The sequence below is a fragment of the Centroberyx affinis genome, unplaced genomic scaffold (assembly GCF_046629955.1).
Source record: "Centroberyx affinis isolate AG114_WGS23_722 - 3 ecotype Tasmania unplaced genomic scaffold, CSIRO-AGI_Caff_v1 ptg000235l_1, whole genome shotgun sequence".
Taxonomy (NCBI): Eukaryota; Metazoa; Chordata; class Actinopteri; order Beryciformes; family Berycidae; genus Centroberyx; species Centroberyx affinis.
Genome location: NW_027278920.1, coordinates 157,779 through 216,718, shown reverse-complemented (window position 1 = coordinate 216,718; position 58,940 = coordinate 157,779). Strand labels below are relative to the sequence as shown.

The window sequence follows — 58,940 nt, the reverse complement described above, 5'->3', positions numbered from 1 at the left end:
AGTGCATTAGTCTGCCATGGATTATTCTTTTATAGAAGAACGAGTCTTTTGCACACAAGTGTCTGTCCAAGTGGACCGAACTCTCTCACTCTTGCACTCTTGCATGGATTGTGAATTTATTTCTTGTTATTCTGGTGTGACGTATGGTCACAAAATATATTCACAATGCATACAGATTCAGCCTAGTGGACACTCAAGAGAATCATATCAGCAATAGCAACAATAAAATTGGTAGAATACAGATAAAAACAGAATAAATCAAACACACCACAAATTTTATCATATGATCAGTGTGTGTGTGTGTGTGGTTGGAGGGTGGGTCTGAATATTTCCTGTTAAACTATTTCTGGTTGTTTGTTTGCCTGACAACAAGAGAGAGTGCAAACATTAGAAACTCAGATATTGACCAGATGCACACGTTCTAAAAGAAGACCCGACAAATTCATCAAATCATCACATTTAGAAGATTCGGCTCATCATTTAAACCACAAGTTTAATGGCTGGAAAGTCAATTGGTCAATAATATATTAATGACCTGGATGTTTCCCCATATAAGCCCTTCCACAGAGACACTGAATGATAAACTCGATAGGTATTTTTCTGTGTGTGGATAATGGAAGACTTCATTGTTGTTTTTCATTGTTGTTGTAATACATGCAAATAGCATTTTGCAAGGGGAGGAGAAAGAGTTGTGTTTTGAACTCAAAATCAGAATGAACCAATTTGTCTCTCAAATTGGACGACAAATCACCAGTTCTTCTTAATAATTGCAGTCAGCTGGACATCAGAATGACCAGATGGCCCCAGCTTGAGGATTTCATGCTGTGTCCCGGCTCAGAAGGGGTTAAAAATCTGAAATGTAGCTCGGAGGCAGCAGGCCTTTCCAAGCCTTAACTGTACTAGGCAACTTCACTCACTGGCACCCCCAAATGGCAGCAAGAGGTAAGTGTTTGAAAAATCTGAACTTCAGTACCCAGAAATCAAAGGGATAATAAAGGGAAGAGAGAGGAAAAAGATCTAACGTTGGTGAGAAGTGCTGCTCACTGCTGTTTAGGGGACAGGTTGGGATTATGATCTTAACTTTTGATTTGTCACTTCATGTGGGCAGAGAAATGTCCATAGCGACACCCTTTTGCAGCCCCATTTTATCATTTAGGCTGATAAGTCAGGTGTTTTTCCACATAAAAATCACGCCCAGTGCAGCTTTAAAAGTAAAATCTTAAAATCAATTCTATTTCACACCAGCATGATTAAGTATGAAAGTATGAAAGCCTAGGCATTTTGGATGTTCAAATTAAAGGATAACAAATTGACTCCTGTGAAGACATTAAGTCAAAATGTCCCGGTGATATTCTTTTGTAGGATCGTCAGTCTGTCATTAAATAGTGTTAAATATTGAACAGTTGCTTTCAGACAGGGAAGCATTCCATGAAGTCAACTTGCAAACACTGGCACCAAGTGGTTCGAATTAAATTTTTAATTTAAAATTTAATCTGAATGTAATGATTTCATGAGTTTGTTGTTGCTTCTTTTAGAATGTGTGCATCTGATTAATATCTGATTTAAATTTAAATGATGTAAATTTGATCAGTGGTTTGGTGATTTGCTGATTCCCCAACATCATAAGCTGGCCTAAAGGATTTGTGGAAGTGTGTTTATGAATGAGTATATATCATGATTATAATTTTTTTGGGGGGACTGATAATTATTGATAATTATCAGAACAATTTACACTATCATGCAATTCAAAAGTTTGAAATTACATGTTAACTTGATGTGATTCTATTCACTGTTGAGTTGCTTGTGCAGACCTACTATTGTTTGAGAATGTATTCATATTGATAGATGAAGTATTGATCAATACAGCACACCCTACCAGCAGGTCATTGCATGCTTGTTATTTGTCAATAGCAAGCTCCAGAAGGGTGTGTTGTCTGAAATGTTCATATAAAACAGCATGTAAAATATCAGTTGGTGTGCTGTTCTGTGTTCTTTGATTTATTCAACATTTATTGGAGAATCTAGCACACCATTTGGAGTAAAAAGCTGAGTAAAAAGTAAAGTTTCTTACAATGAACTTAAAATTGTACGGCTTCTTCTGCTACAATCTGCTGGTAATCAAAAACAAGGCAAAAGCACAACAGAGGGACAGCATAAGCAGTGTCTAAAGCATATTTGCTATATATATGCACACATTTTTGTATTCCTACTTAGAAAAAGACACTGACTGCCTGTTTACAGGTATAATGTGCCATTTATTTAATAATGAATGATAATGAAAGGGTGAAATAGATGAGAGTGTGCAAATGTGTATATTATAGGCATAAAGAAGAAATGTATACAGTAGGAAATACAAATGTAACATAAATAAATAAACACGTGTTATAACAATAGACATAATACAAATATTGGTGCTCTTTGTTAATTTTGGTAGTTTCGTTTAGTAAAAAACAGTAATACCTAAAAAACATTTTGAAAGCTATTTTGTTTCCGTAACACCATAAAATCCACTTTGGAGGTCCTGGATTTGGAAAAAGTTTGAAATCATTCAAGGGTTTTATCTGTAGGTGTTTAGAACAGTTTAGAAACGCTCTCTATAACATCATGTCATAATCTTGCCAGTTATAATCCATGTTGACTTACATGCTTGCTGTCTCCACTGTCAAAAGACTGTAAAATGAGAGGAATTAATAACTGAAGCGTTTCGTTCCAAAATAAGATGTTTATCATTTAAAACAAATGGCAGCCACTTTCACATAGTGACTGCTGGCATGAAAGTAAAGCACATTATGGGTCACTATTGAAGGTAAAACAACAGTTCACGTTTTGAGGACAGAATCAGTAATGTTTTTCAAATTTTTGCCTGTTGAATTTCAGGTAGTAAACTTTTTCCAAAATGGATATACAGTATAGCATTTTGGAATGAAACCTTTAAATTTTTAATGCATAAGGCATAAAGGTATAAAAAAAGAAAGGTAACAGTGCTGGTCAGCTAGTTGTTCCTTGCAAGTATCTTAGTATCCCATCTGTATTAACAACTCCCAGCTTACAAACGTTTACTTGTTTTCATACCTTATGAATGTTTACCATCACCAGACATTTCTGAAAATTGTTAAAATTAAAAAGCTGCAAAATGAAATTTGAACTAAGCTCCTGAATTAAGTATTGCCTTGATTTACAATAGAATATAATAGATGTGAAATCCCATACAGTAATATTCAGCAAATAATGCCCTTACTAAGTTGAGCTAAGCATTTACATGTTGACAGCCGATGAGTACGAACAGGTCTATTTTCAGCTTTTCACCAAAGTTTCAGTAAGGCTCAAGATTTTCAGCTGCAAGACACTTATTGTGGAAACACTAAAAAATAGTTATGGTGATCACCCAGGCAACTAGTAATCAGACCGCACAGCTGCTCTTGTAATGTCAGTTATATCCTCCAAAATCAATGATGCCATATATTCAGTTAGGCATAAGCTCTCCAGTGAGGTTAAGGTGAGGATTTAGGTCTATAATTTACTAGGTTCAAATTATGATGTGTGCCATGTTTGCAGCTTGGCCAGAACCAAACAACTGATTATCTGATTTATAACCGTTACTTAAAGTAGCCAGATTTAGAAGCTGGAGAAGACAGTAGCACAACAGATGACAGGTTAGTCGCCTAAATATATTCAAGTCTGCTCATATTAGCGTACTTTCTAGACTCCAGCAATTTTAACATGTTTATTGAAAATTCAGACTTCAGACTTAAATCACAAGCAGGGTTGGGAGTTTCTGTGTGTGTGTGTGTGTGTGTGTGTGTGTGTGTGTGTGTGTGTGTGTGAGCTCAAATCTCCAGTTTCTTTTTCATCACAAGCTTGTAGAGGATCTGGTAGCCATCATCCCAGGCGTAGAGCAGCTGCTCCAGTGGGTTGTACTTCAGACTTGAGTGGGCTCCATAGCGCTTTGGAAAGTAAACCAGTGGCGCATCATCACTGGTCACCATATCATTGACATCGAATACACACTGGACACGTGAGCGGCCGGGCTGCTGAGTGTTGTAAACCACATACAGCGTGCCACAGATGACGAAGGCAGCCTCGGCATTCTCCCTCGGACACGTCGTGTCCCACATCTGCTCGATGTCCAGCGTCTTGGCGTCCATCTTGGCCAGAGAGATGTGCCTCTCATGCTGCCGTGTGGCGTAAATGGCCCACAGGCCTTCCTCGTCCACGGCCAGGTCGACCAGCGTCTCGGGGGTCAGACCGTACACGGGGACGTGGTCCTGGACCGGGAACACGGCGCTGTCGATCACAGAGCCCTTTTTTGTGTCATACTTGACCACCATGACCACTCCAGCCTCCTTCACGTAATAGGCGTGGCTGTTGTAGATGACATGGCCCATTCCCTTCCAGGCAGAGGGCAACTTCAGGGTTTTGGCCAGAGACGTGCCCGGGGAGCTGGTGAAGTCATGCACTGAGGCAAACTCGTACACGGTGTCTTCGTCTGTTCCATTGAAAATGTAGACCTTCCCTGAGCCACGGCTCACATCTTTGGTCCACATGCCCTTTGGCCCTCCGACTCTCTTCAGGATTTTCATGGCCTTTATGCTGGAGATCATGTCCCTGCAGTCTAGAATGAGACATATAAGATAAGAGATAAGAGAGATTTGGTTACAGAAAAAACATGAATTTCCCATGTGATGATTCCCACATGCATACACGTTTTATCACATGTAATCGTGTTATCACATGTTATAACATGTGGAGCACATGTTTAATTCTTGACACCATGAAAATGTTCCAAAACCACACATTTCCCATGTGCAAAGCACATGTGTTCCACATGTTGCCCATGCGATGTGTCATCATGTGGAGATGTTCACATGGGATTTTTCTACATGTGGAATTCATGTGTTTTTTCTGTAATTTGGTGACACCACTCTATGATTGTATGATGATTTTTCTATCCTATGCTGCTACTTGATGCTGTTTTCACGCTCTTCGTGTGTTTATGTCCTTGTTTCTGCAGCTTTGATGTCCACGACACATTTCCCTGCAGAGATGATAAAGCTTATCTGATCTTATTTAACTTGTGTTATATGTTCATGTTATAGATCTTATTAAACAATATTCTTAAAACATGTACAGTACTGGCAATGGCAGTTATAAAGATAAGCTACTTTACATGGGTTTCAGTATAAGTGTATCAACAAATCCACATGATTCATCTCTCTAGCAACATGTTTTCAAAGTCTTCAGAAAAAAAAGTGCAGTGAGTGCTGAGGTAAAGGAAGTGGTGCCCCACACAAGCGTCTGTAAACAAAAACTCAACACATATTTATGCCAAACAAGGTCAACAGCCCCCAAACCATGTTATTCTCAGAAACAGCCTACATATAAATGAAAAATCTAACTGAGTCTATCTGAGTGAAACCTAACAATAAAAAGTGAAAAAAAGGTCTTTTGTGGTGTGTTATTGATTCATCACTGGAATGATGCATTGTAAGGATTGCAAATTATTCATTGTAAGACCTATAATACACAATATTATCTTCAGGTACATCCTGATTATACATAATATATTCGATTTTTTTTTCCCAGCAGGTGTTGTGTCTATTGTATTATGTCATTCTGATGAAGTGTTTGCTCAATACTGTGTCATGTCATGATGATGTCCTTTTGGTGTAGTGTTTCTTTTTTGTTTGTTTGATGTTGTTTTTCCAATGTTGTATCATGTACTTTTAATGATTATTGGAGCATGTCAGGCAAGACAAATTTCTGTGAGAACGGACAATAAAGTATTATCTTATCTTATCTTATATAACATAACATAACATAACATAACATATAATATATGATATACAACAACCTATTTATGTAGACAGCTGGTCTTAAAGTGGAGTTTAAGACTGCCACATCTCACCTGAAAGTTTTGCATACTTGGCCTTGTTCATCTCCTTCACCTGTGTCACCTGCTGCTCCATCAGCTTGTCGTCCACATCCACACATGGCTGTGCCCCGTTCTGCGTCTCCAGGTAGTCCATCTCGCGCTCAACGCGGTCCATCCGCGTCCCCACACTGTCCAGATTCATGCGCAATGCCTCTTTCTCTTTGTCCAGGTTCTCCAGCTGCGCGACCATCTGTTGCTTCAACTCCCGCAGCTCTGTGGCGTAGCGGTTGGTCTGCTCATGCCATAGAGAGATGCGATCCTGTTTTCAAAGAAGGTGAAAGTATCCTTTAGTGAGACACTGAACCCCTGCCAACAGCAGGGGTGCTGCTCTGTATCTGAGCCTGACCTCTGACCTCCCTGTGGAAGGGGCAAGCAAAAAGAAAATGTCCCTACGGCTGATGAATAAAGTATCACATTACTTTACAGAGGAATACACAGACTGAGCAATGTGGCAGGAATAATATCTCGAGGGAGAATTTTGTGTAGTGATTTGTATTATAAGGACTCTAAATCTATTCTAGAGAAAGTGAGACAGTAGAAGATACACAGAGGCACAGAGGCAGGAAATTGCTGCCTCTGAAAGATGTTTATTCTGGCATATGTTGTCTCTGAAATGATTTGCTTTCTACTCTATCATCGTAATAAACAGACTTCTATGATGCCAAGACAATACAAGTATTCTGAACAACTAAGCTACGCAGAAGATGTGAGATCCTGATCAGCGCTGCCCCCCAGGGAGAAAGAGTTAGAAGCTTTGAGCTGCATGCTTGGTGTCCGGTCTAGACAGCAGATTGTGAAAGTGCTGTAATGGGTAAAGCAGATGATCAGCTTTTTGCAGAGTTTCATTTATCAATCCCTCTTGAGTTTAGAAGTATTTAATTATGTAACTTTTTACAAACTGCGGCTTTTGTGCATATTGTGTCATCTTTGTCATGCATGCACAGCTCACCAATTAAAGGTTTTAATCTGCATTTTAACTCCATCTCTTAAGCCAGCTAAAGAAGCAGAAAAACACTACTTTTAAGAGAAACTGCATTTCCCTGTATTTTTCCAGCATTTCCCCACATCTGCATTCCATTGATGGTTCCCTGTCCCTGGAAAGTTTCCTTTCAGAGGGACTCTGGAGAGCAGGGCTCGGCAGGGAGGTAAAGAGAGTCTTACCTCAATAGCAAGCAGTCTCCGCTCCAAGTAATCAATCAGCGCTTGGTGTTGAGCGCTGGCGAAGCAGGCCAAAGTCACCAAGACGACAAGTCCTCTCATTTTGTGTTAGGGCAGTCACTCTAGCTCCTGTGGATTTTGACCGGAGTGGAGTGAGAGTGTCTGGAGGAACCAGCAGATTCCCGAAGCTGGACTGGAATGTTTTACTAAGCACACAGGGAGGAGCTGAAAACATCTGGGGCTGATGGAACATATACTCTCCAAGAGAGCACAGCCAATCCTTTCATTTCCACCGGTGACAAACTGAAAAAAACACAACAATGATATGTAGGCTGATGCTTCTATATATTTTAGGGGGGAGTAGGGTCTGATTCTTTTCTTTTAAACAGAGGAAATTAATTTGAAGTAGGATCACCCAAAAGTGACGTAGGAGGAGGAGGCGGAATGTGAGGGGGAGAGCAGGAGTTAGTAAGGTACTGGATCCAGTTAACAAGTCAAATTGCACTTCAGTTACAGTTCAGTATATGCAACTACAAGGACACATATGCAAAAAAAACAAACAAGAAAAATAATCACATCACTGCATACCCCTTTTTACACAGGGTTTGCTACTGTGTCTTTCAGTTAACTCTAAAACACTGATTAAAGTGTGTGCGATGGTTAAAGAAGGGGAGAAATGAGTCACAGAATTACAGCTTTTTAGGTTTGTTTGTTCGAGTTTTACAGGTGTGTTACTGATTTCATTTTGGTTGTTGATTACTACATGACATCATCTCCAAAAGAGCCATAACTATGGAGGACAGTCATGCAAAAGCTGAAAGAGTTTGTGAAATCAAGCCGTTGTTGTTTTCCTGACACAGGTTCTAATCACACATGTGTAATGTTTAACTAGTGAAAGAAGGTGAAGTCACATTCTTTCATTCTCTCTCTCTCATATCTGTAAACTACAAAATCTGTAGAAAATACGACTACTGTGCATTGTGGATTTTGCAAATCAAAACTAAATCAAAATTTCTTTCATCCTGTGCAGACTACAGCAGCACTGCTTTGCATTTTTCTTAATTTCAGTACCACTGCAGTATGTCTGTATATGGTTCGGCTCCATGGGCGCAGTCACCACAGACACCATGGTGGATTTTATCCTGGTCACATCAGTCACTGATGCACTCGTTGTTATGGTGCCAGTGATATCAAATATATATCAAATAAACAATGGTGCAAGGTTCCATAATTGCATGTATAGTGGACAATCAATATATTCAATGATAATATATTCAATGCTCCAAGAGTCTTGTAGAATTTATTATTTTATAATAAATAATTTTAGCTCTTTTTGATTTGCGCATGTTGGAAGAGCTGCAGAGTTGTTGTTTTTTCCTCATTCTACCACCTGCCATCCCCCTTTCTGGGGCTCAGATTTATCTATCTATCTATTCATTCATTTGTCAAATAAGAAGCAGGACAAACTAATAAGGACTAACAGATTCTCAAGATATGTATTTCAACAATCTAGGTCAGAGACTGATTCATTTTTATTATGCATATTATGCTACTTTTGCCTGCTGTTCTGCAGTAAACTGAGCCTTGGATAGATGCATCTGACGCTTCCCTTTTCATTGAACCTCTCCCAGACCCTGTGGGACGTCTTCTGGTCTCAGAGGAGGCTTGAAAAGATGACCTGACCTTGTTGTATGTTTCTTTTTTGCCTGTTCTTAAATGTCATACTCATTACACTGTAGTGCATCCACTAGCAGCTTCTAGAGGGCGCTATTTTGAAACAACTAATAAAAAAAACTATAAGGATTCTTGAGGACTGTCATGCTAGCTCGCCAGAGAATGAGGCAAACATGAATTTAAATCAATGAAATTTAAGATTTTCTAGAAATTGAAGATATCTTCACTACATCACGTTTACATTTTTTTTGCATTAATTTATACATGCTATCCTACTATAAAATGAGGAAAACTCTGTCCATCTGTCTGTCTGTCTGCATCCATTTTGCTCCTCAATGGGTTGGCCAATCAGTCTGAAATTGCACATGGGCATTGAGCATTGGCATAGGCAGGGACTGATGAAGCTGATTTTTCCATTTTCCCAAATTTACGCTGTTTATGCACATTTTTGGCAAGTCTGCGCATAGTTGTGGCGCGTGTGTCCCCAGGGTATGGACTAGTAGCTTGTTATAAAATGCTATCTTCATTGCTGACTGTTAGATGATCAAGCACTGACCTATATTTCACAGTCAAAGTTTTTTTTTTTTTTTTTACCTTTAAATCTTTGAGTGCTCTCAGCAGCTCTTAAATATGACATGAGTCTAAATAACAGCCTGATGGAACTTCACACCCAGAAACTAGAGACCAGGCTGTTCAGAGGATTTAAAAATAAGGATAGGATTAAAAAGGATTTTAAATAGCTAATTTTTGCCAGAACTTCCATATATCACAAGATATTGATACCAGATCAACTCATCAACTTTTTCCTATTTGTCCAGCAGACACACAAAGCCTACACAGATAGCATTATGCATGTGGCTTATAGCTGAGAACACACAAGGGAAAGGGGACACACTGTATTCAAGCTCTGATTAAAGATAAAGTCTCTCTCCAGTGCTACACCCATGTGCATATGATATGGACAGATAAAATATGTTAACGTCCTGCTGATGGATCCATTTTGTTTGTCCTTAAGCTTAGGAGCCACCTTTCTTCCTACTAACAATCAGAGGTGGAAAAACTACTCAAATCCTTTACTTAAGTAAAAGTAACCATACCATGATGGAAAAATACTTCATTAAAAGTATATGTTCTGCATTCAAAAGTTTACATAAGTAAAAGTATTCATTCTGAAGAACAGAGTGTTAAATTATTGATGCATTAAACTGTAAGACGTATTTTTAATGTTGTAGCTCTAACTACTCCATATACTGTTGGGTAGTTTAAACTCTTAAATGCAACATATGTTATGAGCTTATTGTATGTTTTGCATGTAAAACCTTATTCTACAATTCAATACAATTAAAAATCCTTCTGTTGGCTTACACAGCACTTGCTGGGCTGGCTCCACAGTACATCTCAGACATGCTGTCAGTTTATAACCCCAGCAGATCTCTCCGGTCGCAAGATAGAAATCTCTTCCATGTGCCTAGAGCACTTTCAAAGTCTGGTGAGATGGCATTCAATAGTTATGCACCTAAAGAATGGAACAGTTTGCCTACTGATCTTAGACTTGCTCCAACACTGTGCTCTTTCAAAACTAAAGACCTTCCTTTTCACTCAAGCATTTTCTTAAATGAACACACTGTATTTGTACATTATGTTTGTTTGTATGTGTGTATGTATATATGTTTTTATGTGTATGTATGCATGGATGCTTCTGTTTATTTGCACATTTTTGCTGTTTTTATGTAAACCACTTTGAACTGCTTTTGTATGAGATGGTGCTATACAAATACATTTGAATTGAATTGAATTCTGCAAAGTAACTACTAACTGCAGCCATCAGATAAATGTAGTGGAGTAAAAAGTACAATATTTCCCTCTGAAATGTAGTGGAGGAAAAGTTTAAAGTCTCACAATATGGAAATACTCAAGTAATGTGCCAGTACCTCGAAATTCTACTTAAGTTCAGTACTTGAGTAAATGTACTTAGTTACTTTCCACCTCTGCTATCAATGCCCTGTTGTATTGTGTTATGGCTCATTTGTAAATCATTCCCTGGCATTGGGCTGTAGAGCCATCTCATCATCATACACATCAGTTTGATTACAGCATCAGGGCCTCCGTTGCTGTTTAGTACAAGCTGCTGTTTAGGCTCCTTCAACTAAAGGTCTTTTGTTCCATGGCTTTTTACAATACCATCATTCTAATTCCTGGGAGTGGGAGGTATATTTATGACTTTCTTCTCGATCCTACCACCATGACTGGTTCAAGTTTGTTCACATAAAGATTTGAATATGAGCCAATCCTGTTCTCACCACATTTGCCTGTAGGGTTGTGTATCTTTCCCAGTGATTGGGCAGAGAAATAGGAAAGGCACTGGAACATGCAAACACAGGCAAATCTGTTAGGGGTGCTGAAAAAAGAGAGGATTGACAGCCTTTTGTCATCTCCTGGAAAATCAGCTGTTGGAGGATCGTACGAGGTAACAGGTGCTTCTACTAGCAAGAATATCAGGTAAATTCTGTTCCATAACATAAGTTCACAGTATTATGTGATTTAATTGTATTGCCTCTCTGTAGGTTTACACTTTGGTTGATCGCAAGTCTCATACTGTACAGTTTATCAAGAGAAAATAGACTGAGGTTGGAGAAGTCAACATCTTTTTTTAAATCTATATTCTGTAATGTAAACATTCCTGTCGTTGTGCGTCTGACAATAAGGAGATTGTATTTGATGCACTAAAAAATGCATGAAAATGTAGTTTTGCATTACTGTTCTCATAATGATTTCCTCTTCATATGTCCAAAGCAGGAAAAGCAAGCGACACCTGAAATTCAAATTGAGTGCATCTGAGCAACATGGAGTACACATTCAGAGCAGTAACTCACAACCCTGGTATTATAATCTGGAGAGTTGAGGTAATTTGATTTTAGATCATAGGTATTCTAATGCTGACTGTGGACTGAACAACAACACAGAGTTAAGCTCTTCCAACAGAGCCAACAGACTGATTTAATTACAAGAAATTCCACCTGATCGTCCAGTGAGAAATAATTGAAACAGTTATAGAGCAGCAATTATGATAGAAACTGGAGATTGGTTATTAGATGTGAGATTTTTGTAGTTTTCCAATGTGCAGGATGATTTTTTTGCCTCTTTTTTGTGTGGAAATTAAAGTAAAATAGACATCTGTTTCTCTCTGTGCAATAGAAAATGGAGCTGGTACAAGTCCCTGAGAAATTTTATGGAAATTTTTACGAGGGTGACTGCTACATACTTCTCTCTGTAAGTCCTGAATGCTGACTGATGAATCATTGTGGTTTGGATGCCAATGCTATTTTTTTGCTTTTAGTATAGGAACCAGTGACAATACGCTCTTTTTTGTCACCTCTTTGCATTATTGATATATAGGTTTTTATTCTATCGATCACCTCACACTGTTTGTTTCTCCACCCCTGTGTCTCTCCAGACCCAGAAGGTGGGCAGCTCTCTGGGGTATGATATCCACTACTGGATCGGCTCCCAGTCTAGTCAAGATGAACAGGGTGCAGCTGCTGTTTACACCATACAGCTTGATGAGTTTTTGGGCTCCACCCCGGTGCAGCACCGCGAGGTGCAGAACCACGAGTCTGATGCCTTTAGGGGCCACTTCAAACTGGGAATAATGTGAGTTAATCTGAAAATGTTGGTCCGATTATCAATATGTGGCCGTGGAGATGATGTCATTGGATTGGTGCGTGAGGTTTGTGATCACACATCCTGTTTTGTGGATTGACCTTCAATATTTGTAACTTTGATATGCATAGGAAGATGCTATTTAACTCATCGTGTTTGTGAATATATTAACACAAACACACTTCGGGAAAGAAAAAGACAAGTAGAAGAAAATGAACAATGAACAAGTAGAAAAAAATAACCCTGTCTTATTTAGCTATAAGAAAGGTGGAGTTGCATCAGGCATGAGACATACAGAGACCAACTCCTACGACATTGAGAGACTGCTTCACGTGAAAGGGAAGAAAAGGGTCATCGCCATGGAGGTGAGCCATGCTGAGAAGTGATGATTTAACAATATGAGCCACAGAGAGTCAAACAGGAAGAATGCTTGATGTTTTATTTTAATCCAGGTGGAGATGAGCTGGCAGAGCTTTAACCTTGGAGATGTGTTTTTGGTGGACATTGGTAAGACCATTATTCAGTGGAATGGACCGGAGAGTAACAAACAAGAAAGACTTAAGGTAGGATTTGTGTGACTGTCAGTACTGTGTTTGTGTGTAAAATGTTCTCGTTAGTGTGTTTGCAGAATACCTATGGGAAGCAATGCACATGGTTTAGTAGAAAATTTACAAAAACAAAAATGACCACAGAATGAAATCAATACTGTTGTGACACAGTCTCAACAAAAACTATATGTTGATATGAGCTTCACAATGCTGGTATTTATGGCAGGGCTGCCATTTGGAAACTGATTGTATCCAATGCCAAATAGATGCATAACCTCATGTAAGGAGCACAAAACCTGGACCAGTGAGCGAAGGAAAATAGCAATATGGGTGACTGGATGATTCATCTTTCGCCCTTTTTGCTACATCGACAAGTTTACGTTTGGAGAAAGCCAAATGATGCTTTCAACCCACAGTGTGTGTTGCCATCTGTTAAACATGGTAGTGGATCTGTAATAGGCGGCCATCTTGTGGGAGATATTCCGTCTAATGATTGCTCCTCACAGTTGTATAACAGCCAAAGAATATGAGGCCATTTTACAGGACCAGGTGCACCCTACACAGTGTAAAACAAATTCATGAGTGGATTCAGGATGAAGTCAAAACACCTTCCACTGCCTCCCCAATCACCAGATCAGATCAGTAGCGCAGAGTATGAAGTTGATTTCCACTTCCTTCCCCCCTCAAAGAACTGGAGGCTTGGTCCAATATCCCACCGCACACAGCTCAGAACTTAAATAACAGCATTACAAGGAGGACTGAAGCTTTTCGGAGGTCAAAGGGTGGCCCTACTCTTATCAGGTCCTTGATATTCATATACTAGATGTTTCCATTATTTTGTCTGTTTTGTCTGTTGAAGTGCATTTAGTAATTTAGTTAAGAATACTGTTAAAAACCATAAGAGTTAGCTAGTTTACTTACTAATATAAGTTACCTCTCCTGTTCAAGAAAGTTCAAAATGAGAAGCAGATAAAACTAGTATCGGCTCAACTTGTTTTATAACAGTTAACCTATAAATCCTTAGCGTCTTTGTCTAGTTCTAACAAGAAACTTGCTTGCTAGTGAAAACTGTTTTCCTGAATAAGCCAAAAGTGCATATATCATTGCCAAAATCACCTTGCAGCAAGATGAGATGAGATAGGCATCAAAACAGGCTAAATATGAATGGTAGAATTTTTCAAAAGCAAAGCGAACTTATGGTTGACTTGTACTCCTATTAATCTTGTTAAAATTGGCATTGTCAAAGTACACAAAGGCTTTTGAATGAGTTAATAAAGATAAATATAGTAAACAACATGTCAAACATCTCACTCTTAAAATAGGTTTATATGGAAATGTTTATATCTCTGACAAAATCTGCTTTTGAATGTTTTCACCTTTTTGTGTGCACAAACTTTTAGTGTGGGATTCCAATGTTCTGTGTCTGGCCCAGGTTGTGCAGTTTTGATGTGGTGCTCCTCTGATCCGCAGGGCATGCTGCTGGCCAAAGACATCCGAGACAGAGAAAGAGGAGGCCGGGCAGAGATCAGGGTGATTGAAGGCGACGCAGAGGGAGACTCACCTCAACACATGCAAGTCCTGACCGGCACTCTTGGTGAAAGAACCTGTGAGCTGACCAGTGGCCGTCCGGACGAAACAGCTGACCAGGAACAGAAGGCACAACTCACCCTTTACCAGTGAGCTGCTGCCTGACCAGTGGTGTCAACAGTCACTACCAAGATGTTTCCCAATGTGCCATGTAGTCAGTGGATGAGGAGTCACTGATGTTCATTTAATGTGCTGTTTGTTTCTTCTTATTTGTTTCTTCCTTCATCCCAGTGTGTCGGATGCTGATGGTCAGTTGAAGGTCACAGAAGTTGCCACCAGACCTTTGGTTCAGGATCTCCTGAATCATGAGGTGAGTTTGTGTCAGACAAGGGCCTGGATTATTTTTCCCCAACGACAATATAGTCAGCAACTGTAATTAGGGCTTCTGGTTTATTATTCTATGTATTCCACATTTTTGCAATTTCTCATATAATGGTACTTGACAGAGACATAAAAATTGGCAAAATGATAGATAATGGTGGGAACATACTACACAAGAAATGTGACCCAAATTGGCAAGATAGTGGCACTATAAATAAAGCTTTGAAAGGTTAACTCCCAAAACATAAGTTTGACTGACATGAATGCTGGTACACATATTCAGCTGGAGCTGCACCTTGCCAATCGGGCCACCCATGTCTGCCATAATGACATTTCTGCAATTTTGAATTCTTTAAAAAACACATTTTAACATCTCCTTCAGCATTGTTGGCCAGATTGCCACCATCTATGGACTCAGCTCTTTAACAGTTGTATAAACCAGTGCGGGTGTGGCCTATCACAAAAGGTGTCATGACTTCATGACAGCTTATCAGATCATCATGAAACTTGATATATCTATTTGGCTTAGCATGAGTATCAAGCCATTTCTAAATCTACCAACAGGGGGTGCCACAAATACCAAAAATTGATATCTTGAAATTGGGTCAACTGAATGTTATGACGTGGTATACATGCTCTAGGGCCAGGTTTTAGTCATAATATGAAGTTTGGTTGTGGTTAGTCAATGTGGATTTGGCGTATCACTGAATGGCCTCTAATTAAAGGAGAGTTCAAAGAATCACTAAACTTGATGAGCTATTCAGGATATCTGGAGCATGCACACCAAATTCATTCAAATCTGTCAAAACTTGTGATGTAATGGCAGCAATTTTGACTCAATGATGCATGTAGCCTACTGTATGTTTTAACCTTCACTGTATCTCTGGGTGCCACTATGAAACTTGGTTGTCATGGTCTGTCCTTTGTCCCATGCAGCTCTAGATCCCTGGTGGTCCTTTTCTATTAGGGCTTGAACACCATAATCACCTCTAGTGGCTATATTATCTTTACTGGATATAAGAAATGGCTTGGGTATGCATACTTAATGTAATAATTTTTTTTTAGGACTGCTTCTTTCTGGACCAGGGAGGGGTGAAGATCTTTGTTTGGAAGGGGAAGAAAGCAAACAAAGCTGAAAGACAGGCTGCCATGTCCAGAGCATTGGTGAGTGACGATCAGACCTCCATGTATGTCAAGTGCTTACCTGCTCTTTCTGCATTTTACTCTACCTTGTGTTTTTTATTCCTGTGTAACTCCAAAATGATTTCTCTGCCATGCCATATTTCTTGGATCTCCAATGTAGTGGTTTTCTATCTGACTGACTGACTGTTACAGGAGTTCATTAAGGCGAAAAACTATCCCATCACCACCAATGTGGAGACGGTGAATGATGGGGCAGAGTCAGCGCTCTTCAAGCAGCTGTTCCAGAGTTGGACTGTGAAGGACCAGACTCAAGGTCTGGGCAGGGTGCACACAAGGGGGAAAGTGGGTAAGTGTCTGTGTTTGGAAAGTCACAAAAAATGTAACAAACAAGAAAGAAAACGCACCTTTTGTCTTATTAAAACTCAACTGGTTATTAATTTCTGATTCTACATTGTGTTATAAACCTATTTCCTTTAGCTAATGTCACACAGGAAAAATTTGATGCCTCTCTGATGCACACGATGCCAGAAGTAGCTGCACAGGAACGTATGGTGGACAATGGCACAGGCCAAGTGGAGGTAATGCTGACAATGAAATCAGAATTTAAGATTAGTTATAACTTCTAAAAAGCATGTTTCAAATTCTGTATGTATGAAACAATGATGCACTCAGGTGTGGCGGATTGAGGACTTGGAGCTTGTCCCTGTGGATCCTCAATCGTATGGCTACTTCTACGGAGGAGACTGCTACCTGGTCCTCTACACTTACCTGATTCACAACAAGCAGAACTACCTGCTCTATATATGGCAGGTGGGAATGCGGTGTGCACCAGTACCACTCAGCCTCTTTCGTACCACTTAAATTCATGATCATGCACAAAAATATGAAGTTTCTCTCGCTCAAAAATGTTCCTGCCTTGTATTTTTTTTTTGAATATCAGTGCAGTGTACGATAAAATTAAAATACTTTGCCACGGGTTGTTTTAGGGACGCCATGCATCACAGGATGAACTGGCAGCGTCTGCATTTCAGGCTGTGGACTTGGATCAGAAGTACGGTGGCCAGCCTGTGCAGATAAGAGTAACCATGGGCAAAGAGCCAAGACACTTTATGGCCATTTTCAAGGGTAAAATGGTCATTTTTGAGGTATGACAGCTGACTGCACGTATGGAATAATCACATTGGAAACATAGAATTTATCTACAATTTATTACAATTTATTTAGTGACAGGTTTGTCTACAACATAAGATTATACTCTGCTTAAGCGTCATTTCAAACAGGAATATGCCATTTTTTTGTAAACAACAGAATATTCCCAAACATCTCCTTCATTCCTTTTAGGGTGGCACATCTAGGAAAGGGACTAATGATCCAGAACCACCAATCAGGTTGTTTCAGGTCCACGGCTCGGACCCCTCCAATACCAAAGCCATTGAGGTGCCGGCCCTGGCCACCTCTCTTAACTCCAACGATGTCTTCCTGCTGAAGAGCCAATCAGGAATTAATGTGTGGTGCGGCAAGGTAGGGAAGATGTCGTTAAAATGAGATAAAGAAGCAGAGAAACCATAGTGCCGTATTGAGCAGTGAGACAAGATGGGTCTAGTCCAAGCACCTTAGACAGCAGTCCGCCCTGTTGACGTTTTCTTGAGCTAAACTCTGAATCCCTGCCAGCTTTGGGGCGCTGTGCAAACAATTTTCCTGCTGGGTCACAGTCAAACTTGCACCAACTATGGTCCACATTTATCTCGTCTGAGCTCAGCATAATCGCAATACGAATATGGTGTAATTGAATAATTGTCTTGTTTTCACCAAGGGATCAAGTGGCGATGAGAGGGCCATGGCGAAGGAGATCAGCTCTGTGATTGGACAGAACTGGACTGCTGTGGAGATTGTGGCAGAGGGTCAGGAGCCCACTGAATTCTGGGATTTGGTTGGAGGGAAAGCTCCCTATGCCAGTGACAAGAGGTAATGATAAAACTGGTGTAAGTTCTATTTTATTAGTTATATTGGCAAACAAGTGAAACTTACAACTGTTCAAATGTAAACAAAAAAAGTTACAGTAGTCATAGTATCACCTCCAGAGAAAACACATTTGTTTTCCTCTACTATATGTGCGTGTGTGTGTGTGTGTGTGTGTGTGTGTGTGTTTTCTCCGAAGACTACAGCAGGCTGTTTTAGACCACCAGCCTCGCCTGTTTGAATGCTCTAATAAGACAGGCCGTTTCATTGTGATGGAGGTGACTCAGTTCACACAGGACGACCTGAGTGAGGATGATGTCATGCTGCTAGACACATGGGACCAGGTATGAGGTGTTTGTTAGAAATATTTTTGATTTATTTATTTAGTTTTAAAAGTAGTTTCCAATCTCCAACATATCTTGTTTTGTGTGAAGGCTTTTTTGTGCTGCATAAGGTGACAATCAATCAATTCACTTCTTCCTCCTTTTAGAGGTTTCTATCCCCTGTAACTGTCAAGCTCTCTGTTCCCACCTCTGCCATCTGTTGTGTCCCTGGTGGTCTCAGGTCTTTCTCTGGGTGGGCAATGAGGCCAATGAGGTAGAACGGAAGGAGGCAGTGGTCACTAGCCAGGAATACCTGCGCACCCACCCAGGGTCCAGAGACCCAGACACTCCTGTCATCTTGATCAAGCAAGGGTACGAGCCGCCGACCTTCACTGGGTGGTTCACCGCCTGGGATCCCTCCAAATGGAGTGTGAGTGAAACACACACAGTGAAATGTGTGTGTGTGCTTGTGTGACATATAGCCCATGTCTCCTCCATCAATCACAAAGCCTATATTCAGATGTGACAAAAATATGTTGAAAAATGTTTCTTTCTTTCAGGGAGGAAAGAGTTATGAGGAGTTGAAGAAGGAGTTGGGAGATTTAACGTCACCAGTTCTTATTCCAAATGTAAGCACAATATCATTCATTTCTTAAGCTTGTTAGCCAACAGGAAAAGCAGAGTAACTCCACACTAGAAACCAAAATGTTACGCTTGTTCAAGAACTTGAAAACGTGAAACGTGAAAACTTCTACATTGGTACATTGGTACAGGCCATTCAGGGACTGTTACTCCAAGTTACCAAGTTATTAATTCGTCCTACTTTACAGTAGTAAGAATAAACGTTGATTTGACTCACATTACTTACATTACATTAGATCCTTAGAGCTTGAAATATTCTGGCTTATCTTCTCTGAAGCAGCCAATTCACAAACAGAGTGGTCTGACATAATGTTAAAACCCATTTTATAGACTGAAATTTTAAAACGTGATGAAGAATTTTCATCCTGGTTAATTTGCGGTTAGCCAGCCAAACTGCCAAACAAATTAAAGGAAAACAACAACTAAATATGTATGAGATTTACATAACAAAGTAGTCAAAATCAAAAACAAGGGACAAAAACTATAACTGTACATAAACTGTGACCCAAAAAGTGGAAAATAAGTTGCCTAAGGTCAACCCCCACAATGTGACAAGTGCTTGGTGAGGAAAAATGACATAAATTCAAAATGTCTATCGCTTTCATTTCATGACATCCTAGGAGCAGGACTGTGCTGAGACTGAGAGAATCTTCCAGTCTTTCCCGCCAGAAGCTTTGGTCCACAAGCGCGCTAGTGAGCTGCCTGAGGGGGTCGACCCCGCCCGGAAGGAGGTAGTTTGTGTGTGAAGGGAACAGGCGCATAAAGATGGGCCTGTTGGTTGGAAATGATCACTCTCTCAAGTCAAGATCCAGTCTCTAGTGCCGGATCAGACAGAGAGAAGGAAGGGTTGAAACTGGGTGTGCTTAGCATGGTGCGATGGAGACGAAAGGTCCGAACGATGACACTCCAGCAGGCCGCCATCTTTGTGCACCTGTTGTACACTTTCTGCATGATCTAACTAGTTTTTGTTGCAGACAGCGCATGGGAACATGAGTTTGTTTTGGATACTTTCATTAAGTTATTTTTGTGTGAGATATGCATAACCTCTGCAGATGGCATGACCTATGATCCTCCATTCTTCGCCTTGTGCAGAGTGTTTTTGGTGTGAAAAACATGACAGTGTAGAGCATGCATGCCAAACAGTGAATATACTGAAAACAATATTTATTCTTATTACATTTATTATTAGTTCTGCCCAATGAAACAGTGTACTGAATTTTCTTCTACACATCCAGTTGTCTAGAAACCTAATAAAACACATGGTAATCTATTGCACTGAAGAACCATTTACCACTTCCTGATTGTCTTTCATGCCACAACACAACTTACGGTTGAATAAGTTTAATATCTTTTCAGATTTTAAACAAATTATACTGATATTGCAAGGGTCACAATGATGGCATGATTCATCTCCCTGAATTAGAATGATTTCCCAGGGATCATGAAACATATTTATGCATTTAAAGTAAGGGCCAAGGGAGATAACAACTAAATAAAAAAATAATGTGATTTCAACTGGCTACAAAATGAACTGAGGAGCAACAGGATGGTTAATGGTTAGTGAGGCTGTCCTGCTGGGTTTGACCCTCTTAAAGTGTCTTTGAGCCAAATGCTTGTAACTCCTTATCCGGTAAGTAAAAATGTTAGTCATCTGTTTTCTCTTACTAAACTGTGTGAACTGCTTTTCAGAAACACCTCTCTGACTCAGACTTCCAGGACATATTTGGGATCACCAAAGAGCAGTTTGGAGGCATGCCACAGTGGAAACAACTGAGCATCAAGAAAGAAAAAGGGTTGTTTTGATGAGATTTGGTGTCAGAAACATAGCTAATTTCTATGTTTGAAATAAGCCATTATTATTTAAAGCTGATGGAAGGTCACTTTATATCAGCATTTTTTTTAACCTGTGCCTTATGCTGTCCAGTGCAGGGATATGTTTCCTTACTCTTGCTCTTGTAATAATGTTATTTGGACTCTCAGTATCAAATAAAGGGATCTGAAGTGATATATCATTATTGTACAACACCAATCACTTATGTCAATGTTATGTCAATGTTATGTCAATGACATTACATTAGTCACTGGTATTCAGGATCCTTTCTTTCAGATTCTTCATCCACCTTTATATATTTTGAGCTAAGTCATACTTCTGAGTGCACACTAGTCACCAGTACACCACTACAGAGCTAGGCAAGCAAAAGAAACCCAGCTTGCATGACTGTGGTCTACCAGTCTGTCAGCAAGAAAAAGTTGTCCTCTGCTGAACTTTTGGGAAACATCAGCTATCAGGAACCAACCAGACTCATGTGCTTCCTGCGCTGTTGATATTATCAAAAAGTTTGCGCTTTTGGCTCAAGGCTTCCTGCATGTTGACCACAGCGAAAATGTTTTGTGAAAAATCATTCTGCCCGCCGCAAGTTAATCACATTTCCCCGGTGCTTTACAATTTCTATCTGAAAAATAACAACAGTTAAACTCATGAAAAATGATGCATGGAGAATGATTGTCTGTTGTTGGAGTCAATAGTTTTGAAATTATGTTAGTGAGCTGATAGCTAGCCACAGGTAACTGCAAAAATAAAGGAAACACTTGATTAATAGGCCTACTACTACTACCACTACTGCTTCTACTGATACTACTACTCAGTCGGATATTTGTTGCAGAATGACAAGACACACTGAAGCTGTCCTGGTGGCTCATGGGAGCCTGATGCTCTATTACTTTATGGTGTTGTTTCCTGTATTTTGGCAGTTACATGTAAATATACAATAAAAATAAACTCAAATGACTAATCAACACCAATACTTTTTCACATATTTTATTTTGATATTTCCGGAATGTAGTTTCAATTAAATGTAGAAATTTGTGTCACTTATTATATGCATCTGAACATTGAATTCACAAGCTTGGGACAAGCCAAAAATATTTAGACCCATAAAATGCATCAAGTTATAGTAGGGACATATGTTTTGCAACGCTGTGTGAAAATAAAATACAAAACAGTTTTGTTGTTACAGTGACAGTAAACATCTTCTACAGCAATTTGATCAAAGCAGGTGACATACTAAAATAATGTGATTGGATTGCTTCATGAGAAGTCAGAGGTACTGACTGAGAACATGTGATTCGAGCCGTTTGTGTCCATGCTCAATGTGTAATGGTAGCTAGCACAATGAATAGCTAACTGACCATTAGCAAGGTGCACCAGCAGTAGTTTGGGTTGACCCTGGACTGTAAGAACAAGTCCAGAGAACATAAGAAGCACATGGAAAACTGAGCGAAGCAAAGGGGCGATACAAATGACAAACCGTATATAAACTCTAAACAAAAGCTTCCGAACACTTTTTCATGGCTAAACCCACAGCATGGTTTCAGTTTAAAATATGATCTCTCATTTTTTGAAGAGACGTGAATGTTGCATGCGGTGTTCAGTCAAAACTGCGAGCCCTTACAGTGCTTAAGAGATTTCTTAATTTCGCAAAAGATTCAACTGAAAATCAGGGCGTTACTGTATGATACATGATTTGCAAACATATAAAATTGAAATCCTTTTTAAAACACCCTTTTTGACATTGATTATCAGTAAATTACTTAGTTGAAAGTATGATTTAATATATTTGTAGAAGTACTGCGTGCAAAAGTACAAATAAATGACACCAATGAATACATGTGCATATTGAAAATCAAAATACATTTGTAGGCAAGCATGCAAACCACTGATCACCAGTGAGGGGAAAAGGTCAATTATTTGACTTTGCCTCAAACATAAGAAAGAAATGTAATTTAGTAAAAAACAAAATATCAAAAATCCATTCAAAAGTTACGGTTAAATACAAATACAGTGTGTACAGCAACAGCATATGTCCAACAAGACTCATTTCATCAAGTTTCACTGAAAGTGTGCAAACAATTTACCATGCAAGCAGAGAAAAGACAGCCAACAGTGGGCCAGCTGTTTATTTCTCCCAGGCAGGTTTGTATTATAAAGGGAATGTTTATTCGAATGCAATTTGACAAATTCTGCCACAATACAAGAACTTCAAAAAGTGCAAATTCAGCCAAATCAATTTTCCTAGATTCTCAAAATGAGACAGGAAAGGTGTTAAGACCTTCTGAAAGATAAAAATAAATGTTCTTGTGAATATCAGGCAAATGAGGCAGTACAAATATTGAAAAGTATTCCCTTAGATTTAAAAAAAAAAAAAATCCTTTCCCTTATTACCAGTTTGACAGTACATCAGTACATGACCTAAAACCGTATACAGCAAGATTAAGACATATTACTGTGGATGTTCAATCACACAATCATTCAGGTGTATCAGATGAACAACAAACTACAGCCCTCTTTGTATATCGTCGCCCCATTTTGGCATGCCAAGCAATCAATATTATATTTATAAAGTAAAGCAGTATTTTTTTGGCTTTTAGTCAAAAATTCTTACTGTAGGAATTCTAAAAGTCTGAAATCCAAAAACGTCAGACTCTTCAGATTCTCTTTCCAACATATCTACGCAGTGACAATCCGTACTGTAACCTCACTGTAATTTTCACCTCCAAAGTAACATGAGGACAACATCAGAGCCCCTGTCCATGTACTTATGGAGCTCACTGTATTTTGTACACAGGTAAATTCTGTTTTGTGTCCTGACAACTCTTAGTATGCAAACAGCCTTTCATAACTGACTACCAGAGAGGTAAAGGGTCAAAACAGCATATGAGAAAGTATTTGCCGTGTCTAGCAAATGGTAAAAAACATGAAACAGACTAGATCAACCTTGTTAGTCCTTTCAGACGTGGAAAGGAATGATTGGCAAATGATACTAAGTAGTCATTACTGGAAACCACCTTGAAAACCACCTGGATCCTGAGAGTTCCTTTGTTGTGAATTTAAAAATGAACTTGGTAGATTTAGATGGCTAACAAGATTATCCTACTACAGTGTATTACCACAACTCTGAAAGTTAGTGTTAGCCTTTAAGTTTTATAAGAATATAAATATAAAATGTTTCAGGGACGACCTAGTGGTCGAAGGCGCGTACCATGTAACCGTGATGTCCTGGGTTCGAATCCGGCCTGGGACCTTTGTCGCATGTCATTCCCCTCTCTCTCTCCTAATCTTTCCTGTCTATCTCTACTGTAAAAACTATCATAATAAAGGCAAAAGCCCAGAAAAATAATCTTTAAAAAAGAAAAAGAATATAAATATCAGATAAACTGGATAAACTGCTAGTCCAAGAGCAGATTTTTCACCGTTTAACAGATCAATCACGCTCTTCAATCTTTTTCCCAATAGAACCAAATGGCAAAATGAATAAACTTAAGACAGAATGCAAGAATCAGGACTTTTGGGGTTTGGTGCCTCAGGATCATCGGCCTGGCAGTTGTTGGCTGGATCTCTGCCCTCATCGTCGTCCGGCAGCTCCAACGCGTCCGCAGCAGAGTCGCCTGGAAAGACCCTGCTGTCCAGCTCCGGGGTCTCGGCAGACGCGTCCTCATAGGCACTTAAGCTGTCCGTGTCATTGTTCCCGTCCGGAGACGGATCTCGCCCGTCCTCCACACTCCAAGGCCTCCTGAGGACTCCATCTGGAGAGAACGGGCTGTCCAGTGCCAGAGTGGGCATCTGTCCAATGGTCTTAGTGACCATCCTGTGAAGCTTCGTCAGGGGGCTTCCTTCATCTTCTGCCTCTTCGCTCTGTCCCACCTGATTTTCAGGGAGATGTGCACCCAGGGAGGAGTCTTCACCTTCTCTGTGTGTGACCTGACTGTGTTCCTCTGCGTCTTTTTTCATTTGGTGCCCTTGTCTCGTTGCCTCATCCTCTCTTACATGCTCCCCAACAAGTGTGCTCACTGGAACAGTGGTGCTCCTCTCCTGCAAAGACAAATTAAATGATCTGTTAGTTAATCAAGTCCGCCTACATGTCAAATTGTCTAATTTCTTATGCGGGACATACAGCTGGTGGCAAAGTATGGATACACTTGTGTGGAATTAGTTTTATCTAATTACATATTGTTTTTAAAAAATTGGTCTAATGAAAAGAAGATAAAAATACAGCCAACCAGCAATTAATTATATTAATTTGGCTACTTCATTTTGCTAATTGCAGGTGTTGTCATACTGCCTGCGCCTTGCATATAAACATGTGTGATTTGTGACCTATCAGCAGACACTTGACATTTTATTTTGAAATATTGTGTTAAACCAAAAATGCATCATTTTCCACCTCAGTGGATCAAAGTGAAATTTCAGTTTTAGGTTGGTTCAGTTTTAAAAACATTTCAACCTTGGAACAACCTGTGTAATTCATATAAAAGAGGCTCTAATGTGCAAGCCCTGAATTTATCCCATTCAGTTGTTATGCAGTGTTCCTGACCCTGCATGCACACACACGCACACACGCACACGCACACACACACACGCACACACACACACACACACGCACGCACACACACACACCTGTCAGATTCAGTAAACTTAAGTTGAAACCAGCCAACACTCCCCTGACAAACTGTTACACAACAGTTGGCATGCATTAACAAGCCATTAGTCAGTCTTCATGCGCACATTCAGGAAGCTTGTGCCTCTGTGTAAAATTATGTAATGTTCTCCTTTCAGCAGCCCCATTACCTCTTTTAATCTCTCCACCTCTCGCATCAGAGAGCAGACCATGTTCTCCAATTTCCTCTTGGCCACTCTCTCGCGCTCCAACTCCTACAAATGCAGAGAGACACACTGGCGTCATGAGAGGACAGCAGACATGTTACGGTCACAGTCTTGGTTAGAGCAATGTTTATACTTAGTCAGAACAAAAATACACAACTTCTTCACATTAGAAAAGACCAAAAATACTGACAGGAGCCCATGGGAAATGTTGAATGCCTTGATGTGGCCTGAGTAAAGTCAAGCGTTTTAGTGTAGTCAAGTCCTGTAGTGTTTAGTGTTGGTCATGCCTACACATACCATGTTGGCCTGTCCAGCTTCCCTTTGGGCCTCAGCCAGCAGCTCCTCTACGCCCTCCAGCGTGTCCTGCAGGACGTCCACCTGGAACAACAGAGCCTCTCGCTCAACCTCCAGCCCATGCAGCTCCTGGACCACCTCGTCATAGCTGGCCTGCAGCTCCAGCTACGCCACAAACACCACCAAAACAGTCACATATCAATGTGGGCAGCTTCAGAGGAACACGAGCCGGTCAGTGGGCGGACAGTGTTTCTAAGTTAAACTAACAGCAAGCACTCACAGACAATCAGACAGTAATCAGTGGGCGGCCTCATCTGGTACCATGACAATCACTCCAGCATACCTGCTGTAGGGGTTTTACTGTATATGTAAAGAAATACTGTATATCACTGCAGTCATCCCTCATTAGACCTATTTGTTTTTCTGTCTTTTTTGAGTTATTCATGGAGAGGTTAGGATTAAGATTCAAAACCTCAAGAACAGTGATATGCACCAACAGGGAAATGATAACAAACATCAAACCTACAGTGAAGTGATTTTGTTTCTTTGAATCTACTTGGACTCTGGTCATGAATGCTTCTTGTTTTGCCAACACAAAATCTCTGCAGTCATGAGGTCATTCAATGCATTTAATGCTGCTGTGGCAGTTTGAGTTCCTTTAACAAGGAAGGGTTTTTCCACTGCCGGCAGGGAAGATGCCCAAGTTGCACCAAGACTCAATATCAATATATATATCTATCTATCTATATATATATATATGTATATATAAATAATACTATATATATATATTATACTATGTTATTTGTTGTCACACTAGTAGTCTTACATTTAATGTCCATCACATTTAAATTAGTACATTTAGCAGTTTTGCATATTTACTGAAAAACTGAGATTCCTAGCAGAGTTTATCAACACCTTTCTTACATGAAACAGCCAGTCAATCAGCAACTATGGGCTTTCCATTTATTGGCTAGAAATTTTTACATTAAAAATTGTGTATTTTATTTGATAAAATGATAAATTATGCAGTGATTTTAAGAAAATAATTAATAATAAGAATAATAACGACTAGTCACCATTTCTGGGAGCCCCATGAAGAGGTCTGGGTCAGACTGCTGAAAGTAAAAAAAACAAAACATTTCCTTAGCTACATGACATTGCTGAGTAAAATAGATTAAGGAGAGAAGTGAAGACAAACATTATTTTATGAAAGGCCGTGTAGGACTTATTCAAACTTTGTTGTTCACACAAACAAAATACTGTGCTTGCACATACATACACAGTGTATGTGTGACGGTCTCAAGTTTATCCAGAAGGCAGAAAACGAGGGCAGGCAACCTGTGCAGCCATTGTACCTAGCTGGAGAAAGCAAGACTGCAGCTGAAAGTGTCCCAATTCTGATTTCCCCCTCACTTGTGACCCAGATCTGATGCTTTCTTACCAGTGAGGACAGTAAAACGCTGCTGAGTCGATCTGGACCACATACATACAGTAAGTGATACACAAGTTACGGCTTGTATTTGACCTCTTAACTTGGAATTTGTCAGCACTGCCATAACAATAAATCACTCTTACGTCATTCACCTGAGACAACTGCTGTGATTTTGGTGCCCACAGTAGCTCGGCTGAGCCCACATTAGCATGGAGGACAGTGAGAAACAACAATGAAAATGAAATGCAGTGCAGTAATTGATTTGATTGGTATTTGGGGAGATGCCTAAATGCAGTCAAAACTCAACCGCAATGTGTTTGAATTAAGCGGAAGAAGTGTAGGTACAGAAACAGATGTGATGTCTTTTGTTGTTGTTACTCTGTACACACGTGCAGTTCATATTGGTATCAGATATGGGTTACATCCTAGAACAGGTATGAACATCCAAAAACTCAGATATGAGCAGAGATTGGAATTGAGCATAAAGGCCTGTGGTGTGAACGTAGCCCAAAATGGGAAGTTAAAGGTGCCACATGTAACATATTGTGTTTCACAAAATTAAGAATGCATTTCACATAAACACTGTTGCTTTCTGTTGCAAAGAGGATGTTGTTACTTGCCCCCCTCCCCCTTGCTGGTGTTTGTTTTGAAGAGCATGAAGAAAGATCAGAGTGTATAGCCAATATGCCAACATGCATTCAGACAAGGTGAGCTAACATGAGGTAGAAACTGGTAAGAATAGTGGAACTGGAATAAAGTTGCAAAGTAAAGATGAGTATCTGTTTTGTGCCGTAAAGCAATCCAGCAGATTTCCCATGAATCTGAGCCAGTGGCACACAATGTACAATGCAGTGTAAAGGCTGCAAATCTTGTCAGCAATCTTGTTTAAGGTAATTATATTAGTACTTTGCATAGGCTACAGTACTGTATACTGTATGTGCCAATGTTTCCTACATGTATGTGTATTTAGTAGTCGTGTACACCTGAGTGTTTAATGTATTTCATATGTGTGTGGGCAGCATAGTTTAAATGAAGTCCTACACACAGCCTCTGATATATGGATCCTTTACATATTAATGACTTGGAGCCTACCTGGCTGTCACTCCTCCTCTTCAGGGTGCCACATCTGCTGTCGCTGCGTGTCAGACGCCTGGATGAACTTTCACTCTGATAAGGAGACAACAACGAAAAGAAAAACATCAGAGCCACAGCCTGACAATATCTACAGAGGAAACTGATGGAGAGGTAAACTGGGGATGGGCCCTATCATGTTCATTTGAACCATCTCTAAGTTCTTTAACGTTCCAAGTTAACTTAACACCCAGTTTACTGAACGATCTAACGCAATATCGTGGAAAATTACTGAGAATGAGCAAGCGTTACGCAAAAGCGACCGCCACCTTTGTAAACAAATCTCAGACGAGTGCTAAGCATAGACCGTAAAACTAAAGCAACGACGCAATGATTTCTGCTTTCTCACCTCTTTTATAATGCTGCGAAGCGACTCGTCCTCGCTCATTCCCCGAGAAAGCGTCCTTTTCTTCGGAGAGCCGCTTCTGTCCAGCGTCACTGAATGCATTTTGTCGGATATTAAGAGATCTCCAAGCTCGGGGGCGAAGTGCTGTTTGGTGTTTGTTTCCGAGACAGCAGTGGAATGACGACGCCCAAGCCGTGATCTACGGAAGGCCACGGGGTCCAAACTGTCTTTAAGTCCGCCTACATTTCGCCTACACTAGTCACACAAGCGCGTGGACGATAAAGCCAAAGAGATGACGTTCACGGGAGAGTCGACTAAAGCTTTGGAACCGTGGGAACGTTCATGGTTCTTTTGTAGTTCAGATGTGGACCATCGCGCATCCTTGACTCCTAAACTCACCAGTGATTATATAACATTTCCGCATTTGCTTGATGCATAATAATTAGCACTTTGTGGAGACAGTAGTTTGACAAATACAATTATTTCTTTTCAAATGTGGAAAGCCGGTAAATGTAAAACTAATTAGCCTTATCCAGTCAAGTCGGTATAATAATTATAATCATTATCGTCATCTTTATTATTTTACGGGGAGAAATCCAATGTAAAAGAGGCAGACATTAATGACACTGACAGTATAGCCTCAATAGACCAGAATGCATTGCAACCACAAAACATGCTGCTTAAGGGGAATAGTCTACTTTTTCTTGACTGTAACCTGTCCTGCTGTCACTATCACTCTCTCCACCTACATGTAGCTATAACCCTCCGCTGAATGCAACAAGTAGGCTATTTGGAAGGGGTGGAATTCCCCTTTAAAATATCTCAAGCAAAAGTTACAAGGATTTCTGTAATAACTTTACCTTAAGTGAAAATACACCCTGAAAATACCCCAAATAACATTTAACATTCTAATGAGCTTAATTTCATTGTAGCGCTGCTACAAATCAGACAACATTCCCACCCATATGCCTGTGAAATCATCCTGGGTGCTAATGTGCAGACAAACTGGGTGCACATACAGCAGATTTATTTTTGGATCAAGTGAGTATTGGCTCTCTTTGGGAAAGATGTTTATTTTAGCACCAATTTGAAGAATGCCTCATAATTGCATAACTTGTAATTCAGTTCATTATTATAATTTCAGTTTCGATATATAACATGCACATAAAACATTATGAACTGGCTAAGATCATACAGATAACATCATGTGAATTCTGGTTCCCACTCACAGCGACTTCGACAGACATCACATCTTTGTCATTGTAGCCAAGCTGATTCTGATGTGAAGGTGTAATAGCATGAAATCAATTAAACATCTGTGGTGCCGGGCTATATGTTTGACAGCAAATTCCATATGGTGAAACTGACCCCAGTAACCATAGGAGTGATGGGTGTAACACACATGAAAACTAGTATCTTAAACACAACCTGCTCTACATGAAGCAACTGCACTGAGCAACTGCAACTGTGAGTTCCTCCAGCAGATGACAGTAGTAGGTCACTGATGCCTCACTGACTTCAGGCAACTCATTGCTTCAAGAAGTACAAATTTTACTTTTACAAATTTGGCCTAGTAATAATACTACAAGTTTCACTAGGCATAAAGACAGCCATAAATACAATGCAGTATCTTTTAATGGTTTGCAATTGGGCTACGTTTTGTTAAGATGAAGCTCTTTAACTGATACTAGTCTTGCACAAAGGCTTACAGATGAAAGGTGATGCATCCTGTAAACCCGAAAATTGCATTATCCAAAATGTCAATGAAGAATAAACCTAACCTATGCTATAGCCTATGCATTTAGCACGCTTCTTTGACAATGCATGACACTTCCATTACTTTCAATTTAATCGATTATTATAATTTTAGCTTTGAATAGGCCTATATAAATTGCAAAAAGAAGATTGTATCCAGGCCTGCTACTCCAAGGACGTATAGCAGGATTACCAAAGCCATTCAACCAGCCTTTTATCATTGTCATATTTAATGGCTAATGGGTCTATCATTTTAAAATCCGTAATAGTCCCAGGTTAAAGCACATAATTTATAGAGAAAACGTATAGGCTAATTGTTTTCCTAGTCTGTATTATAAAGTTTTGACATAGCCTTGCTTGATGGTCAAAACCCAATGTAAAGTTTGGAGGATCCTGGGACAAACCACTTCTGAATCCCCTGGTTGAGTTTTATTGAGCTTCCTCTGTCCATCTATGACATTTTAAAGACTTAACTGCAACTGCGGCGTTAAGTTAGCTAATTGGCTTCTTGCTAAAATGCAGCAGAAACGATTTGATAGGCTGTGTGCAATTTAGGGGATCATGTGGGGAATTCGTGGGGAATCCATTATTCAGTAGCACCAGTAGGCTATAATACAAACCAACAACAACAACAACAACACAACAACAACAGGAGCAGCGGGCTAGTTTCTGTCATCATCATGACGCAATAACCTAATTGGGCTATATCTCTAATTTGCGACATTGTTTCTGTACTGTAAGAAGATTTATAGTCTCATAATGGTGCTTCCTCCCTCCCTTCGCTCTATCCCTCTTGACTTGGTGACAGACCTAAAAGCCTTTTGTTGCAATCTTAGCCAATGGAGACGGATTACGACACCGGGCAGCGGAGATATATAAAGAGCCCCTTTTTGACCGCACTTGCACATTTTTCAGTGACACTTCTGAACATTCACACCTCTATGGACTAAATTGTTATCTAACAGCGGACCCCAAAACAACCATTTACATGTGAGCGGGCTATGCATACATTTGAGAGATAATTGGTTACTTTCAATCAGAACAGCCTACCGAGACACACTGGAACGCACTTTTTGATTTAATTTATTGCTAAAGCTCCTGCTTTAAAAATCTGAAGAGTGATCGCATTGGAATAGATGAATATCACTGATTGCCTACCTTTTGTAGGATAAGGCAAGTAGCGGCACACATCTGAGAGAATATAACGGGATAAACCGAGAAAAAAAAGTTGTGTTGCTTGATCAGCGCATCGTCATGCCGAGGTACAACTTTTTACTGTGCTTGATGGTGCTCATCTCCCTGGGACAGTCGGGGAGCGATGAGCCCAATCTGCTGCTGCCTCCGGCCAGCGAGATGCCCACAGATGCCGGGCTGTCTCTCCTGGACGAGGACGCCGGAGCCCATGAATGCTCTGCGTGCGTTTGGAGGGAGCAGAGCAAAGTCCTGAGACTGGAGACCATCAAGTCCCAGATCCTGAGCAAGCTGCGTCTGAAGCAGGCGCCCAACATCAGCCGGGAGGTGGTGAATCAGCTGCTGCCCAAGGCGCCTCCGCTCCAGCAGCTCCTGGACCATCATGACTTCCAGGGAGACGCGTCGTCCCAGGATGAGTTTATGGAGGAGGATGAGTATCACGCCACCACGGAGTCCGTGATCACCATGGCCTCCGAGCGTGAGTCACAGTTTACAACAAAATACACACACACACACACACACACACACACACACACACACACACACACAGGGAGCGACTGTTTCTAATGCATGTTGATGTGGCAGATAGGTTGAAATGACTCCGGCCTGTGTCCTGTGTTGACAGTCGAGCTACTGGAGTGACCTAACCTACTTTTTGAGATTATTATGGTCAAGCAGCGTGGCTCTGTGGCTCTAGTGAACTGATAAAATTAGACAAATGGCCCAGGTCAACTGTTAGCTACGGCTGTCAAAATAGGGATCATGTGTGAACTTGATAAATCAATAATCAGTAAAGAGCCTCATCACTTTAACGCAGATTGGTCCATTATGGCCTATTAACTGAACTGCTTTTGTCTTGACTATGATGATGATGATGATGATGATGGAGGGCTATGTTGAGCACCTGGCAACAGTCCTGCCTGCAGGGTTACAGACTGGATGTGTAATATTTTCGGCCAGGCGGGATGCTGACCCCTCCAGTGCAGCAGTGCTGTCAGACAGGCTGGCTGCATGTTTAAACTTTTACATTTCAAATGGTCATGCACGGTGTTTTTGTGTTTGACTTTGGACGGACGCATGACAGACGTTTGAATGTCAAGTGCATAAATCAATAATGATAATGCAACATTTGGTTGGCAGTTGCATCCTTGCGACTTTATCTTTTTTTTTTTTTTTTTTTTTTTTTTTGCATAGGCCCCATGTTAAATTTTGGTGTTATGGTCACGAGGCCCCTCTAACAACTTGCTTGCCCACTTATAGTTTCCCATAATGTCTGCGGACATAAATCTGCAGATAAACCGCAGGCCCTGAGAGACATTTTATAAAATTGCAGTTGAACCCTGGCAGCTGTGCTCTATCGGTCTTTTATAGGAGGCTCTACCGGATTCCCTGCTGTTCATCGCAGTGAGAAAAAGTGTGTCCAAAAAGCTGCCATTGTTTCCCTCATGCAGCGGCCCCCCTCGACCGCACTTGCCTTTTAAATGCGAAGTTTATAGGCGCAGCTCGTTTTTTTCACTACGAGTACACAAAGACAGAGAATCACTCGGGGTCGAGGGGAGTGTGTGACCTTTTCCTGGCGAATCGCGGGGTTCAACAACATTTACACACATAATATATTCTGCACAAGGCGGATGAAATACCCTCCAAATAATCAGTTTTTTCTCCACGAGTGAACAAAGATAGGCTTGTGTGGAGGCGACTTTGGCCTCATGTGTTGTCAGACTTTGTGAGCGATGGCATAATGAACTTCTCAGGTTTTAATTGCATTTTTTTTTGCCTACACTGACATGTTTTATGGTTGACACATCGACTTAGCTTTTGTAGTTTTGGCTCTACACGTTGAAAGGGCATTAAGTGCTTTGCTTCTTTCTTTTCATCTAAATGTAGCCTATTTAGTTTGGAGAATACATCGGCTATATATAATTAAACCCTCCAAATCTGTCTTGCAAGCCCCACCTGTCTGTTTGATTTTAGCACAATAACTTTAAATTTACATGGTGTTGTTGCAGGCCGAAATGCCATATGAGATTTATCTTTCTTTTATCTTCCAATACTCTTTCTACTGAGCCATAGTAACATATCAAATTATCACTTGCACAAATCTCATATGAACTTAAACATCTTAAGACTTTAGTGTTTTGAGACTTGTTTTTACTCTGCGCAGATATGAGTGATGCTGTTCAGTACATGATTCAGGGATTCAGTGGAGTAACGTCTTGCATCTTACAGTTGAATCATGGAAGCACAAATCAGATGATTGATTTGTGTAAATTTCTAGTAAAACCATTTGCATTATCTGGTAATTGTTTTCAGGACATGCTTTCCATGCAGTGACTTTAGATGAGGAGAGTCATAGTGTGTCAAGTTAATTTGCTGACCCTTTTCTAAAATTGTTCCCAGTCTCTCTCTCTTTCTCTTTGTCTTTCTCTCTCTCTCACTCACAAACACACATATATCCACACACACTGACATGCATGTTTTCCATTCAACGCTATAATAAATTGCTGTAATCCCTCTATTATAGGCCTACTAATGTGTTCCATATTTGATTATACTCTGTCAACCTGTACACACAGACATGTTGAAACCCCTGTGTCTGCTTGCTGCCTGACTCTCTAACCTGTCCATTACAGGAAAAATCACGATCACCCTCAAACCATATTTTGATCTCCTCCATCTCCTCCTCCGCCCAAACACACACACACACACACGACACACAACACACACCATGCAAAGTGCTTTTATAGCTCCTCTAGGTAGAAAGGCATTATATGATTGCAATCCATTGTTGGTTAATTCTGCCTCATGCCTGCCAGAGGAGTTAATGACATTACTGCTGTAACTGTCATGGTAAAGCACTTCACCTTCATTCAGGTCTCTCCTTTCCTCTCTGTTCTGTTTGCCTCATCCCTCTACATCAGCTGCAGTTTTTATCATCTGCTACTTCTCTCTCCCCTCGCCCCCACCTTCCTCCCTGTTAGCCCCCTCTGTTCTTCCCTCTTTTCTCTGGTACTCGTGGAAGAGTTGAGAGAATGAGTGCATCTCTCTTGCCTGTGGCGCCTTAGTGATCCCACGGGATTAAAAGTGCCTTTTCTGTCTCTCTGATAGAAGGAGGACTTCAAACACTATTCCCTGCGCACCTCGAACCCAATCACCCTTTCACGGTCGTGCGCACTGCCTTTGATGGGCCATGTGGGTTCACACAGTACATACTGAACTGGACCTGTGCCAGAGTTGCTTCTTAGTATTCACTCAAGGTACGTGGGTGCCGCAGTGGGGGTTGAGAGGGTCCATGCTTCCTGGTCTCTAATTACTATGAAATTTCATGGAAAAGTAGAGCTATTTATATCGTAGTGCGGCACTTTATGTACTAAAACGTTTCCCTCCATAGAATGTGTTGTGAAGGTAACTATTCAGCTTGCTATTCACGCATATGAAACGAAGTGTTTTTGAGCAGTTTAATGGCTTTCTGTGTGTCAGTTTGTGGTGCAGCATTGTGAACGAGTGTTAATGTATTTATGTGTGACGTATTTGTTGGATTTTTTTTCACAAATCGATATATCTTTATACCTGAGCTGAGCTGTTTGCTTATGTGTATGTATGTGTGCGTGTGTGTTAGTGTGCATGAGTGTGTGTGTGTGTGTGTGCGAACGCATACGTGTGCAAGTGTGTATTTTGTTGCAGTTTGTCTTGCCTGAGGTGGGGTGAGGATTTGACCCCAGTAGTCTCTCATTTGTCACCTGTCCATGGCATTTAGACCAGACCTTCCTCTTCCATCAATGACCTCCCCTTCCTTTTCTCTCTCTCTCTCTCTCTCTCTCTCTCTCTCTACACCTTAATGCTATCTAACCACATATGTCCGGAAGTTGGAGTCAGCCATTAAATTGAGTTACTTGGTAGCTAGATAACTACTGAAAATACTCTGACCAAAACTTTCTGCCAGAGCACATAGTAAACAAGTTTGACCTCTGAGGACCAGGACCGCAGTTCTTATGGTTTTATCAGTTGTTGTGCAAGATCTCAGGGACTTTTTAATTATCCCAGTCTTGAGAAAGCTATATTTCTGTACTGCGACAATTATATTGTGATTGCCCAGTAGCAGACACTCCAGCAGAGAGCAGCACTCGCTTACCCTCCCTCCCAGCCTCTTCTACATTTTTAAGTTTTATTTCAGTGAAAGGACAGGGCAATGTGTCCAAAACATAAGTGGGAGATCATTGAATGTTTGGAAGGGAAAACTCTGCCTTTAATGGAATGAATAAGGACAGACCTGACTCTGATGCAGAGCATCCGATTTTCTACATTTCTTCATGTACATTAGACTATTCTTGAAACCTCAACTGCCTATCAATTACTTGAACTATTTCATACCTACTTTTTGGTTGTCTGGTCCATCCTGACTGTGTGAAACATAAGGCAGCACCCATGCAGATATTATTATGTAATACCGTTAACACTAGGCATGTACAGTATAAGCACACACTTACACACTCTTGAATATGTAAAAATGTACATTGACACACACATATAGAGGTATGAGTGTATATATTTCTACATGTGCACACATGCTCAGACACATACAGACTCTCACACAGACACACACAGACACACAGACACACAGACACACACACACACACACACACACACACACAGACACACACACACACACACACACACACCACACACTCCAGAGAAAAGTTCTCCTATTGACAAAAAGGGTCACAGAGTTCACAGCTATGTGATATATTGGAAGAGGAGACTATTAACCTCATCGGGTCTCTTTCTTTGGCAGCAAAGACGAACCGGTAGTAACTTGAACACTTATCCCCCGCCACACACACACACACACACACACCCACACACACATCCACTAACCACTCCCACAAAAAAACAAGTCTTTTATAGTGTTGACCCTATAAAAGGGTCATTTCCTGAAGGTGCAGGAACCATAAAAATTAAGAGGGAGAGCGCTAAAAGGACAGACCAGCAGAAGTCGGACTGTCTTCAACCCACTGGCCAGTGTTTGCTGGAAGTTGATGACTATGTGAGGTTTTTATAGATTTATTCATTCCATGGAGGTCTCTGTTTGACGATGACACCTGTTCTCCCTGTTTAGTTGCTCGCATCAGTTGAGGGAATTCAAGGGAAAGATAAACTTTGGTGACGAATTGTTTGGACACCTTGACACGACTGGTTTGTTTAAAAAGAAGTAAAAAACGTAAGAAAGTTCTGTAGGACTGTAGAAATTGCACAACATGCTGTCAACTTTATGGCTAATAAAATTTCAAAGGGACCAAAGTCTATTAATACAGGGACAAAATTTCCCCAGGACCTCAGGAATCTCACTCCTTCCACCCTCCTTCCCCTATTCCCACGCTCCCATGTACCACACTCACTCCATCCATTCTTTTCTCCAGGCATTTGGGAATATTTTGCTTCAGAATTTAATGCATGCTTTACCAAAAATACAACACCAAGGAGTCCTGAGTGTGCACGTAAGACTACATTAATGTCAATTTGAAGCGCATCGCTGTGCGACAAAGGACATTCTGCGTTTCCTTGGATTATAAATGTCTTGGTAATAAAGACCACCTGAGTGCGTTGCTTTCACCACCTGTGTGTGTGTCCACTAGTGAGCTCCTCATTGCTTGTTAAAAGGAATTCAAAGACTGTGATGGAGGTAGGTGCACTGTGGCCCATGCTGTGGGTATAAAGGGGGTGGAGGGGCAGAAGGGAGTGAGTCCACAGGGAGCAACAAGCAGCCCAGTCCTATCCTAAAGGGACAGAAATCATGGAAGGATTTTATAGGTACAATTAAAAAGACCTGAAACAGATGTTACGTTTCACTAATAAAGGAAATAATTACTTCACACCAGTAATTAAGCCCTGTGTAGGAACATGAGTGAGGAGGAGGGGAGAGGAGTGAGAAGATAAAATGGAGATCATTGAGGGGATTATTATTGATGGATGCGTTCAGGGTCTGTGTGGTCGGGTGTGAGGAGCCGCGGATCTGTTTATGGAAGAGTCCATTAATTCTGAAAGGCATTTAAGCAAAGGAAATGCTGCATGGGCATAATGTTGGGTCCCTCGAGGAAACCACTGTGTTGGAAAGATGCGCAGCTAACAGCGGATTACCTCATGATTACCCACATGAAAATTTAATTAGCCTCTTTTCTGTAGCAGTGAGAGCAGCTTCTTGCTATATTCATCACCTGTGGTTGCATTTCCGCCTGCCATGCCCATAGCACCTCAGGAAGTTCATTATGGAAGTTATGGAAAACGCATTGTCCAAACATCGAAATGTTCTTTAGGGACAAGAGCCAAGTTTGATTTATGTGCTGTACAGCACAGAGGGAAATACAGAAGCCTGTGAAGGGAAAGACAGATACTTCCATGTTGTATAGAAATTGCTGAGTAAATACGATAAAAGAAAATTCTTCCTAATAACTGTGATCTAGAGGGGGGGTGGGGGGGCACCCTGGTTGGCAAGATCTGGTCACTCTAACTTTGTCTTAAGTGAAAACCCTTGGCTGAGGCCCTGAGAGATTTGGGTGCCCTCAGTATGCTTCAGGGTTTTTTCAAAAGCCAACCGTGGGCAACAGAAAGACTTTGAGGAAGAAGTATTTAATTTACATACATGCATTTTTGAAGCATTTGAGGTGGTGTCAGTAGTCAGTGGTCTTTGTGTGAAAGAGTGTGCGTTTGTGTGTGTGTGTGTGTTTGCATGTGTAGCGAATTAACATGTTTAAGAAGCAAGCTTGGGACCTGCAGGACTAGCTGCATTAAATCTATCAGTAATGATTGATTGACTTATTTGTGCACCTTACTTGCAATGGCACACTCCTTATTGTCCCCTATGCTGCAGACATGCTTGTTTAAGTGTTGTTGCGCTGGTAGACTTAGCGAGACCAGCTTGGCCACAGTTTGATTGAAGGTAAAAAAAAACATGTAGAGACAGAGAAATGCATGCAAAATCAATGGAAGGAGGTGATTGAGGCAAAGAGGAAAAGTTTCAGAGTGAGAATTTCGACTGATGTAATAAATTGAAAGCCAATCAGCTTCAAGTAGGACTGTATCCAAGTGCCTGTGAGTTTCTTCCCCTACCTAGTATTTACGGCGGGAAAAATATTAATTGGGTATTTTATTTATGACCAATAACACTGACCCATGACATCTGCACAAAACTTTTATAAAAGCTAGATTTCCCAAACAAGACTCAGTCATGCTGCTGCCAAGCCTGGCGCAAAAAGATTCAAATGCAAGTATAATGGAAATATATAATGCTGAAGCACAGTTTCAAGTAATCTACATTGTCTCACCTTTAAAAAAAAGAAGTCAAGAAAGAAGAAGTCAAATAAAATCGCTAATCATAATGGCTGTGGCTTTAGCCCTGGCTGCTTCCTGTTGTGTCTAGTACCATCGAATGTGCTTGCATGTTACTATGCCGATTTCGCTTCCTTATTTTTCAAGTCAAGCGATCAAAATCATGTGAGTTAAGTGAGTTTCTCCTTGCTTCCTGTCTGTATGGTAATAGCTAAAAACAGACGTGCAGTGAGGCTCTTACTTGCTTATCTCTAGGTCAAGGATGTTCTATGGTGGTTTATGATTGATGTTTTTTGTGAAGCTGCCTTCATATACAAATATGTCAAAAATACACATGCATCTCAAAAGTTTTGAGTTTTGAAAGTTTTGGTTGCTGGTAATGGTTTTGTTTACATGATACTGAGCTGGGAAATGAGTTGGTTGGTCAGGTTCCAGAAAAAAAGAAAGAGAAGCTGAGTGGCACGTCCCCACAGGCTAGAAGGTGTTCTTATGCTAAGTCATGTCATGAATTAAGATTTTGGTGCAGCTTACCTGTTAGGCTCAAATGCATGATTTAATGATTTCCAGCACAGGTGTAATGTAAAATCATGGAGCCGGTCTCAGATAATCCATTAGACATGAATTAGGATGCATTCCACCCTTGGATAAAACGTGTGCGCCCTCAGTTTTAAATCACTGTTTTCCCCATCCCTTCTCATAGTTGCTGTCAAACACACACACCGATGATGTGGGCAAGGCAGCTTCATATAATGTCCCAACAACAATTCAGGTACCACTCTGATCTGTCACTATGCCTATCCCATGAGTGTGCCATTCATCAACATTTAATTGGCAACGGATAGACTTCTGCACACTCTGATCATATGAAAATGTATCAGTGACCAGGGTCCCAGAAAAGAGGGACATGATCATAGAGGTCAAGGTGGAGTCTGACTAATGAGAAGGTCAAAATGTGTTAGTCATTGGCTACATGTGTTGGTGTAGGTCATCTAGACTTTCAGAAAGTGATCATGTATGCTTGGTTTGTTCTCTGAAACAAGCAGGTGGGTGAGCTGACCATCATTTGTAGAAATAATTTGCCATATGAAATAAGGCAATAAACAAAATCAAACCAACATATTTTTTTTCTGTTCCAACTGGACCATGAGAGAAGCTGAGAACAGCCAACAGTGTCTCCAAATCCAACCTTTTGGACAAAATGTGTAAGATGCTAACCTTCCGCTACAGGTCGATGGACTTAAAAGTCAACTCGCAGTTGACATTCAAAGACTCACAATTTCTGAATGTCTCTCCTAGCTTAATTTCACTATTACTTGCTTGACTGATGAGATGAGCAAGCTTTGTCCGTGCAAGCAAGTGAACAACTAACAATTTGGCTATCCCATGGTGATGACATTAGGACATTATGACATCACATTAGTTGAAAGCTCTTTTTGTTTTTGTAAACTCCTTCTCTGTCATTGTTTTGCATTGCAAACACATTGCTGCAAAGTTTGCATGTTGGCTTAGCTATGCTCTTTGTATTGAGCAGTAATAACGTAAGGAAACGGATGATATGATCAAATGATAGCTGCTGTAATGTCTGTGGCTAGCGTGGTTTCAGCTATAGCACAGGTTTGCAGTTTTGCAGATTTGCTTGGCCTTGTATATGTGTAGCCTTTACTAGTGGTGTAACCTACCTGATTATGGTGCATTTATAAAGTTTAAAATGGATGTAAACATTGTCCTTTGGTAATGTTACAGTAGAGGCTATACTAATGTAGAAATACGTATCTATGCAAAAGGAAACAGTTTCATGTCCTGTGAATGGCTTCATGCCGGAGTGGAATATGCTTTATTTTGGCGCTGAGCTTCTCTCCCTGTCACTCACTGCTCTGTGACAAATTGCTATGAGCTTTAAATAAACACAAGAGAGGAAGCGGTTGCATATTTATTTTAATCGACTTCTTACGCTGTATATTATTCTTTCAATCACACTTGAAGCATCACCATCCTATCTGTCTTTCATCAGTTGTTAGGCTTCTACCCAAGTTAAAATAGACAACACTGGACGTTTACATTCACACAAGTTAGATGGAATTAGATGGTTGCTGTGCATTTTTTACTTTATTTGCCCCAGCCAGTCCCAGATTCTCCAGCTTCCCTCTAGAAAACAGTGATACAATATTGTTTATGACACAGCATCTTGTAACTTTGATGTAGGTGCTTTTCTATCTTATGGGTGATGCTCGACATAACAGTGTACTGTCAGTATGAATTAACTGTTCATCCAACTTTTCATCGCACTAGGTATAGCATAACCCTGTTAGACTTGACTTTTGTCTATGATCTCATCATAGTAATTTAACCGATTTACATGTGATCAGAGAGTGTATGATGTAAACTGGACTGATTAGGTGTGGGTATCTTAGCTGAGGCACAAAAGGTGATCACAAATAAACTCTTGAGCGTTATGACTATATTTATGTGCAGTAGACCTATATCAATACAAGGTAAATGTTTAAGAGTACTAATTACACTACATAATCTATGATCAGTAATAATAATATCGATAATAGTATCAATATACTGGGAATAATGTATTGATTTGTTTTCATGCTATCATGCACCGCCAAGAGGCACCTATTTATAGAGGGAATTTAAATATGCAATAGGGAGCTTTTGTAGATCTGGATCCTATTGGCCCTCATTTACAAAACGAACGTACGACAGAAAACTGGGAGTACGGTCATTTCCACGCAAAGCTTGGCATTTATCAATTTGGACGTGAGCGGAGGCTACGATCAAATCTCACGTCAAGTCTCAACTCCTGTACGCAAGTTTTTGAGTCAGCGTGGACTTGCGGTGCAGCATAGTAAATCTGGCTGAGTCGGAGAATTGTTATTAGACCATATATTCTGACTGACATCTAAGCATTTGCAGCCACATATTCATCACTTAAAAATATGTAGCCTATGGCAAAATATTCTATTTTGTAAAGGCCTACATCAACTATGTGTCATATAGCCTATCCCTAACATAAATAGGTATTTTCAAATTGTTTGCAATTAACGGGGTTAACAGTTTTCTGGTGTAAGATTAATTTCTCTTTCATTTTGAGATAGCCTACTTGTTAGGGTAGACTACTGGTGACATAATTACAAGCAATTAAAATTAAGCATTAACCATTTTTTCTTCACCTAAATGTAAAGAATTGCAATATAAGCTATTATATTACTATTATATATATAGGCTATACATATCACGGATATATAAATGAAATATTCAAACCTCAACTGGAGTTCGATTGTCGACGGCAACGCTGTTGACCGCAGCAGAGATTTCTTTCCATACTGCATTTTTCCGACTTCTTTGATGCCACTTTTCAGGCTGCCAAATAGAATTTCGAGGTCGGAGAAGTTTCTCTTCTTGGACGTATTACGCATCTCCATGTCGTAAACTCTAGGGGCGAGGCCTCTAAACCGAGAATATCTAGGGGCGTGATATTTAAATGACGATTGTTTTCAGCCGCCACATTTATCAACGCCCGATCATTCTTACGCTGTGATTGGCGAGATACGAACGTTTCATGAATCACACGTGAACCCTGTCGTAAGATAATTTCTGCGCTCGGATCTGTGCTAGTTTCTACGTTAGATTGATAAATGAGGGCCAGTGTGTTTAAATTTCACCCACAAATTAATGATGGTAACTAGTTAGTAGAATTATCAATGAGTGTATTTATTTTGCATTCCAGCTATAATAACCATAGTTATCTTAAGCTTGGAGAACCCTGCATCAGTCAAATACACAGCACATTATCACCACACTTGGTGACATATGGTCGGCCTGTGAATGAGGAAACTGGAAGTTTTAGATGCGTTTGAGGTTACATCATCTAAATAAAGCCTAAATAAGTGTAAAACCTAGTTAAATGTGTAATGGGCTGAAATGCTCACCTTATCCTATAAATGGAGACACAGCATAGTCTTGTTTACTTTTTCTCACAAGCCTCTTCATTGTTTATTCTCTTCCTTCCTTTGTCCATCAATCACCTCTCTACATCCCTGCAGGTCACTACCAAACTGAACGCCATACTGACTCACACACTGCAGGACATTTGGATAATGTTGGTGTCATGTTGAAACATGATACGGGAAAAAACTCAAGTGCTTTTTAATTTTAGACATATTTCACTTCACTGTATTGACTGTGGTCTTACAAGTGATAGCTGTCAACCCGACAGATGATTCAGTTGATGGACAGACAAGTTTAAGTCAGCATGGCATGGTTTCAGGAAGGTGTGTGCAATGAAAATTGAGTGTGCACTGACTATTTTTCGGGATTCAAGTTTTGCTCTTGGCTGCAGGTTTCAGCTGTTGATGAAAATATAAATGTGACAAAAATCAGCAGGGAAGCAAAGAAGTGTAAAATATGCAAGGAGGGCTTTTTTAAATGAACATGTTCCAGTAGGCGTGAGTTAAGCTCCACATGGCTTCCAAATAGCAACAACACATGCTCTCATTTCAGTCTTGCTCAACCTATTCACTTTACTCAGCATCATCTGCAGAATGAACAGCAGTGCTCACCCACTATAGGTGGGGGAGTGGGAAATTTGCACTGCCTTCCTCTTTCCTGTAGCACTTTCAAAGGCTGATGGGGTGGACTGAATCATGATGATATCATCAGTGGCGAAAATCCAAAGGTACAAAAATGAGGATTTTCACAAGAACAGACTCTGCTGAGCTGTTTGTATGAGAGTCTCTTGCAAATGGGTTAAATGTTGTTTTGGAGTTTCCTATTGCTTTTATTAAAACAGAACCTGAGACAAATACTGAACTCAAAGAAGTTACATTCAATAACACGTTGAATGAAGCATATTATCAATTCAAAGCAGCCAAACAGTGCATTGGATGCATCAATTCAAATATCGCCCGTAAATCTATCAAAGACATTTTCTTTATTTTTCTGTTTGTCTTCATTTTAGATAGACATTTATGAACTATTTATCTAGGGGAAAAGTTTGGGAATTGACTGTTTTGGAAACAGCAGAACATGCAGAAAACGTTCCTTTGACATTAACCTCTTGAATTTATGTGTGGATGCACACAAACACACACAGTAAGACCCCGGCACGCTGCCTGCTGTCCAGCTGTCCACCTTATTGCAGTTCACTGCACGCTCACTCTTTATCTTTCTCTGCCCCTGTCCTGCCGTCTCTGCATGTTCCTCTGGTAACAATTTTCACACACACATATGAATATATATTATCATAATCTTCCTATCTCTGTTCTGAAGACAGTCAGTTTGGAGCCGATGTGTCTGTTGTGTGTATATGTGTGGTTGTATGTTTGCGTGTGTGTGTGTATATGAGTGTGTGTGTGTGTTCACTGAGCTAGAACAGGGAGCATTAGGAGGTGTCTTTTGTTGCTCCTGGGGGGCTACTGTGCTCAGTCCTAATAGGAGTCTTGTGCCTGCCGTTGTCCCAAGGGAGGGGTTCTGAATGAGGGGGTCTAACTTCACACCCCCCTCCATCCCCTGCTCGAGCCCTGCCTCCCCCACCACCCTTTCTGTCCCTTGGGACTGGCCAAGAGACAAAGAGGGAGTGGGGCTGGGGTGGGATGGGATGTTTGAGGGGGTGCACTGTGGCCCCTGTCTTATTAGAAGGGTCGTGAACGTGTCACGATGATTAATATGCTGAGGTGCGTGGGGATACCCTAGAGTCACATTTATTCAACACTAAGGCTCCCAAACACACACTCGCCACAAAATGGCACATTTGCATTTCCCATTAAGAAAAGAAAATATAGATATATATGCAAATGAAACCCCTATCTAGGTTTATACCATTATGCATTATCCATTTGGACATTAACAATAGATGACCATTTCTCTCCCCAGCCCATTTTAGCAGCGTATTTTCACCTGATTGGCATATGTTACAGCACATGTAAACAGAGGCAACATACGCACGCCAACATCTTTCATGAGTTTGGATAAAATAGTACAATCTAATGAAACTTCTTCAAAGTTCTGAGCTAGTTATGGTTATGACGGTCATTTGACAAAGCCAAAACACAATAAAAAGCCAAAACACAATAAAACTTCAACATGCTATGCTAAACATCTGTTGACAAATTATGGTGAGTTCATAGTATCCTGTCAAACTGTCTGACATCATTTACTGTATAGCATCATTCACAGATGCCACATGTTACATTTTTTTTTAACTTTGCTGCCTGATATTTTGAGTGAGTATAATTGAAGTGCTGTCTGGATTTTCATCAATCTGAGATTTAAATTGAAGGCTACAAAAACAGCTCAGTCCATTTTCTTGTTTTTCAAGCCAGCATTTTCCCATATGCTTGCAAATTGGTTGTATTGATTATTGTTGGGTAGCTTATCATTGCTGCTGGGAACATAGTGAGGTTGCTCATTATTATTGAAGTTGAGAGATGGGAAGTACAAGAAGCAACCAGCACAGATACAGCCTTCATTAGAACAAGCAGGAGGCTTTGTGAACTCACTGTGGCTCTATTATGTGTTTTATGAAATATGCTTATCTCCCCTATTTCAGATATCATTTAAGATGTAGGCATACTTAATGGTGAAATATAAAATTTTTACACTGTTTAACCATTACCCTAGCTGCTCCTGTTTATCAGTTTTCAGTAGTTTTGCTGGCTACATTCTCGTGTACCACATGGTTATATTACTGCAGTTGGTTATTAAAAAGTGGTTCACTTTGAAATGGCCTCAGTGGTATTGGAATGGACAGATGGCATGCTGAATAAACCCTTATACTCTATAAGTCTCCCCTTACATGAACATATAGAAGGCCTCGGGCTAACTATGGGACACAGGTACCCAGGGAGTCAACCAGATGTTCAATAGTCTCACCTGCAGGCCTGCTGTGTGTTGGCAGTAAAATTCATGTGCTGCATATGCTGCAATTATACCATAGGGAAATAAGCTGCTGTAATAATGAAGCACAGTGGAAACATGGGAGGGAAAACCAAACAACCCTGTTTCCCGTGGAAAAACATAGCCTCTGTCCATACTTTCCTTGTTTTTAGTTTTTAAGTAAAATAAGAGGAGTATTCTTTAAGTGACTAGTTCCTATCTTCACCTTCAGCTTTACTGTGCTGAGGAGAGGAGCAAGTGTTATGGCTCCAGTAGGTGGTGCTGTGTGCAAAATCTGAATTTCTATCCTCACCCCAGGTTTAAAATGAAAGAGTGTTATAGCACTGAGTTATAACAAAGCAAACTGTACAGGAAATTAAGCCATATAAATGGTACTGCACCCTACATGCTGTAAAGTTCTGAACTCCATTCACCAGTAATGCATCATGGCAGCAGGAGCAAAGCGAGTTCAGGTGGGGGATTAAGTGTCCCGTTGGTTTAGTTGATCTTTACAAGCTAGCCTTGCTCATTTAGCACCAGTGGAACGCTCTGCCAAGACGCAGGGTGTAATTAAGCTGTAGGCATTCATACTGCATGGTTTGCCTCTTAACTTGTTCACTTACAGGATCTATAAAGGCACAAATTGATTTCACCTATCAATGCAGTCATTGTTTAGCATGACGTAGCTCATATGTTGTGCATGTGTGTTTAATAACTGGGGTCCTAACTGGATCACAGTGTATAGACCTTGCTTCTCAGATTACTCCTCCTTCAGAGGGTCGGTGCTCATGCTAGGCCTCTCCTCGTGAAACTGTTTCAGCTTTGCAGTATTGGTGTGCAGTTGGTGCGTTGTTTCTTTTTCTAGAGCTCAGTGAATGCGATGAAAACTGTTTGCAAAGCCATAGCTGGCGTAGGTCTATCCAAGTCTGCACTGATAACAACAACAACAAATAGTAATCGCAAGTAAACCCCAAGTAAACTGCAGAATCATTCATTCCCAGTTTGGTGCTGATGAGCAAACACAACACCACCCACGTTAATTGCTGTGACCCCAGCAACCCACCAAAAGGAACATTGACATATTGTTTGTCCAGCGTGAGACACTGTATAATTTACACTCACTAATGACTGTCCCTGGAAATACAGGCTGAAGGACCACGTCTGTCCCTGGCTTGGCCCTTATTCAATGTTGGCCTGGACTCTTCTAATGGATAGTCCATCTGTACCTCAGTGAATTCATATCCCTCTATGCATGCCCATAATTCAATTACAACACTTGTTTAGTGTAAAAAAAACAGCCCTGTGCAGTGTTCTCTACTGGTCAGTGGAGGTTTGATAAACAAATCACTATTGGCTGGAGAGTCTCCACCCTAATCAAAACAAAAACAAATTGTGGCTGATTCAGTTCTGTTGTATTTCAGGGATTTCAGATGATTCTCTGGTGAAAAGGAGTGTTGTGAGGAAAGACATATTACCATTGCCATAGGGTCGACCTTGACCTTCAAACTCAATCTGGCTATTAGGACTGCCCCTCCCCAGCACCCCAGAGATGTAAAAGGGCTGACGGTTTTGACCCCTGATCCCATTTCTTAACTAGGCTGAGGTGCCGAATAACCTTTTGACCCAGGAAGCATTTGCAGGTTGCCTGAGCAACCTCAGATTTAGCAATGATTGACAGGTCCATACTGTTTTTTGTTTTTTGTTTTTTTTAAATGGAGCAACAACAACACTCTTCTCTAAGATAAATGAGAGTAAACATGCTTTATTTGGTTAAATCTTTGAGTTGCACAATATCAAATGCTCACTGAAAATAGGGAGATTAAATATTCTATTGTACTCAGTTGGCACATTATTATGCCAGATAGAGGCAGAATAAATTTCCCTTAATAAATGAACGCTTTACATGGAAATGAATGTATGAATGCAATGGATGGATGTCATTATTTCAGATGGAGGTCTATGTAAATGAACCACTGTGCAGATTTGACATGTGGTGCAAATCATAGAGAAACCCTGGGCTGAGGATCATGACAGGAATAAATCTGCCTTGTGTCATTTGACACAAACCCTAATCCAGACCCCAAATATATTTCTAGTGTCAGCTAGTAAAAACTTTAGATGCTTTAATATTGCTTATCGTAAGGGAGGCTAAACCATTTCATTATGACTGACCCATGGGAATCTAAGGTTACCATCTGGCCACTGGCCACCATTACTGATCCTTGTTTTAATATGCAAATGTATCTGTTCTTCCAACCTTGATTTAATCACAGATCTAACCTGACTGAATTGACAAAACAACTGTAAAGACTGTTTTTTCAGATAGGCAAATACCCCGGTCTTTATACTAAACTATTAACCCTCATGGTTTAGGATCATGTGCTCATATGATAACCAGTGTCTTTCCTGTAGATGTTGCAAATATGATCAGATAGACAGAGGATGGTACTTCGGCTCAGTTTACCCACAAACAGTGCTCAGAGTGAGTTGAGGTACTCGTGAGTTACAACTACAACTGCATGTTTGAGTTGTGGAGTATATAGTGTACAACAACTAAAATGGGACAACAGTGTGATAGCATTGCATCCTCAACCAAATCCAAAATAACTCTGGGATTGGATTATATATTATTTATTCTGAAACATATATACTTATAGACTCAAACTGAAGGTGTATATTACATTTTTATTAATTTCTTCTCCATATTCATCACAGGACATGAAAATAGGAATTGTATACATAGAGCAACTGATCTCCCATCTGTTGACAATAATGTAATACTAAGCTACAAAATGAACACAACCTTCCTTAATCCATTCAGTTGTGTTAAACAAAAATCGACATGTCATCACTTCATAGGGAACAGTTTCTCCAACAACCAAGAGCCATTTCTTGGAAAGAAATAAGCTGCTTACATTACAGGAAACAGAGCATCTTTATATGCCATAAATATTTGTGCCGTCACCACTGGCCACCATTTGATGTGAAATATATGTTTGTATTAGAGAGGAAAAGGACTGCACTTCAGTAATAGATCATTTCTGTGAGGAAGAAAAACGTTGGGTGATGTTGTTCTGTGTGACAACAACTGTTACAACTGTTTGGGAGTAAACTCACTTTTATCTTGAAATGCCCTGACTTGGCTGCCTTAGATGGGATCCTTTCCAGTTATCTGGCCTGACATGATTGTAGTTGTTAACAACACACGTACAGTATTTGAGTGCAATGGTTTGTGGGTTCTTCAGGGGAATATCTCAGCATGGATACATCTGTCTCTGTTCATTTGTTCCTGTTAACTCAAATACATAGCTGAACCCATCTCTCTCCAGCTGGGGGTTGTTGTAATGTAGTGTTTAGAGGGAGGATTGTTGATTCAACATTGTTGTTGACTCCATGCAATACAACCCCTTAATGGTAAACTTATCTACTTTGAAATACCCATACATGGTTTGGTGAGATAATCTCTTTGGAGTTAACCAGCTGGATACTGTTGTTGTAAATCAACAAATGCTGATAAGTGTATGTTTTTGATTGCCACACGTCTGAATTCAATCCCAAGGTGTATGAAGGCAGATCCCAAACTATGACTGTCTGTTTCAGTGACACACTCTGTAACCAAAAAGCCAAAAATTACTTGAAGTAATAATCGCTGACATTTTCATCTAAATAAATGTCTGTTTTGCTACTCTCTATTGCCGATGGATTTAACACCACCGTAATTCAACCTATACACAGTTGATCAAAGCTTTTACATTTGCTGTTCTAAACACCCGATGTCGGGTTGGTCTTTCCTACCAACCTTACATAAACTAACAGCGGTTTGTTTGGAATAAACAGAAGAAGAACTGAGTAGTTGGGTTGGGCATGAGCAGTGATAGCCACCATGGCTGAACAGACAAAGGAAAGAGCGCCACCTACAGAAACTCAAACTTACTGGCTACTGGCCACACTGATTGACAGCTGATCTCTGGGAAGTGGATCATGTGGATTACCACTTTAAATTTATTTTGTCATACATGCTGAAACAAAATGCTAAGCCTTGGATGATGATCCTTGATCAAAACTGATGAATTAACTAATGATCTCAAGGGATTTTTTAATGGTGTGGCTGATTGGGTGAAACATGTTTTCACAGTAAGTGCAAGTGCAATGTAATGTATTATTTGTATGAGGACCATGACCACAATATATACTGACGTGACTCCCCCCTGTTCTGCAGCGGAGCCACTGGTCCAGGTGGACGGGAAGCCCAGCTGCTGCTTCTTCAAATTCAGCCCCAAGCTGATGTTCACCAAGGTGCTGAAGGCCCAGCTGTGGGTGTACCTGCGACCGCTTCAGCAGACCTCCACCGTCTACCTGCAGATCCTCCGACTCAAGCCCGTCACGGAGCAGGGCAGCCGCCACATCCGCATCCGCTCCCTGAAGATAGAGCTCAACTCCAGAGTGGGCCATTGGCAAAGTATTGACTTTAAGCATGTGCTGCAGAACTGGTTCAAACAGCCACACACCAACTGGGGCATCGACATCAACGCCTTTGATGAGAGCGGCAATGACCTGGCCGTTACCTCGCTGAGGCCTGGGGAGGAGGGGCTGGTAAGGACCCTCAGACCTGTCCCGGGGACACGGGGGGGTTTAGGCACAAGAGTCACTTCCATCACAGATCAGATAATGTCAACGCCAACTGATATTCCAATCGAAGGGGGGCAACAAAAAACCTGAAGTTGAAAAAACAATTGGTTTGAAAACACAAGTAGATACAATATGTACTGATAACTTCATCTGAACTGAACTGGAATTGACTCCAACCCTAATAGTCATGGGAAACAGAGAGATGTCAGTGATATTGTTCTCACTTGAATTGTGAAATTCTTGCAGCACTGATGAAAGTGTAAGCCTCTCAAGAAAAGCAGTTGCTACTTTAGCTGTGCAGCGAAACATGACATCTAATCCAGTGTTTCTCCACCATTGGATCTTGGGTTGCAGCATCACTCTGAGAGGGTAACAGACATCTAACCCGAAAAATATCCCTCAGCATTTTATTATAGTAATAGGTTCCAGCATCTAAATTGATTTTACCTGCAACTTTGTAACCATTTGCAACCTGCAGTAGACAATACCAACAAAATATTGTTGTTGTAAAGAAAAGCATCTTCTCTTACATTTGAGCCCAATTAGTCAATTAAGTCAGATGAAGACAGAGGCCACTGGTGGTCCTGAAAGTGACCTGTCCTTATTCTCTTGTCCCGTCTGAATAGTATTTTTTGGCTCATTGTGACTGCTGGGAATGTCACAGACAAAAGAGAAAAAAGAGGCTGGTCACTCCTCAGGCAAGTTTTACTAGTGTTTAGGAGTCTTCATTTTCGACAGTCATTAAAACAACAGGAGACATTTGGGATTTCCCAACTTAGGTTTTATACGTCGTTATCCTTTATTTATACGGGGAGGATTGCCTGAGCGTGCATGCTCTTTTTCAGTAACGCCTTTCTGCACACTTACACAGTTCCAGGCTTTCACACTTGCGAGCTGCCCAGTACAACCAGTCTGGTGCTGCTGGTGAACACATTACTCACTTTATCAGCCCAGATTTCCCAGCCAGATTTTCCCAGCCAGATTCAAACTGGCAACTTTACGATTACAAGCCCGATTCTCCAACCTCCAAACTACTGCTGCCACATGCATATCAGATGGTAGTATACATAAAGGCCTATAAATATGTAGCCCAAATTGCTAATGATAGCTGGATAATGCTCGATTTATAAACTACTAACTCTTTTCAAGTGAGCCATCAAATCTGATGTTGCCTCATGAAATGTTTGTTTGGCAACTTTTACATTCAGGCGTTTTATTATCAGTTGTCACACAAGCGGTGGTTCATAGGAGACTGTGGAGAATCACCACTAAAAAGCTGTGCATGCAGAAAGACAGATGCATTCTTATGGACACTTGATTCTTAGTGGATGATTATGATGAATATGAGAAAACTCATTGCCATCAGATGCCAGAAAATCATTATGAGCAATAAATACACTCTTACGCCAAAGTCTGCAGTTGTATTCCAGCAGGGTCAAAGCAGTGATAATGCACCATAATGACAGCAATTTCAGTATAGCCACAAATGGCTTAAAGCTGCACTAGGCAAGATTTCTATATAAAACTACGCCCATCTTATCAGCCTAAATCATAAAGTATGGCCACAAAGAGAAGAGCATCCCATCCCCCCCTAATTGAGATGCTGTGGATTCACCCGAATTGCTCAAATTTAATTCTGGTGTGGGGTACGGTCACTGGTGGGACATCTTCTCTTCCTACAGGAAATGACGAATTGAAACTTACAAACGAAGTACAAAATTTGCTCCTGAACATCAGCGGGAAAGCACATTGAAGAAATCCTTATTTAATCTCATTCCTCAAGTGGCTAATTTGAATTTGAATTTTAAAACAGACATCATAAATTATATGTCAACCTATCATGCATTGAAGCACCACATGTTTCCAACCCTAAATATTATCACCATAAAACTCTATTTAATATGTTAGTCATGGCCACTCTAAATTAGTCCAATTATGAGCCTACAGTGGAGAGAAAAGAAAAGTGTATTGTATAACCTATATTTGTTGCATCAGCCTTTACCATTTGCTATTGCCATATCCCATACCCTAATCTCCTACAGATTAAGTGTATGCATGATATAGAGAATATGCAATGACTCACATATTCTCAGGTCATGTTTGCATTTTAGAAATTCCAAACTTAATATCAAAGGTGCATATTGATCTTTTTTGTTCTCTGCAACAACAAGCAGCACACCGTATTGTTTTGTGCCTAGCAGGTTGGCCCTTTTTTCTTTCCAAATGATGGTGAAAACTGAAAATCTTGTGAAGCTCATTTAATTTGACTAATTCAACACAGCTTGGCCTTTTACAATCTCACACTTAGGCTAAACCAATATTGTATTGAAAGCTAATGCTGACAAGATTCAAATGGCTTTTGTTGTGGAAAAAAAGTTAAAAACAATGCCTTGTAAATACTAAACAGGTATTCAAATTGTAGCCCAACAAACAGTTGTTCCAAACCTCTGAATAGTTTGGGTCACTCCTATAAAGAAATCAAAGGCTTGGATACTTCCAAGACTCGTTTTCACATCAGGCTTCAGTGAACCATGAAGTCTCACATCAAGGAGATGCTCCTGGGCCTCAAACTCTGTGAATTTGATTTTACCAGTGTACACAAATCATATGCCACCAGGCTCAGAGTTATTTGGCCTAGGCCTGCATATTTGCTCAGATGATCTTTTTAGTGAAGAATCGCTACGTTTATGTAATGTAGTGCGTGTGACTTCATGGATGAGGTCAAATTTCGGTCTCAAAGCAAAAGCAGTTGTGAACCATTAATCTAGTTTGAAACCCCGGCGTAACTTGGCACTGACTGTTATATACAACATCTACGTCTGAATTATGTAGGCCACTCATCCCAGTTAAGCAACACCAAATGTTTACTAAGTGGTCATTTGGGTCAGATCTTCACAACACGTATCAGAGGTCAGCTCTGGTGTCTTGGCCAATAAATCGCTGCACTCTGAGCACACAGCAGTATGCATTGTTATTCTTAAGAGAAAAAAAAGAAAAGATCAGAGACACAGGCATGTGTACAAAAATAAAGCAAAACACAACAAGCAAAGAAAGAGTCAAACTCCCCTTCTCCCTGATCCTCTGAGCCTTTTTTCTACAACAAAAGCCCTAAAGCCCAAGCTGACATGGTCTCACCCCTATGGCCCTTCGGCTTATTTCCTCTTTTGAATGCGTCACAAAAAACTGTGCTCGAGCCCAGCTGGAATCACTGTGGGGAGAGGAAGGCTTTGTAAAATAAACATGATGAAGTAAAATATTTGATCCTCTTGCGTTGCCCAAAGGTCAAGGTTATGGTAGCCTGCAGATGACCTGCTGGGTCATGGATCAAACCAAGCATGGAGAGGGTCGGCTCTGCCATGCATGTTAGAAATGGACAGTTTGACCATTAAGAATAACTTCAAATGTAACATTGTGTTACTGCTTTGACAACCTAAATGATTTCATCAGTTTGGAGAGATTCATTCATATGTTTTTGTGAAATGTAACACGTGTGGCTTCTGAATTCCATGATGCTTATTTTATTAACAACTAATTAAGAAACCTTTCATGCCATCTAGGCATTTGACTTGGTAGCTGTTAGAAACTGTTAGCAACACTCATGCAAGTCAAGACCTCCTATTCATTCCACTGGAAAAAAATAACCAAACTGGATTAGATGAAACACTGAAGGATTAGAATGAAAAACTTAACTTATAAAATCTCTCTCATCATCAGAAACTGGTGAAAACAAAGAGTAAATCATTACATCCGTCAATTATAAGAATATATAAATATATCAAGTTTTTCATGCACCATGCATTTACTGTTTGTTAAGAATTTAGTAGCATTTGTGGAAAAAGCAAGTGAATCGGTAGTTCAGTAATAGGTAAAATCTTATTTAACAGCAGTAATCTGAGTAAAATATTTCCTTAAAGGGTAATCTGTCACTCACAGTGCCTCAGAGGAATTGTTGACCATTACTGTTTCAGCGTTGGCTTTGGCTCATATAGCTAACATCAGGTTTCTACTATGGATCTTACTGGTTCTGTCAGGCTTTACTTCACAACATCATGTGAGGGTCTGGCATACAGTTTTGGCTCAGTGACTGACTTGATGTTCAGGCTCTGAGCAAGGAGCCTAAAATATCATCCCACTTCATGTTGTTAATGGATGACTCATCAGGGCTAATTTGCTATGATGATTTTTGTATCAAACTCATTTGGAAGATTAGTTTGAAGGAACCACACTACACATACAAAAGACCGGTGAACAACTTAAAACGAGCACATGATCGCTGTAGCTGCTTGAGACTCGGACATCCAGTCAATCATTTAGCCACTAATGCATTCAGCACTCCAGCAGAGAACTGCCACAGTAAAAAGCTAATTAAGGTGCATTTAAAAACTAATATCAGATGTACTTACAGTACATCAAAGCCAAAGTTGAGGCAATTATGGTCCAGGCCTGGGCTGCACAAGCTGTATGCGTTTGTTCCAGAGCTAGAGTGTAAAATCCTTTTTCCTGGCGTAGTGGCTAATAGTTCGTAAATTTCACTTAGTGCAGACCACCTTCACCTGCTCGGATGTAAAGACAGTACTAAGCTGAGTAGCAAATCAAGGATCAAACAGTTCTGTTGTCATGGTTACTGCTCAAATTAGATGCTGACTGCACAAACCATTTAGCAGTGGACCTGACTGGATCACAACTAACATTTCAGTGATCATTACAGTGATCTGTATGTGACTGTTGAGTTGCAAAATGACATTGAATTAATGGAAAAAAATATGTTGTGTGTAGAAACAGTCAAGCTTTACTATTAGTGCAATTCTGTGACTGTGTTTTATTTACACCTACCTGCCTGGGAACTAGTGCAGTGGTTCAAAGTCCTGGTCCTCAGACCCAGAGTCCTGCTGGTTTTCATTCTAGACGTCCAATCAGGGACTGATTTACACCTGGGGTTCAACATGGATGCAATAAAGTAGCTCGTAGGATAGAAAACGGGCAGTCTCTTAGGGTGCTGTTGTAACTAACTTGTGGAGCAATCATCTCTATTTTATTCGATTACTACTCAATTTTATTTGATATTGAATACGGGTTTGCTTATTTTTTCCACAAAGGCTACTGAAATGTTTACTAATCAAGCATCCTCAAATGACATTCACAACATTTTTACACCAGAGTTTTTATTGTTGAGAAACTGTGACTATCCTCCTGTCAGCTTTTTAGTGCAAAATAATTCAGTGTGAAATTACTAGCCTACTTGCATACAAGCAATCCAATGCATTTCAATAGCAGAAGTATCACTAAGAATAAGCAGTAGAACTGCTTGAAGGGAGTCAGTTTTGAAGGTAATGGTGTCATACCATATTTTCTAGCAAAAGGCCTTCAAGAGGCTGGTGTCAGCTCTGCAAAAACAAAAACTTTCTATGTCTCTAAAATGTCCTAAGAGGGGGCTTCATAAGTAGTATGGGGTTCTAAAAATCACTAACCATCAATTTAGAAATTACTGCAGAGTAAAGACAAATTAATTTATCTTGTACTCAAACCATATTGCATCATCTTTACTCCTCATTGAAAGCGAGGCTATATCATGATTAAATATCAGTATGGCTCAAATTAGACAACAGATGGGGCAATCCCTTGCCATGTAGAATGGCCATGCACTGAGGCTGGAAGTGTTATGTTGTTTCTTCATGCTAAGACAGTGCCATGGTCCAGGATGAAAAAAAATCTTTCCACAGACTAACTAGCCCATAATACTAGTTTCTCGTCAGATTTTCACATTTTGATTAAGGCTAGCTGTCTGTGATGGTTGCAGTCTTGAAATTAGAGTGCCAGAATATTATTTAATCAATTATTTAACTATTTATAAGCAGTTTGTAGCAGTATGTTGGTGTTTTAAGTCACTAATCTTACAGATAAACCATTATAGTCAATTCCAGCAAAAATCCAGTAAGCGTTTTTAGACAGGTTACCTGGTACATGGATCTGAATAGTATTCATTCTACATCCATGTCATACATAAACACATATAGGCAAAAAACAATGTCCTAATTACTGCATTGATTGCACTGTAGTCTGCACAGACCTTTGCAGTGAACTGGTCAGCTTAACTTGAGTGTGTGTGTGTGTGTGTGTGTGTACCTCCATACTCAGACAGCTCCCATTCACTTCGCTCGACTGGAACAGAACTAAAATGATCTGGTCTTACAGTGAAAAACAATAAACTATCATGATTATTAATCTGTATGGTACATCTCCTGTTAACACTAGCATCATCTTTACAGTGATGATGAATGGATTGACAGCCACAGGACATCTATAGAAATCATCCTTCATATACAGTTTTCTCTGTTTTTAACCTAAGATTTGATGAAAATCTAATCTAAAAATGATCTAAAAACCCCCCCAAAATAAGACATGAATATTCTTGTCAAGAAGTCGTAAGAGTGTCTTCACACTCTTGCTCTCCACTTTCAGTGTTGACAGTTGATGCTGCATAATGTTACACTGTCATAGGGAATTAGACAATCCAAACCCAGTAGGACCATGTAAGAAACAGGGGCACACTTTATTTTCGTGTAGTCCTGGAGCGGCAATGTCTTATAGATAGTTTTAGCATGAAAATTGAAATTCGGTGAACAAAATTCTAAGAAAATGATTAACTGCCTTTCAAATAAGCACATTTTCCTTCTCTGATATCAGTCCTATTTTAAGATTTGGAGACCAAACTTGAATGATGGCTTGTGTGTTGTAGTCACTTCAGTCTCCTCACTGCTAGTGTTCTCTTATAACCACCTCTCTCTCTCTCTCTTGCCCCTCCTCCCCCTGATTCCAGCAGCCGTTCCTGGAAGTGAAAGTTCTCGAGACGACCAAACGTTCTCGGAGAAACCTGGGCCTGGACTGTGACGAGCACTCCACCGAGTCCCGCTGCTGCCGCTACCCCCTGACGGTGGACTTCGAGGCTTTCGGCTGGGACTGGATCATCGCCCCCAAACGCTACAAAGCCAACTACTGCTCCGGCCAGTGCGAGTACATGTTCATGCAGAAATACCCGCACACCCACCTGGTGCAGCACGCCAACCCCCGAGGCTCCGCCGGGCCCTGCTGCACCCCGACCAAGATGTCCCCCATTAACATGCTCTACTTCAATGACAAGCAGCAGATCATCCACGGCAAGATCCCGGGAATGGTGGTAGATAGATGTGGCTGCTCTTAGGCTGCAGGGGAGACACACAGCGTTGCATCATACCACCCAAAACCCTTATGGAGCTCTCCCCTGGCACCAGAATCCACTCCCTGGCACCAGATTTCACTTTTGCTCAGCCACAAAACATCCCCCCCACTGGGCTTCCATGTTTTCCAGTAATTAAATTTATTCTAAATGTAAAAAAAAGTTATAAAAGAAATATGAATCAAAAAAGGACTGAGTGATAGAAATACATTTTGAATGATTCAAAGAGGTTGTACTTGTGGAGCAGCTTCAGAAAACGGTAAATGAGACAAAACTATGTTATAAGTGTTTGTTAGTTTTGTGGTTGTTTTTTTTTTTTTTTTTTTTTTTTTTTTTTCTCAAGATTTTTTTTTAAACAATGGCATCTTTGTGAAATGTCCAGGTTAGTGGATTGAGATAACAGGAGACATAAGCATTTACAATATTTTTTTAAAGCAATTTCAGTCCTGAAGTGGGGAGTTATTTGGGCTATCTGAAGTTTTAGAAATACTGTATTTCGCTGATACACTTACTGGAGGGATTTGATCCACACAAATGTTGGGAAAGGGGCATGATCAGAATTATTTTGCAATCCATCACTTAACAAAACTCTCAGCAGTTGAGCAAAAAAAAAAAAAACCCTCCTCACATGCTCATGAATACTATTAGGATAAATCCAAAATCTTGTTTAGAGAATTGTTTAGAGATGTGCTTTAGAGATGTTAAGTGTTAAGGAGATCCAAAACCAAACCTACACCCTCTATTAATGTATAACACCCCAGTGTGACATTCTCGAGTATCCATGAAACCTTTCACAGTTACTTTGATCTTCTTTTATTTGTAGTCTTGTAAAACACAAAAAGAAAAAGAAGAGAGAGAAGAGGTTATGCTATTTTTTACTCCATCTTTAAAAGTGGACAAATAAAGTTGTTAATATAGCTTTTCCTTACACTCTACAGCAGTAGTTAATATTATAGTGCAAGTGAAGTTAGTTTCAACTTGCACACTAAGTTCTAAAAGGAAACTGTATTGCAGATGCACTCGGCTCTGCCTCAGAGAGGAGGAGGAGGCTCACTGTCGGCTCACAGTGTGACGCGCTCCTGCAATGAGGACGGACAAAAGCTTTCTGGTCAGATCACATTTTAATTCTCAAACTT

General features: G+C 40.3%; 4 protein-coding genes across 5 annotated transcripts; 2 read left to right on the top strand and 2 right to left on the bottom strand.

Moving 5' to 3' along the window:
* Window positions 1-2,287: 2,287 nt before the first annotated feature.
* On the bottom strand, window positions 2,288-7,250 carry olfml3b (olfactomedin-like 3b). The gene is made up of 3 exons (XM_071543189.1): window positions 7,094-7,250; window positions 5,906-6,191; window positions 2,288-4,612 (listed from the first exon to the last, which is right to left on the bottom strand). The coding sequence occupies exons 1-3, from the start codon at window positions 7,190-7,192 to the stop codon at window positions 3,828-3,830; spliced, it is 1,170 nt and encodes a 389-aa protein (XP_071399290.1). The 5' UTR covers window positions 7,193-7,250; the 3' UTR covers window positions 2,288-3,827.
* Window positions 7,251-11,206: 3,956 nt separating this feature from the next.
* On the top strand, window positions 11,207-21,691 carry avil (advillin). 2 transcript variants are annotated; one of them, XM_071542982.1, is made up of 20 exons: window positions 11,207-11,263; window positions 11,561-11,667; window positions 11,960-12,034; window positions 12,219-12,415; window positions 12,681-12,789; window positions 12,877-12,987; window positions 14,443-14,648; window positions 14,791-14,869; window positions 15,946-16,044; window positions 16,216-16,369; window positions 16,501-16,601; window positions 16,696-16,833; window positions 17,010-17,168; window positions 17,365-17,544; window positions 17,837-17,988; window positions 18,182-18,326; window positions 18,547-18,735; window positions 18,866-18,934; window positions 19,568-19,678; window positions 20,637-21,691. In XM_071542982.1, the coding sequence occupies exons 2-20, from the start codon at window positions 11,608-11,610 to the stop codon at window positions 20,748-20,750; spliced, it is 2,448 nt and encodes an 815-aa protein (XP_071399083.1). In that variant the 5' UTR covers window positions 11,207-11,263; window positions 11,561-11,607; the 3' UTR covers window positions 20,751-21,691. The 2 variants fall into 2 exon arrangements, with proteins under 2 accessions (XP_071399083.1, XP_071399077.1); XM_071542976.1 differs by having other exon boundaries at window positions 11,558-11,667.
* Window positions 21,692-21,774: 83 nt separating this feature from the next.
* LOC139664239 (leucine-rich repeat flightless-interacting protein 1) lies at window positions 21,775-28,971 on the bottom strand. Its single transcript, XM_071543012.1, has 6 exons — window positions 28,815-28,971; window positions 28,427-28,501; window positions 26,979-27,017; window positions 25,906-26,067; window positions 25,573-25,656; window positions 21,775-24,816 (listed from the first exon to the last, which is right to left on the bottom strand). The coding sequence occupies exons 1-6, from the start codon at window positions 28,911-28,913 to the stop codon at window positions 24,265-24,267; spliced, it is 1,011 nt and encodes a 336-aa protein (XP_071399113.1). The 5' UTR covers window positions 28,914-28,971; the 3' UTR covers window positions 21,775-24,264.
* A 2,849-nt stretch (window positions 28,972-31,820) lies between these two features.
* On the top strand, window positions 31,821-57,789 carry LOC139664237 (growth/differentiation factor 11-like). The gene is made up of 3 exons (XM_071542996.1): window positions 31,821-32,235; window positions 50,182-50,555; window positions 57,409-57,789. Exons 1-3 carry the CDS (start codon window positions 31,821-31,823, stop codon window positions 57,787-57,789), a joined length of 1,170 nt encoding a protein of 389 aa, XP_071399097.1.
* The last annotated feature ends 1,151 nt before the right edge of the window (window positions 57,790-58,940 follow it).

Excerpts from the sequence above, each read along its gene's own strand:
- olfml3b (XM_071543189.1), bottom strand. The coding sequence starts at position 7,192 with ATGAGAGGACTTGTCGTCTTGGTGACTTTGGCCTGCTTCGCCAGCGCT. Across the intron at positions 6,192-7,093 it reads GGAGACTGCTTGCTATTGAG|GATCGCATCTCTCTATGGCA; the intron begins GTAAGACTCTCT and ends CTTTGAAAACAG. Across the intron at positions 4,613-5,905 it reads CAAGTATGCAAAACTTTCAG|ACTGCAGGGACATGATCTCC; the intron begins GTGAGATGTGGC and ends GTCTCATTCTAG.
- avil (XM_071542982.1), top strand. The coding sequence starts at position 11,608 with ATGGAGTACACATTCAGAGCAGTAACTCACAACCCTGGTATTATAATC. Across the intron at positions 14,870-15,945 it reads AGGATCTCCTGAATCATGAG|GACTGCTTCTTTCTGGACCA; the intron begins GTGAGTTTGTGT and ends ATTTTTTTTTAG. Across the intron at positions 19,679-20,636 it reads TCGACCCCGCCCGGAAGGAG|AAACACCTCTCTGACTCAGA; the intron begins GTAGTTTGTGTG and ends ACTGCTTTTCAG.
- LOC139664239 (XM_071543012.1), bottom strand. The coding sequence starts at position 28,913 with ATGCATTCAGTGACGCTGGACAGAAGCGGCTCTCCGAAGAAAAGGACG. Across the intron at positions 27,018-28,426 it reads AGAGGAGGAGTGACAGCCAG|CAGTCTGACCCAGACCTCTT; the intron begins GTAGGCTCCAAG and ends TTTTACTTTCAG. Across the intron at positions 24,817-25,572 it reads AGGTGGAGAGATTAAAAGAG|GAGAGGAGCACCACTGTTCC; the intron begins GTAATGGGGCTG and ends TTGTCTTTGCAG.
- LOC139664237 (XM_071542996.1), top strand. The coding sequence starts at position 31,821 with ATGCCGAGGTACAACTTTTTACTGTGCTTGATGGTGCTCATCTCCCTG. Across the intron at positions 32,236-50,181 it reads GATCACCATGGCCTCCGAGC|CGGAGCCACTGGTCCAGGTG; the intron begins GTGAGTCACAGT and ends CCTGTTCTGCAG. Across the intron at positions 50,556-57,408 it reads GGCCTGGGGAGGAGGGGCTG|CAGCCGTTCCTGGAAGTGAA; the intron begins GTAAGGACCCTC and ends CCCTGATTCCAG.